The sequence below is a fragment of the Cannabis sativa genome, chromosome 3 (genome assembly GCF_029168945.1).
Source record: "Cannabis sativa cultivar Pink pepper isolate KNU-18-1 chromosome 3, ASM2916894v1, whole genome shotgun sequence".
Lineage (NCBI taxonomy): Eukaryota > Viridiplantae > Streptophyta > Magnoliopsida > Rosales > Cannabaceae > Cannabis > Cannabis sativa.
Window position 1 is genome coordinate 23468449 of NC_083603.1, and position 72089 is coordinate 23540537.

The 72089-nt window shown below is 31.6% G+C and overlaps 1 protein-coding gene across 1 annotated transcript; it reads left to right on the top strand.

Annotated features, from left to right (window-relative positions):
• Nucleotides 1-24955: 24955 nt before the first annotated feature.
• On the top strand, nucleotides 24956-47984 carry LOC133035992 (uncharacterized). Its single transcript, XM_061112454.1, has 4 exons — nucleotides 24956-25015; nucleotides 25103-25212; nucleotides 25890-27984; nucleotides 47805-47984. The coding sequence occupies exons 1-4, from the start codon at nucleotides 24956-24958 to the stop codon at nucleotides 47982-47984; spliced, it is 2445 nt and encodes an 814-aa protein (XP_060968437.1).
• The last annotated feature ends 24105 nt before the right edge of the window (nucleotides 47985-72089 follow it).

Below are 72089 nucleotides of genomic sequence, written 5' to 3' on the forward strand. Positions count from 1 at the left end.
ATGCTAAGGTGTGTGGTACATCACTCAGTGTTACTCAGTGATCGGGATAAACCCTACCAACACTCGTACAGTGAGGTACGATGTGTATGTGGTATAGTGGTTGTACCCTGGTATTGAACGTTCATACTCATCTATTAAGCTCTGTAAATAGGTGTATGGGCGCCTATTTATAGCTCGGAAATTATATGGTATGTTATATGCATTTCTTACTGAGTCTGTTGACTCACAGTTTCTGCTTCCATGTGTAGGTAAAGGAAAGGCGAAGGCTGAACAAGAATGAACCTGAGCTCGGGTGAGATTGTACATGTCAAGCGGCGCGACCTGGAGTGTTCGGTCTCGGGACGTCTGGGAGTTATATTTTGAAAGTCGCTAATAACCTGAAAATTATGTATTTTGAATTGTAAAGTTTAAACAGTATATTTTACAAAGTTTGAAATCGGGATCCCGGAATTTGTAAATATTATATTATATTACAAGTTTAATATTTAAAGCAAAAAGTTTTAATTTGACACGTTTTTCGAGAAATTTCTTTGATTAGCAAAGATTGCACAATAATTGAAAAAGCACTGTAGCGTGCCTTAGCATTAGGGCGTTACATTTCTAATTCCAGATACAATACAGTTACACTTTCTCAAGTGTTTAATATCCATCTTTTATTAATGGATTCAAACTGTATGGAATATGAGTTAGGTATTCTGTGACCAGGATCCACTTGCACTATTCTAAGAATTCTTTTATAAACCTATGTCATCAAAAGACACTACCACATTTTTTTTAATCTATGGCATTTGTATCTTGTTCATAGTGGATTTGACAAGATCAATCTCTGCAAAGAGTTAATATGCCTATATCCACTGAAAGTAGTTCATCTCATTCGCAGATGGATGTACATTCAGGGGTGGACATGAGATTTTCGTTGTATTCTTAAAACGATCACTCTAGATTATACCTTTTAGCAAGAAATTTGAAATGTTTGAAAAATTTCATTAATTTCTAGCAATGGTTAAAACCATTAAGGTAAGTGGTTAAAGATCTTGCGAACTGATAGGGGTGGAGAAATAGTTAGTAGATATGCAGTTCAAAGATCATTAAATTGATTTTTGAATTATATCCAAACTTACCTCCCCAGAAATTTCGAGTTGCATATTGATGATTAGTTAGTAGTTGTTGCCTAATTCCTTCTATGGTAATACAATTTCAGAATGATGTAATGGTTGTATACTTAATGTAAATCATTACTAGATTCATGGATGACCTAATCAAAATCTTAAGAAAAGCTAGAACTGTTAACCATGGTTTGTTAGCTATTCTAAGTGATTAAGGGTGGAACATCCCATTGTCAATAGATAAGAAAGTGTTTGTTCAAACAAATATTACTTTTCTAAGAAAATGACTAAGTATGAAAAACAAGTAGCAAATAAAGGAGATATTTAATTCTTGATTCCAAAAGTGTTCTATCATCTTACATATGATGATCCCACTGCCTCTGTTGTCTTGTCACAACTAAAGAGATTAATACCATTTAGTTTTCTTCGACATAATTCACGGTACCTTGTCGTAGTGGGAGAGTTTCAAGGAACTCGCCTTCTTATGACTTGGGAGACACTAGTGATTAAAATCCATTGTGAGTTTAAACAAGTAATGGATTGTCAAGATAAGAAACTAAGAAGAAAGCCAATAGAACTATGGTTTAATCCATTCACATGGAGTAACCTTAAGTTTTCTATTACAAGGACATAAAAGGAAATTTACGTTTATAAGTCTATTCGATGGACTTAACAAAACTTCCTGTTCCTAGTATTATAGGTTTGAGTTTATCTAAACCTATGGCTTGTGGTATACCTGGTAATTACTTACTCTAATGCAAGCAACTTACTTTAGTAAGATGCTGAAGCATTTTCTTTCTAATGGCAATCTATAGAAGCTTTACAACTTCTTAGACATAGATTTTATTTATCTAAGGAAAAGTCTCAACTATTCCAGAAAAGATAAAGCCATGAAAGAATTTCTTATATCAACAATGAGAGGTCTTAGATATGCTTTTGTATGCCTTAGACCAGACACCTGCTGTTGAGTGGGAGTAATGAGTAGGTATCAGATTAATCCAGAGAAGAACATTGGAACACAATCAAGTAAATCCTAAGATTAAGAAGAGGAACTATATGTTAGTCTATAAGGGTGTGTTTAAAACTCTTAGACTACACCATATCAGATTTTGAAATTTGCCTTTGTGCTAGTAAATCTTTCTGATAAGATGGTGGTTACTCTGGGGGTGGAATAGTGATTTTGGAGAAGTGTAAAAACCTATCTGAAGTCTCTAGGTCTACCAGAGAGAGACTGAATGTTAAAGTTGCAGGAAAGGTACTTATTCAGTCTAAGGAAAGTTCTATACATCTTTGGCACCATTCCAAATTGCCTTAAACTACTAGTGTTAATTTCCTGATTAACCAAAAGTAGTTGCCAAAGATATAGAATCTAGTATCCCAAGAGAGTAGACATATAGAGAGGAATTTCACATTATCAATGATTTTGTGATTAAGGAAAAGTAATGGTGGAGAAAAGGTTGTGGTTAATTCAACCTTTCAGATCCTATTACGAGGAGTTTACTACTACTACACTTGATTTGTATATCAAGGTGTTGAGATTATTTGAAATGCACTTTTTGTTTTATATTAGTGCAAGTGGGAGTTTGTTGGGTTTTATGCCCTAAATAAAACTCATTTCAATATAATCAGATTTACTTATTAATATAGATCAGAATTAACATTTAATGTTGCATGGTTCACATGATTTATTTCATGATTATATGTACATAATGTATAAATTCATCTGAAACCCTTTTCACATACTTGATCCTGTTTATTGTGCCGTCAACACATTGGAAAGTAAACATGACTATGTGAATAAAGTTTCCTAGATTTATCAGACATAGGGTTTTACTGATATGATAATCTACAACAGAGTTTAATTGCATTTGGAGAAGTGCTATGTTCTTTCCAGAGCATTGGTTAAAGTAAAGCTCAGGTAGGATGCATGGAGTATGCATCGGAAGGGACCGATATTGAACTTTGACTTAGATTTAATTAAACTTACCGTAAAATCTCTTCAAGTCAATATCGCCAAGTTGATCCTAGATCAAATGTTCTTAATCCTGTTATGATTAGCCTCAATCTTGAAAGGCTATTCGTGTTCTTTGATTTGTTAGTTAAGCCTACTTTTAGGTCAGGGTGATACGTACATTTTGGGAACACGGTAGTGCAATTGAGTGGGAGCGCTATCATAAACATGGAATCTATAGCTTCTATCTGGCGAATAGTAAGCAAAGGATGATCTCCTTCGAGCTTGACCAAACGAACATAAATGGTGGAGTACTCATTTCACATAAGCTGAAATATCATTTATACGGGGTCAAGTGTTTTAAGGAATAAATACATTGTAGGGTGTAACGGTAATCTAATCCCTTTACAGTGTAGATCATTCATATAGAGGATCATTGATCACATTAGGATTATAACAATGGATAACTAATGATGTGTCTATATGGTGGAACATATAGAGCATTCTATATACTGAGAGTGCAATTCTAAGTTCTATGCGTGGATTCAACGAAGAATTAATAAGTCAGTGAATTTAGATTATAAATTCTTGATATTCTTATTGGAAGCTCGGTTATATAGACCCATGGTCTACCCACTAGTTGAGATAATATTGCTTGTAAGACTCATATAATTTGTTTTGATTAATCAATTATAATTCTCAAATTAGACTATGTCTATTTGTGAATTTTTCACTAAGTAAGGACGAAATTATAAAGAAAGAGTTTTAGGGGCATATTTGTTAATTATGATACTTTGTATGGTTCAATTAATAAATATGATAAATGACAATATTATTTAATAATTATTTATAGTTATTAAATAGTTAGAATTGGCATTTAAATGGTTGAATTAGAAAATTGGCGTTTTTGAGAAAATCAGATGCAGAAAAGGTAAAACTGCAAAATTTCAAAAAGTGAGGCCCAAATCCATTAGTATAGGGCCTACCACTTTTGTAGGAAATTTAAACTGATATTTTCATTATTTTAATGCCAAATAATTCAAACCTAACCCTAGTGGAATGCTATAAATAGATAGTGAAGGCTTCAGGAAAATTACACTTAAATTTTCTATTTTTCCTTCAAAGAAAAACCTGAGCCTTTCTCTCTCCCTATCTTTAGCTGCCACTTCTTCTTTCTCTTCCCTCTTGAATTTCGAAATTCTTAGTGTATGAGTAGTGCCCACACACAGCAAGTGATACCTCAATCATAGTGAGGAAGATCGTGAAGAAAGACTTTCAGCAAGAAGGAGGTTTCAGCATCAAAGATTCAGAGAAAGAGATCCAGGTTCATATATTGATAATGCTCTGCTACAGAAAGGAATCAAGGGCTAGATATCTGAACGGAAGGAGTCATATTATTCCGCTGCACCCAATGTAAGGTTTCCTAAACTTTATATGTGTTTATTTCATCGTTTTAGAAAGTTCATATTTAGGGTGTTAATAAACATACTTGTGAGTAGATCTAAGATCTTGGTAAAATAATTCCAACACATCCAGCTACGATGGTACAAGTCTCGAGGACAAGAATTGTGTACAGAATTCTCGTGAGAACTCAGCCCAAGAGTTGAATCTCCCCAGGGTGAGTTTAAAGTATCATTATTGGGCTGTCTCTGATAGTGTGGTTGGAAATATGTGGCAATGCACATCACCAGTGACCTTCTAGAGGTTGAGCTACATCTCGAAGTATTTGATGTGAGCCAACGGGTCCTCTCATCTGATACATCTTCCATACCAGCAGTTTGAACTTTGGCAGGGGTAAGGCATTTATATATGCCGAGAATGGTTATCCCCTTGACCGATCAAGTTTAAGGTCTGAAGGCTTCAGGCCAGCTATGCCTTGGATCATGTCCCTGAGTTGGTTCAACTGTGCTTTCACAGAAGGATCTATTGCTGTGGGGACTTGATTGACTGGCCGTCCTTGGGGAGGCTGTAGATTCTAAAAAGATAGGGGCTGGTTGGCCATACCCTTGGAGAGTGTATGGTGAAGATCAAACATGCTCTGCAAACGCTGGCTAAGTATAGGAGTTGGCCTAGGTTGGGAAGGCTTACACTCGGTTGCTGTGGTTGGTCAGCTAGACCTACAAAGGGTAGGGTCTGGCTGTCTGTGATGCTTCCTTGGCCGGCCAGACCTACGTTGGGCAGGGTCTAGCCGGCCGTGATTCCATGGTCGATTGGTGTTGGCTGTGTGTGTGTTAATTGGGGATAGATCACACTAATTGTTGGAGTTTGGCGGATCTAGATGCCTGAAATGATCGGCTTCACTTCTTGAATTACCGCTTTGGGTGTTTTCACCCACTCTAAGTCCTCATCTGTCAAAGATCTATCTATGAGCACCTTGCTCCCCTTAGGGAGGAAGTGATGTACCCTCGCCAGCTAAGGGTACTTGTTGTGAAAATTATATACGCAAGTATACGCAGTCAAACAAGTAATAAAGTGATAAGTAAGATCGTCTCCACAAGGATTGTAAACAAAGTTTGATGTAAAATCAACTAATTACAACTTAAAATAAAAAGAAATAATATGCAAATGGTTGAGTAATGGTTCAAAATTAAAAATGACATGAATTAAACTTGCTAGAATTAAACTACTGCTGCTAGAAAACAAATTGGCTGCAAGATAAAAAAGTGTAATATGGCAAAAATGGCTTGAATAACTAATTCCTTCTAGTCAGGTTTTTTTACAGTCAGTACAACATCGGTTCAGCATTACTCTAGCATTCTGCACAGAGATAACAAAAAAATTCCTCTAGGCTTGTGAGAACTTTCCAACACTCACAACTTTAATTCTACCATTTAGCTCAATATATTCCTATATCAAACCAGGAAGCAGAACACCATTCAAACATTCATTTGGTAAGTTATGCAAGGTAAATGAAATATTCATATTCCACTTACAAAGAAAAGCCTAAATCTAGGTTTTCACTTGCTCCATTCAAGTTGAACTACTAGATCTAGCCCTTCCGGTACAAGATCTAGCTTAGCAAATTGTTATTCATGGCCAAGAAACAACAATCAATTAAAATGAAACTCACTTGAATGAACAAAGGCAAACAAATGCTAAAGTAAGCTTAAAATTTAATCATGCCCAACTTAGAAGTTCATAGCCATTCAAGCCTAAAAAGTTTAGCTCATATTCAAGTAAGAAGATAAAATCCAAGCTAAAAACAATTCATCCATGGCTGCTGCCCAAATTTACAATCTCAAGAAGTTTTTAATACTAAGTACAAACAACAATAAAAGATGAAAATAAAGAAGACTATTAAGAAAGGGTAAAGAAAAGTCAAACATTAGGCTTGGTCCCCTCCTATTTCTTCTTTGTTGTACTTCCTGCTGCAATCAAAACTCCTCCAGAAAAATGCAGCTGCTCAAGTACGAGATGATGAAGATGATAATGGTGTACTTCCCTTTCCTTCTCTTTTTGTTGTTGGGTTTTTAGGGTACAAACTTCATACCCCAAAATAGAAGCCCAAACTTTTCCACTTTGGCCCACTAGGGTTAGACCCCTTTCTTCCACGTCAGCTGGCTAGTGCAATTTGAGTGACTGGACCAAAGTTGCTGAGGTGGATAAGTGAAATTCGTGTTTCCATGTCACTGCCAGGATGCTGAATTCACTTCAGCATTGCTTCAGCAATCAGCCCAGTTTATGCTTGTGCTCCATTTCTTCCTTACTTCTTTTTCTTTTTCCTATCAATTTAATTCCTCCTTTTTCAACAAAATAAGCACAGTTAATTGGAAAAACACACCCAACAATATCAATATTTACAAAACTTAAAGGTTAGATTACTAAATAGAAAATAACACTAAAACTAATTAAAATTAAGCAAAGTAAACACATTTTCACTACTCTCCTCACAATACTTTAGTTTAAAAGCATAAAAATTAACTCTATACCATAGAGTTATCAATAAAGAAAAAAAAACTCAGCCGAGAATTAGGTAGATTATAGTACAGAATGAGAAATAATAAGAAAAAATAAACCTGAAATGGAGGATATGGAGCTGAAGTTGTTCCTGGGTCTCGCCGGGAGAGGAGGCGGAGCAAGATGGGTTATGTCGGGGGTTGGGGTGGTTTCGAGGTTGAGTGAGGTTGATGGGATGATTTCGGTGTTGGGTGATGCAAATGGGGGTTTTCGAGGTTTGGGTGACGCTGACGAGTGGTTTTTGCAAGGGGATGAAAGAGATTGATGACCTGCGGTGGGCAATAGAGATCGGTGTGAGATTTCTAGCTTTAAAAGTTTCGACTTCACCACCAGCACCTCTTTTCTTCTTGTAAACCCACTTACATACAATTGGACGATAATCATCAGGTGCGTCTACATATTCTCAGACTTTGTTCTTTTTCATGGAATCCATGCCGGCTGACCATTGTTTCCATTCCAGACTTGCCATTGCCTATTTATAGGTTAATGGAACGTCATCAATACCGTCACCAACGACCATATTGGCTTCACCATCCAGGCCATGATGAGATGATTTTGTGGAAACCCTCCCACTACGACGAGGAGCCATGATCTTCTGAACAGTAACATTAGTGGTAGATTTATCGGTTGTATCAACTTGCAAAGGTTCAACCGAGGGAGTGGGATTATCCTCTACTTGAGTAGAAGACGATGAAACATTAGAAGGAGTTATATCTAAAAACATTTCCTCCAATACTACTTTGCTTTAAAATTCTTAATATAGTCATCTTCAAGGAAAGTGGCGTTTGTAGAAACGAACACTTTATCATCCTTGTGACTATAAAATAGTCCACTCCTAGTCTCCTTAAAATTTCCAACAAACATGCAAAATTCAGTTTGCTTTTCTAGTTTGCCATATTTCTTTCTTAAGACATGAGCAGGGCACCCCCAGATTCTATAATGGCGTAAACTAGGTATACGACCATTCCATAATTCTAAAGGTGTCTTAGGGACTGATTTAGATGGAACAACATTTAAAATGTCAGTTGCCATCTGAATAGCATATCCCCAGAAGGACGTAGGTAAAGTTGAGTAGCTAAGCATGGACCTAGCCATTTCCAAAAGCGTGCAATTTCTTCTTTTAGCAACTCCATTTTGCTATGGAGTGCTAGGGGTAGTCAATTGGGATTCAATTCCAAGTTCAATTAAATGATCTTTGAACTGCATCCATATATTCTCTACCCCTATCAGTTCGCAAGATCTTTAAAGTTTTACCCAATTGGTTTTGAGCCAATGCTAGGATTTCTTGAAACTTCTCAAACGTTTCAGATTGCTTATGCATAAGGTAAACATGACCATATCTAGAGTAATTGTCAATGGATGTGACAAAGTGCTCATAACCACCTCTAGCTTTGACATTCAGTGGTCTACAAAGATCTTAATGCACTATTCCAAGTGGTTCTTTGGCACACTCTCCCTTTGCAGAGAAATAATGTTTTTTCATTTTGCCTTCTAAGCAAGATTCACAAACTTGTAATTCAGCTAAGGTGACATTATTCAATGGACCACCTTTGGTTAACCTGCGAAGTCTATCATAGCCTATATGACCAAGACGTAAGTACCATAGATATGTTTCATCTTCATTATCAATCTTTTGTTTTTTGCGGTTTGTAGGTTTAGCTACCTTAAACAGTTCGTTATTAAGCATAAATGGTTCATCTTGTCTTTAAACATAAATCCATTGTTCCATAGATACAACACAAATTTGAATGTCATTTCAAGAAATGATAGAACTAGAACTCAAAAAATTCAATTTGTATTGTTGCAACTGTGAACATGAAACAGAATTCAAGTTTCTACTGAAATTTGGAATAAACAAGACATTGTCTAAATCAAAAATTTTGTTCTGAAACTTGAGTTTGGCTTTTCCTCTAGCTCTAACCGATACCATTTTGCCATTACCAACTTTAAGTTTCCACTCTCCAGATTTTAAGTAATTCCAGTTTCAAGCACTTACAATGAACAACAAACATGGTTAGTAGATCCAGAATCAACAATCCAGATGGATTTTTCATTCTCTAAAACACATGATTCAAAAACTAAAGCATTATTATTGTTCTTAGTGTTGAGAAGTCTGGGACAATTTGATTTAAAATGTCCTTTCTATTTACAATCAGAACATTGAATAATATATGTGCTTAACTATTCTTGGATTGTTCTTATTGCTGGTTCAATCTATTGTGAAAGATAATGTGAGGAAGTGGAGTCACTTTCTCTATTTTTCTCAACTGAGCCTGAAGTAGTAGGATTGTTGGAGGAATAATTCTCAATATATTCAGCTTTCCTTTTGCCCTTATCTACATTACTGGAGAAGGACCTCCGTGCAAGTGACAATGTCCATTCATAAGCACGCAATTCAGCGTCCAGTGTCTATGTCAAATGAGTTCCAATTGTTAACAATTAATTGGTTAATCTCAGGTGATAAGCTATTGAGAACAAAATGAATTCTTTGCTCTCTGGATAAAACAGTTCCAAGCATAGTTGCTATCTAGAATTTCATGTTCATCATGAGCAACTGTGAAGTGATACTCTGACCAGGAGTCATCTTCACACTTTGGAGTTCATTCCTAAAGGCATATTCTAGATGAGGATTGGGGTGTGGGTTGTACATTTTGACACTACAAATATTAATAAACAGAAATAAATTATTGATTCAATTAAATTCATACACAAGTTTAGAAAATAACAAGTAAAGAAAATATGTTTGCAAAAATACCAAAATAAAACATATTAATTATTTCTTAGGTTTCCAACATAATGAAATACCGTGTCTCGGTAGGCGAAGTCAAAGATAACATTAATTGAATAGAGTAGTCAGCTCATCTAAAATAGACACCACTTTAGTAACTTTTTATTCGATCAAAATAAGAATCCAACGTTGTCCCTGTAGGTGAGAGTCAAGGTTATTCTCATTTTATGAGCTGCCACCATTGTTTATGTAAGTTTAATTCTAAGTAATCACCGTAGGGGAGAGTCTAATAGAAACGAAAACTTACAAAATACTTATCATATGAGATCTTACGGTGTTAAGTACTTTCAACGAAAAACCATCAATAAGGGGGACGAAGTCTAGCGTCTTGAGGTTATATTGAAAATAATTAAATAATATAAGACCAACAATGAAGATCGAATATCTCTTTGATTAAAGCTCATTATTTAAAATAATATATTTTTAATTAATTATTTATTTTAATAATGAAAATTACTTAATTTAAGTTGATCCAAAATTAATTTTCAAACAATAATTTCGAAAATCCATTTGAAATTATATTAAAATATAATAAAATAAATTCTTAAAAAATATCTAATTTAAGCTGTCCTAAAATAACGAAATTTTCAACTTAAATAATTTTCTAAAATTGAATTAAATATCAAATTAAGTATCTTGAAGTAATCACCTGAATTTCAAAAATATCCCTATTTAAGTTGATCCAAAATTAACAAATTTTCAACTTAAAGAATATCTGAATAACTAATTTCCTAGAAAATTCTACTTAATTATTAATTTCAAAATATTCTAATTTAAGTTGATCCAATAGTTTGAAAAACTAATTTTCAACTTAAATATATTTTCTATGAAAATTTAAATAATTAAGTATCTAGAAGAATCTAATTAGGTATAACTTCTTTTTTTTTTAATTAAATACAGAAAAAAAAATATCTAGTTTATCTTGAATATGTTTCATTAAACTAAGTGTGTTTTTCTTAAATTAATTTCAAAATAATCTGATGAAAAAATTAATTTCATATATTTCGAAATTGATTATGTTGCTAATCAATTTTATTAGGTCAAACTAGTGTAATTAACCTATTATAGTTATTTAAATAAGGCAAATGGGCCTTCACAATTGGGGTTGTTCATGTGAGAGAGTGCTGAGTTCAGTATGTCGTACCCACTACTAATGGCCCCCTAACTTTCACACAAGGCTCAATATAAGAGGAATATAATCTTAATTTAAACAACTGTTATTAATTGAATAGGCTCAATACTAATTGGACCTAAATAAAATCTATCAAATGTGATAATTTTATATAACAACCTAGTCCATTTTAATTACAAAAATTAAATGGGCTCCCTATATGCATCTAAGCTCAAAACAAACATATAGGCACAGGCACACACTGATTTGGATGGTAACTATCATGTTACTAGGTTTATACACATATAAAAGAAGATTGCAAAATTTATCTGTTACAAATTATTTATTTGACCTATTGACAATTGAACCATTGGTTGAAATCAGATCATTAGATCTATCAACAAGTTAAACATAACAATTTAGATCAAACAATAATAGATTTTATAAAAACAAGTTTTAATAATAAACAATATATAAAACACACACATGCAACAAACTGGATAGTTGGATATAGTATTTATTTAATTTAAATTAATTAAATAATTAAATTATTTTCCAAAAATTTAAATAATAAAATTAAATTAAATAATTAATTTCAAAAGTAAACCTATAAATTTAAAAAATTAGGTTTCTAACAAACCTAAATATCTATTCAAAAGATGCCAACTAACTTTTCAAAATTTATGTTATTTTTAAAAGAAAATAAAATAAAATATCTAATAAAATAAAATGATAAATAGATATCATTTATCTGATTTAATAATTTAATTTAAATAAAATAACAAAATTTGAAAATTGACAAAATATCTGGTTTGATTTTTAAAATTTTCTAGATTAAAATAATCTTATTTTAAATTTCAAAAAGGTCATTTTAAAATTAATTAAATAATATTAAATATAAAATATCTCACCGTAAATTTTAGAATAAGATAAAATAATCAAATTTTAATAAATAAGGTAACCAATTAGCAAAATATCAGATTTTATCCATTTTCAGTTCAAAATCTACTAATATCTAATATTAATTAATTAATTTTATTCTGATAATTAGATTTGAAATTTAAAAAATAAAAATCAAAATACAAAATTACACAAAAAGTTCGAAATTAATTCCATGAAAAAATTAGAAAAACAAAAAAAATTTGCATTTATCCGCGCGCGCATAATGGTGAGGCTGCCTAGAAATCACGCTCACGGACCCTGCACAGCAGGATTTCCAAACGCGTAGGAAGGCTTTAGACACGGCCCGTGCGTGTTCCTTCGGACAAAAGCTGTTCGAACACACATGACACTCGTGTGTCACGTGCTGTCCGCGCGCGCATGGGGTGTCACCACCCCTAGATATTTTTTAATTTTTCAAAAAATCATAACTAATTCAAATAAAATTGAAATTAAGTTCTGTAAAAATGTGAATTGCATAATTTTTTCCATACTATCCAATAAAAATAATTCCAAAATAAAATTCTAATTATTTTACATAAAAAAAAATTTGCAAACATCAATCAATCATCAATAAACACATAGATCAACATGAATCACATCCAAGTCAAACATACATTAAATCCATATTTCTTGAAAGTAAATAAATTACCATGACTCTGAGGCAAGTTGTTGGAATATCTTTTACCAAGACCTAGATTTACTAACAAGTATGTTCATCCTAAATATGAATTCCTAAAACGATGAGAATAAACACATATAAAGTATGAGAAACCTTACATTGGTTGCAGCTGAATTAAATGACTCCTTCCGCTCAGATCTCTAGCCCTTGTATCCTTTCTGTCGCAGAGTACCACCAAGATCTGAGCCCGACACTCCTTCAGTTGTTTGGATTCTTCACAATCTTACACACTATGATTGAGGACTAACTTGCTATGGGTGGGCATGCACTCAATCACTGAAGGCTGAAATTTAATGATGAAGAAGACTATAGGATTTTGAAAATTAGAAGGAAAAGAAGAAGAAGAAGTCTCAAACTCACAAATTGTCTAACAAGAAGAAAACTAGGTAAAGAGTCATTAGAAGCACTAGTTGGATAGTGAGACCTTTTTTTTATATACTAATTCACTTAGGGTTAGGATTGATTTATTTGGAATAAAAAATGATAAAATAATGGCAACAATTGGACTAAGTGGCCGGCCCCTAGTGGGTCCATCACTAGTTAGATATTTGTCACTTTTCTCAACCATTTATCTATTTTCCCCAAATACCACTTTTTACAAATTCAATCCTATAAATGTCAAAATTATTTATTTAATAATTAAAATAATTATCAAATAAATTTTTTATTTAGATTATTTATTAATTAGACTCCACAAAGTCTCTTAATTAATAAATAAACCCTAAAAATCCTATTTCTTCACAATCAAGCCATATCTTAGTGAAAATTCATAAATTAGACATAGTCTAATTTTAGAATTAATAATTGATTTACTAAAATCAATTAACTGAGTCTTACAAGCAGTTTGTCTCAACTAGTATGGAGACTATGGGCCTATATAACTGAGCTTCCAATAAGCAGATCTAGAATTTACCAAGTAAATTCTCTAACTTATTAATTCCTCCTTGCACTACTATAGATTTGGAATTGCACTCTCAATTATATAGAACGCTCTATATATTCCACGATATAGATACTCTATGAGTTATCCATTGTTATAATCCTAATAATCAATAAATTCCTTATAGATGATTTACATTGACTAGGGACAAAAAAAAACCGTTACACCCTTCAATGTATTTTATCCTTAAAACACTTAGCAACCCATTAATGATATTACAGTGAACTAATATAATCACTAAAATGAGCGCTCTATCATTTATCTCTATTTAGCCAAGCTCGAAGGAAATCATCATTTCACTTCTAGGTCCAGATAGAAGCTATAGACTCTGTATCTATAATTAGCGCTCCCACTCAATTGAACTACCATGTCTTTAATCTATATGTCACGAGAAGATCCATTGGTCGACTTTGACAAATAGATTGAAGTACACAAATAATACAATTGAACTAGAACCTAACTGTTATACCCGAAATTCGGTTGCCGTCTCAGTGGAGGACATGTGTCAAGATAAAGGGAATATGGATCAGTGCAATCGATTTTTATGGAATAAGTCATTAATTACGTAAGTATCAGAGTATATTTGTAACATGTAGACTATAAGGTCTTAGGCAAGGAACTAATATACAAACTGGTACTTAGCATATTAGCGAGAAACAATATGTCGTTGAATGCGAATTGCGAGGCATCAAGGATAGTACCCATTGGAAGACAAAAACGACATATATCAATTGCGAAAGTCCTTAGTGTACAAACTAAGTGTTACAGACGGATCAGCTCAAGACAAAGTAAGCGAGGTGCCCGTCTTGTTAGGGGAAGACCTCATATAACTTCATCCCGTTAGCATTAGTGAGGCTCACAACCCTGACAAGTCAAGAAGCTAACAGTCAATGAGCTTCAAAGAACTCTTTGTAAATAAGAACAACGATCGACACAAGACATGGATCGTCGACCTTAGAAGGAAAAATGGCCCAAGCTTGCTATTGAGATCACTGGAACCAAGCTTCTGTCGAGACAACTCCAGAAACAATAATTAAAGACGTATTTAAAACACGATCATTTTGACCCAGTTTAAGCGAGAAAATCACAGCTATATGATTTCAAATCATAAATCGCATTTACACTACGTGATATGTAATCAAATTCCATGATTTTAGGAATGATTGTTGTAAACTTATTAAAGTCAATTTTGTAATTAACCGTCCACTATGTAATTATAAGTAGTGACAAAGGAGATCAAAAAAGGGACGAAAAAACTCATACAAGAGAGGCCCTAACAAATAATCAGAAATCTGAATAAGATTGACTCGTGGAGTATGCAAAATTTTAACTGCAAAACCACGTAGAAAACCTTATGTTCATATTTTTATTTTTATAGCTTTTTATTTTTTCTGTGTGAAATTACTACTGTGAGGCTCAAATTTAGTTAACAAAAATCTGCGTTAATAGTTTGGTGCTTTCATTGAGAGCCTCGGCCAGGGCGGCACATGGAACAAATGCTCAAACTCAACCTAAACCTGTAGTGAGGAGACCACAAGGCAGACCTCGTGGCTCACGAACCATGAGATAGGTTAATGCCCAGGAAGAACAACCCAGGGAAAACGAGACACCCCCTGCAAATCAGAACGAATAACCAGATGGGAGACAACCAGAAACTGATGAATGAGAAATCCCTCATGGCAATGAGGATGATCCTGGGACTCAACTAGAAGAACGGATGTCACATGCTAGAAATCACTAGCATTCTTCCCAAACCCATATAGCGAGGACTCGTATAGACCCTGACGGGGGAAATACAACAAACCGCTCTCGAGGGGAAAGAACAGAGCGTGAAGAAGCAAGTGTGACTTCGAGGCGATCAAGAACCCACAGTCGATCAACTCAAAGAGGAAAAACTACTCAACGAGATAATGATCAAGAAAGTATGGGAACCAGTAAATCCGCGAGCCACTGAAAGACAAAGTCTATGAGTAGGACATGATCGGTGAGTAAGACTAGGTCTGCCAGCAATTACTCCCAACCAGATCTGCGAGAGCACTTGAATCGGAAGAAACCTGATCTCCGCCAACAACTTGGTCCAAAGTAAGAGGATCCAATCCAATTGCAGATAAACAAGCTGGAGGACAAGTTCAGGAGATATCAAGTGGGGGATCAGGGAAACAATCTAGTTACGACTCTGATGAGGAGCTTGAGCCGTATCATCCAGATATAATGAGTACCCCTTTTCCTTCAGGATTCAAGAACCCGCATGTCTCATCATATGAAGGAACCACAAATCCAGTCTTGCATTTGAATAACTCTAACACAATAATACAAGCAAGTAATGTGACAAACAATTTACGCTGTATTTGTTGGGTTTTGTGCCCTAAATAAAACTCATTTCAATATAATCAGATTTACTTATTAATAAAGATCAGAAATAACATTTTATGTTGCATGGTTCACATGATTTATTTCATGATTATATATATAATGTATAAATTCTATTAAGTCCAGAACATATGAATTTATTAATAATTATAGTGTTGTCAGCACAGTGGAATATAATCTTAATTATATGTTCGAAAGTTTATTCCCTGATTTGTCAGTTCACTGGATTTAGACTGGCATGATAATCAGCGATAGGTATTCTTACACATTGGATAAGTGTTATGTCCTTTCCAGGGTATTGGTAAAATTTACCAGTATCAGATGTATGGAGTATACATCGGAAGGGACCGATATTGAATTTTGATTAGATATGTTAAAATTTACCGTAATATCTATTCAATTCAATATCACATGTTGATCCTAGATCAAATTATCCTAATCCTGATATGGTTAGGTTCGATCTCAAGAGTATTATACATGTTCTTTGATTTGTTAGTTAAGCCTACTTTTGGATCAGGGTGATACGTACATTTTGGGAACATGATAGTATAATTGAATGGGAGCGCTAACATAAATATGGAATCTATAACTTCTATAGGAATTTAGAAGTGAAACGATGATATCCTTCGAGCTTGGCTAAATAGAGATAAATGGTTGAGATCTCATTTCACTTCGCTGAAATATCATTTATACGGAGCTAAGTGTTCTAAGGATAAAATACATTGAAGGTGTAACCGTAATTTAGTCCCTATTCAATGTAGACCATCTATTAGAGGGTCATTGATCAAATTAGGATTATAACAATCGATAATTTATAGCGTATCTATATCGCGGAACATATAGAGCGTTCTATATGACTGAGAGTGCAATTCCACGTTCTAAGTGTGGATTCAATAAGGAATTAATAAGTTAGGGAATTTACTTGGTAAATTCGGTTCAACTTATTGGAGGCTCGGTTATATAGGCCCATAGTCCCCATACTAGTTGAGACCATACTGCTTGTAAGACTCAGTGAATTGATTTTGATTAATCAATTATAATTCTAAAGTTAGACTATGTCTAGTTTATGAATTTTCACTAAGCAAGGGCAAAATTGTGAAGGAAAAGTTTCTAGGGTACATTTGTTAATTAAGAGACTTTGATTGGTCTAATTAATAAATATATTAAATGACATTGTTATTTAATAATTAATTTTTAGTTATTAAATAATTGGAATTGGCATTTAAATGGTTAAATTGAAAAATTGGCGTTTTTGAGAAAATGAGATGAAGAAATGATAAAACAACAAATTACAAAAGTGGGGCCCATTATCCACTAATATGGCCGGCCACTCTTATAGGGTTTTATCATTTATTTTTTCATTATTTTAATGCCAAATAATTCTAACCCTACCCTAGTGGTTTGCTATAAATAGGTAGTGATGGCTTCAGAAAAAATACACATCTTTTCTTCAGAAAAACTAAGTGCCTTCTCTCCCTAACCTAGCCGCCACTTTAAGTCTTTTCTTCTTTTAAATTTCGAACCTTGAGTGAATGAGTGAGTGCCCACACACATCAAGTGGTATCTCAATCATAGTGTGGAAGATTGGGAAGAATCCAATCAACAAGAAGGAGAATCAACATCAAAGAAGGAGAGAAAGAGATCCAGGTTCAGATCTTGATAATGCTCTGCTACAGAAAGGAATCAAGGGCTAGAGATCTGAACGGAAGGAGTCATTATATTCCGCTGCACCCAATGTAAGGTTTCCTAAACTTTATATGTGTTTATTTCATTGTTTTAGAATTCATATTAGGATGTTAATGAAACATACATGGTAGTAAATCTAGATCCTGGTAAAATATTTCCAACAATATTTTACCAGGATCTAGATTTACTAACAAGTATGTTGATTTAACATCCTAAATATGAATTCTCTAAAACAATGAAATAAACACATAAGGGTTTAAGAAAACCTTACATTGATTGCAGTGGAATTTTATGACTCCTTCCGTTCCAAATCTCTAGCCCTTGATTCCTTTTTGTCGCAGAGCATTATCAAGATCTGAACCTGGATCTCTTTCTCTCCTTTCGGTTTGGTTACCGCCGTCTTACTCTCTGTGATTGAGTACTTGACTTGCTATGTGTGGGCATGGCATTCATCACTCAAGGTTAGAATGGTGAAGAACAATGAAGGAGGTGGGAAAACACTAAGGAAGGAACTCTCTCATCTAGGTTGAAGGCAATAGTCAAGATGACATTAATTTGACAAAGTATCAAGTGGATAAGATGAGAACATCATGTTCCTTTTATAGTGTTTCAACTAGGGCTTAGGGTTGAATTATATGGATTACAAAAGAATAAAATATTGGGCAACAAATCACTTGTTGGCTGTACACTTCAAAGGGCCAAACTCTAGTTAGATTTTTGCCACTTTATCTCAACTATTTATTTTTCTTTTCAATAATACCATATTTTCTAGTCCAATCCTATAAATGTCAAAACTATTTATTTAGCAAGTATAATTAATTACTAAATAAAATTGCCATTTATGTAATTTATTAATTAGACCATACAAAGTCACTTTATTAACAAATTTGACCCCAAAACCTCTTTTCTTCACAATTAGACCCTTGCTTAATGAAAATTCTTAAATACGACATAGTCTAATTTTAGAATTATAATTGATTAATTAAAATCAATGGACTGAGTCTGCAAGCAGTATTATGTCAACTAGTGAGAAGACCATGGGCCTATATAAATGAGCTTTCAATAAGCAGATCTAGAATTTATCAAGTAAATTTCCTAACTTATTAATTCCTCATTGAACCACTATAGAACTTGGAATTGAATACACTCTCAGTTATATAGAACGCTCTATATGTACCACGATATAGATACGTTATGATTATCCATTGTTACAATCCTAATAGTCAAGGATCCTCTATAGATGATCTACACTGAAGATGGGCAAATTTTTGTTCTACCCTTCAATGTATTTTATTCTTAAAACACTTAGCTACCTATAAATGATATTTCAGCAAACTCATATAATTACTAAAATGAGATCTTAATCATTTTTCTCTATTCAGCCAAGCTCGAAGGAAATCATCGTTTCACTTCTAAAAATTTATAGAAGCTATAGATTCCATATCTATGTTTAGCGCTCCCACTCAATTGTACTATCATATTCCCAAAATGTAGGTATCATCCAGAGCAAAAGGTAGGCTTAACTAACAAATCAAAGAACACAAATAACACTCTTGAGATCGAACCTAACCATGTTAGGATTAAGATCCATAGACCTAAGATCAACCATTGATATTGACTAAGAAAGATATGACGGTAAGTTTATGATATCTTATCTAAGATCAATATCGGTCCCTTCCAATGTATACTCCATATATCCGATACTGGTAAACTTTGCTAATGCCCTAGAAAGGACATAACACTTATCCAAGGTGTAAGTATACCTTATCACTGATTATCATGCCAGTCTATATCCAGTGAATTGACAAATACATATGTTCTGTACTTAATAGAATTTATACAGTAAACATAATCATGAAATAAATCATGTGAACCATGCAACATAAAATGATTTCTGGTCTTTATTAATTAGTGAATCTGATTATATTGAAATGGGTTTTATTAGGGCACAAAACCCAATAGTATACTGGCGCAGGCTCGGGTCTTGGGTTGGTTGGATACTTTGATAGAAACCACGCTAACTTCGCTCCCAGGTTCATCTGTAACCATGCCAACCTTCTTTCAGGATTCCTTGTCAACCAAAGGAGGACCTCTAAGATCGCTCATAAGATCTATGTCTATTCATGCAGAGATGAAAAAAAGGGTCAATGGAGCAACAAAAAACATACAAAATTAATTGTATGTATAAAGCGACTCAAACTACCATTCACAAGAGATGATACTCACCTTCAAGGAACACTTGTGAGGATCTCACATAGCAGGCTACGGGGTTCCCCTGGTTTGGATTAGTCGGAAACTCCTCAGCCTTAGAATCCATAATTTTCGGTTCCAATTGAGGCTTAAAGCTCTTGGGAACAAATGTAAAATGGTTGATGCATCTTGGTATTATGAGTTTGGGAGGGTGAACTTCTGAACTCAGAAGGGACATTCTATTAAGAAAGAGATGATCTATTCTAAAAATGGATCTCACTAAAAAGCCAGAGGTTTGTGAAAAATGACAAGCTTGAGCCACCCTTTTATACACAAAGTTGGGGACAAGAAAGCTAGGGAAATCTAACGGTTGGAGGTCAAAATATGAAGGGACGGCTCATAATGATCCTCGAAACTTTGCAACCACCAGAATTAAAGGACGCATTTTTCCAAGAAGGGATTTGATGGAAATGCACTCAGTAATTATTAAAAAGCTCTTTTTTCTAAGAAAGAACTTTTTAAGGGGCAATTGTTATACTCGAAATTCGGTTGCCATCTCAGTGGAGGACATGTGTCAAGATAAAGGGAATATGGATCTATACAATCGCTTTTTATGGAATAACTCATTAATTACGTAAGTATCAGAGTATATTTGTAACCTATAGACTGTAAGGTCTTAGGTGAGGAACTAATATACAAACTAGTACTTAGTATATTAGCGAGAAACTATATGTCGCTGAATGCAAATTACGAGGCATCAAGGACAGTACACATTGGAAGACGAAAACGACATATATCGATTGTGAAAGTCCTTAGTGTACAAACTAAGTGTTACAGAAAGATTGGCTCAAGACCAAGTAAGCGAGGTGCCCGTCTCGTTAGGGGAAGACCTTATATAACTTCATCCTGTTAAGATAAGCAAGGCTCACAACCCTGGCAAGTCAAGAAGCTAACATTCAAATGAGCTTCGAACAACTCTTTGTAAATAAGAATTGCGATCGACACAAGACATGCATCGTCGACCTAGGAAGGAAAAATGGCTCCAGCTCACTATTAAGATCACTGTAACCAAGCTTCTATTGAGACAACTCAAGAAACAATAATTAAAGACGTGTTTAAAACACGATCATTTTGACACAGTATAAGCGGGAAAATTACAGCTATATGATTTTCAAATCATAAAGCGCATTTACACTACGTGATATGTAATCAAATCCCATGATTTTAGGGATGATTGTTGTAAACATATTACAGTCAACTTTGTAATTAACTGTCCACTATGTAATTATAAATAGTGACAAAGGAGATCAAAAAAGGGACGAAGAAACTCATACAAGAGAGGCCCTAAAAATAATCATAAATTTGAATAAGATTGACTCGTGGACTATGCAGAATTTTAACTGCAAAACCACGTAAAAAATCCTGTGTTCATATTTTTATTTTTATAGCTTTATTTTTTCTATGTGAAATCACTACTGTGAGGCTCAAATTTAGTTAACGAAAAATTTGAGTTAACACTAACCATCTTAGGATTGAGATCATTTGATCTAAGATCAACTAGGTGATATTGAATTGAATAGATATTACGGTAAGTTTATCATATCTAATCCAAGTTCAATATTGGTCCCTTCCGATGCATATTCCATACATCCAACCCAAGCTTACTTTAACCAATGCCCTGGAAAGGACATAGCACTTATCTAAGGTACAAGTAAACTACGTTGTAGATTATCCTATCAGTTAAACCCTATCTACTGATAAAATATAGTTTTACATTTAATCACACAATCTTGATTACTTTCCACTGTGTTGACAACACATTAAACAAGAATATCAGTGTGATATAGATTTGGATGAATTTTATAAATCAAATAAGTAAATAAATGATCACATGAACCAAATAACACATTAAACAAGTAATGAAATAAAATCTGTGTCTTTATTGATAATTGAATAGAAAAGATTACATTGAAATAGAATTTTATTTAGGGCACAAAGCCCAACAGGGTTAACATGCACCAAGCATAAACATCAAGGCATAGTAAACAAAGGAGGTTATTCCTACCTTGATGTCCTAATTCTGTCTTATTAGATTCATAAATTAAAGAGTCGGTGTTGTCATCTCCTAAAAAACTATCGGAGGGAAGAAATTAGCTTCAAGTTATCTAGCAAGAATGATCCAATAAGATAGGAATTTGGAGACTAGAACTCAATTGAGATCAGCTCACGAAGCCACTTGTGTTTAAAAAATAAAAGTCCTTTTCCCTATTGCCCCATCGAGTATGGGGCATCCAGAACCTATATAGCCTCACGCCAAAGCCAACCGTATAGGAGTGAGAGTATTCTTGAACTAAATGAACATAATGAAAATTGAAGGGGGACTTACGGGTTTCAGAAGTATTTGCTCCAATGGTCCAAGAGTTGGGAACCCAAAAGGGTAAATGTGGCCTCGCGGTTGTAGAATTTTTCCCTATCTTCTCCTGGTTTATCTTGTTGGATGCACTTTGAAGGCATGTGTATGTGTTTTTCTACTTATTTTTGCAACAGAACCTATTTTACTTATCCTCAGCTATTTCTATGATCTCCAGCAGGAGCTTCTTCTTTGGTCCCAGGTTCTTGGCATTGGGGCATGATACCTTGGATAAATTGAAGTCCTCAAATGTTTGGTGGCTCAAGATAAGTTTACCCTAGCAGCAATTAAAAGTAGTCATCAAATCACCCACATTCAATTTTGCCCTCTTATAACCAGCAAATATTTTGGCATGATTTAAAAATAGTTTAATGGGAGTCTTTCGGTGCAAAGGAGGGATCATACCCCACTCAGTCAGAAGGTATGAGCGTTCGAAGGTTTTGAACCCTAATGAAAAGAAAAACCTATGACAGTATTCCTTGATATACTTTTGAGAGTTGAAGGGAACTGGGGTTTCATTGGCTAGATGGGTTGGTAACTTATAAAATCCATCTTTGTACTTGTCACCCTTTTCGGGGACGGATAGTAGTTCGTAAAAATATAAAATTTTTGTGGGGCTAGGAGTGGGCTAGCCCTTTGCAGCATAAAAAATGAAAAAGCCTGAGAGCAGGCGGTAAGATTGAGGAATTAGTTTATATGGGGCTTGTCCAATGAAAACTAAAAAATCAATGAAATAGTCTTGAAGCGGTAACATGGCTCCTAACATAAGATGGGTCTAACTCCATGCTCCAAAATTATTGTAATTGTGATTAGGCATTTCTTCATCCAAGGGCAGATGATGGTACACTCCGAAATCGGTTGGCTGGATCCCATTCTATGCTACGATCTTCTCCAATTAATGATCGCATGTTAGGGACAAGTGTAACTCATTGGCTTCCGAGTCATTGGAGCGACAAGAATACTTCTTGTAGGGCACTAGGCCTTGCATAACAACATCTAAAGGGATGACCCTCGGGACTGTTGTGGCTGCGGCAAAAGTACCGATAGGGGTATCGTTGGATGGCACTTTAGAATTTGACATAGCGCCTTCTGAGCGGAGCTCGAAAATTTCTTGGTCAAATTTGTAGAAACTGTACTTGTGAAGATCCTACAGAACTTCACTCATTTAAAAGACCAGAAACCCAACAGTTAGCCCCGTCATTAAACCCTACGCCAAAAAGGGGAATGAGGGTCCTCTAATTGCTGAGAAGAGTGTTGGAAATTATTTTACCAAGATCTTAGATATACTCACAAGTATGTTGATTAACACCCTAAATGTGAACTTTCTAAAACGATGAAATAAACACATATAAAGTATGAGAAACCTTACATTGGGTGCAGCGGAATAATATGACTCCTTCCGTTCAGATATCTAGCCCTTGATTCCTTTCTGTAGCAGAGCATTATAAATATCTGAACCTGGATCTCTTTTTCTCCTTCTTTAGTGCTGAAACTCCTTCTTGCTGATAGTCTTTCTTCACGATCATCCTCACTATGATTGAGGTATCACTTGCTGTGTGTGGGCACTACTCTAACACTAAGAAATTTCGAAATTGAAGAGGGAAGAAAGAGAACAAGGTGGCGGCAAGGTATAGAGAGAGAAGGCTCAGGTTTTTCTCTGAAGGAAAAAGGAGAAAGTTAAGTGTAATTTTCCTGAAGCCTTCACTATCTATTTATAGCATTCCACTAGGGTTAGGTTTGAATTATTTGGCATTAAAATAATGAAAATATTAGAGGATAATTCCTATAAAAGTGGTCGGCCATGCAATGTAAATTTGGGCCTCACTTTTTGTAATTTTGCAGTTTTATCTTTTCTGCATCTGATTTTCTCAAAAACGCCAATTTTCTAATTCAACCATTTAAATGCCAATTCTAACTATTTAATAACTATAAAAAATTATTAAATAATATTGTCATTTATCATATTTATTAATTGAACCATACAAAGTATCATAATTAACAAATATGCCCCTAAAACTCTTTCTTTATAATTTCGTCCTTACTTAGTGAAAAATTCACAAATAGACATAGTCTAATTTGAGAATTATAATTGATTAATCAAAACAAATTATATGAGTCTTACAAGCAATATTATCTCAACTAGTGGGTGGACCATGGGTCTATATAACCGCGCTTCCAATAAGCATATCAAGAATTTATAATCTAAATTCACTGACTTATTAATTCTTCGTTGAATCCACGCATAGAACTTAGAATTGCACTCTCAGTATATAGAATGCTCTATATGTTCCACCATATACACACATCATTAGTTATCCATTGTTATAATCCTAATTTGATCAATGATCCTCTATATGAATGATCTACACTGTAAAGGGATTAGATTACCGTTACACCCTACAATGTATTTAATCCTTAAAACACTTAACCCCGTATAAATGATATTTCAGCTTATGTGAAATGAGTACTCCACCATTTATTTTCGTTTGGTCAAGCTCGAAGGAGATTATCCTTTACTTACTATTCGCCAGATAGAAGCTATAGATTCCATGTTTATGTTAGCGCTCCCACTCAATTGCACTACCGTGTTCCCAAAATGTACGTATCACCCTGACCCAAAAGTAGGCTTAACTAACAAATCAAAGAACACGAATAGCCTCTTGAGATTGAACCTAATCATAACAGGATTAAGATCATTTGATCTAGGATCAACTAGGCGATATTGACTTGAATAGATATTACGGTAAGTTTAATAAATCTAAGTCAAAGTTCAATATCAGTCCCTTCCGATGTGTTAGAACTATTATTTTCTGTAGTGACAAATTATGTCCAGTAGTATTCCAGTTGCGTCTGGGACTCGTAGTGTTTTGTCTGGGGTTCGTACTGTTAGTGTTAGTCCACGTCAGCAAAGATATTTTAGGTTTTAATTGTTCAGATGGTAACAGCTGTCTATTTCGGGTTTCTTGGTTTAGCTGGGTATAAATACGATTTCTGGGTATTTTGTTAAAAAACTTTTTGATCGGAGATTTGGGGATTACGTTCGTTTCTTTTCGTCTTGTTTCTTCTGTATGTTCTATGGCAGGTCAGATCTTGGAGCTTGATAGTGTTCATCAATGGCGGAATGATCTGAATCTGGAATTGCTGAGTTCAAACTGAAGGGAGTTCAGTGTCATCTTCATCATCAGATCTGAAGGGATTTCAGGTTGAAGACATGTTGAAGAAGAGCTCAGTTGCAGCACAAGGGATTGTGCATTAACAATCAGTGTTCTTGATTGTTGTTGGTAATTCATTACTAATTGCTGTTAAGGTTGTATTTGATTCCTTTAGAGAGAATTGGAAATTGTAATATGAACCTTTGAGAATTAGTGGATGAATTTACCTTGGTTCGGGGAACCCAAGCACTAGTCGGCTGAGATGTGTTCTCAGTGCAGATGAAGCTTGTAAAATTCTGGTGTTGAATCTTTGATTTTGTTCTTTTTATATTCAAGCTTAAATCAAGATAAAATCAATCTAAATATGAAAAAGATAGGTTAGACAAGAACTTGGGCTTACAATTGGTATCAGAGCCAGCTATTTCTGTTAGAAATATTGATCCTTAGGGTTCTTGCAAGATTCGTTATTCTGAAATTTATTGTTGCTGCAATTCTTGATTTTTCTGCATTTTTTCTTTCTGCAACACCCAGTTGGAACTAACCCCCTCTCCAGACACGACTCTGGGAGTATACTGCTCTCTATCTTTGTTTTGTTTTTCCTTGTTAGTACAGGAGGGTCCACATCACGACCCCCAATGCTGGAAGGTGCTAATTACCCATACTGGAAAACCAAAATGCGAGCATTCTTGAGGGCGGTGAATGAAAGAGTTTGGATGGCCATTGAATATGGTTGGACATGCCCAACGATGATGGATAACGGTGTCACCAAACCAAAACCTACGAGCTTGTGGACTCCAGATGAGATGGAGAGGGCCAATTTTAATTCGAAGGCCATGCATGCTTTGCTCAATGCACTGTCCACAAATCAATTGAAGGTCATTGCAAACTGTGAGATGGCAAAAGAGGCTTGGGAAAAACTACGAATTAAAAATGAAGGAACGGATGCTGTAAAGAAATCCCGTCTTCGTGCTTTGGCAAAAGCGTTTGAAGATTTATCAATGGAGGAAGAAGAAACGGTGGCTGAGTTCCATGCTAAATTGTGTGACATATCAAATGAATCTTATGCTTTGGGAAAGACTTATTCTAATGCAAAGCTAGTTCGTAAAGTCCTTGGAGTTCTACCTAGGAGATTTATGTCTAAAGTAACCTCCATTGAAGAAATGAGAAACGTGGAGGAACTGGATCTTGATGAACTGATTGGATCCTTGCAGAATTATGAAATGTCATTAACAAGGTGGAAGAAAGAAAAAAAGAAGATGGATGTGAACAAAGAAAAAGGGGACAACAATATTGCGTTCATTCACAAACAAGAAAACAAGTCTATCCCAGATTTGTCTGCTGGTTTCTCAGATGAAGCTGTAGATTTGCTGACCAAGAACTATGCAAAATTCTTGAAAAAGAAGTACAAGAAACAGTGTTCCGAAGGTAAGGAAAATGCTTCCAAAAGAAATGCTCTTGGGAACTTCTGGCATGGTCAGCAACCCAGTGACAATAAGAGCATGGGCATTCAGTGTAGAGAATGTGATGGGTTCGGACACATTCAGGCCGAGTGTGCTAACACTCTCAAAAAGAAGAAAGCCCTTGTTACCACCTGGAGAAATAGTGACGAAGAAAAAGACTCTATTGTAAGCAAAAGTTCTAATGAGGATAAACAGGTAGTGGCTTTCATGGCTCAAAGTCATCAATCTGTTGAATCTGAGGATGATGGAGTCTCCACTGTGTCTGAAGTCGACAGTATTGGAAGACAAAATGCATATGAAGAGATGTTTGCTCAATGGGAATATATGACCAAGCAGATTATAGGTCTGAATAGTGCCAAGGAGCAGATAGAGTCTGAAAAAGTCAAGCTGGAGGACATTGTTAAGAATCTCAACAAACTTCTTGATGAGAAGGACAATGAGATCTACAAGCTTTCAGCTGAACTCATAAGAGCTAAACAGGCTTTAGAGTTTATCCCTCCAGGAACGGCTGCCATCAATCAAACTCTTCAACTTCAAAAACCTTATGGTGATCGAACCTCTATTGGATACAAGATGTTGTATAAGCAAGGAGATAACTTGGGGGTAGAAGAGTCCATTACACCAATGATCAACCTAGACAAAAAGGATGACAATCAATCATCATTTCCCTCGACACTTCAGTCCTCAGACCCCACTAGAAAATTCCATGTTCCATCTGGACCTACCAAGGTGAAGTTAGAAGGAAGAAGAATTGCCCCGGAGAATATATCTCAGATGGAGAGATTCATCCCAGTGTGTCACTTCTGTAACAGGAGGGGTCATATTCGACCCAGATGCTATAAGCTGCAGAACTACTTGAAAGCTATGATCAATCGACCTATGAGTTTTCAAAAACCCAATAAAACACGAAAGGAAGGATCTCAATGTGAGTGGAGATTGAGGGCTGATCGTCAATCGAATGTTGGGTTGGTAGCTCAAGTTTCACTGTCTGCATTTCTGGAAGGACAGTGGTACTTGGATAGTGGTTGCTCTCGACACATGACGGGCAACAAGAAATTGTTAGTCAATTACAAAGAAGCAAAGGAGGGAGTTGTCACTTTTGGTGATGGAAATAAGGGCCATATTATTGGAAAAGGAGACTTGGTGATGAGTAGAGCTGCACCTCTTACTGAAGTACTGTATGTGAAAGGACTCAAGGCAAATCTGATAAGCATCGGTCAACTTTGTGATGCAAATTACACTGTAAGTTTTTCTAAAACTCATTGTTTAGTTTCATTTGATGGGTGCTCAGTCTTAACAGGGAAGAGATCTAGTGATGGTAGTTATTTGTTGGACAATGTTGTCCTTTGTAATAGTACATCATTGGATAAATCAAATATTGGAGACTTTACTGCTATTCCAAAAGTTTTAACCAAAATAAATAAGAGTGTTAAATCATCACCTCGTCTTTCAAGAGCTCATTCACTATTATTAGTGCTATGGTATGGTCTTCTAAACCTTATACTGTTGAATCTTGGGTTTAAACAAAGAAATGATGATGTTTTTTTTCTCGTGTATGCTGGTTTTGAAAATGTTGTACATCGTACTCCCTTGCTTCAAAATAAGTATGATACACACATGATATGTTGTCTCGTGTTCCTCATTGCTTGTTTATGTGTCTTCATGTGTGATAATGATAGTTCCACAAACATTTCTCAAAATGCACGTTGACTCAAAATATATAGATAACAGATATTATTTTTTTTAGAATTGGTTGAGTAAAAATACATTGGATAATCACATATTATTCTTGATGCTCTCTTGGATTTTTGTTTAATAAAGCCTTGAATTCTCATATTAATGTGTGCAACTTGGGAAGTTTTTTTTTATGTGTTCTATCTGATTAATTCGTTGTGGTATATGATCATTATCTTTCTCTGTTTGTTCAGCTAAGCCTTGATTGCTATCATTTTTTTTCTTTGAGGCACTTCATGTCCCATCTACAGGTTCTCCAGTTCTATCGAGGAAGCTCTAAATAGGTGAATTTTTCAGGATCTTTTGAACCTTTATTTTTCCCAAGCTAAAAAGGCTACCTCTTTTAGATGCAATGGGAAGAGCTTTCTTTAGTCAATTTACTAATAAGTAGTATGCTCCTTCTATATTAGTATTTCTGATTAAAAGAGGACGGCTACATCTCTGAGGGAGAGTGAAAGCCGTAGCTGGTTGCAAAAGAAAGAGCCGGAGTGTCTAAAGATAAAAAAAAAGGCAAAAAAAAAAAAATAAAATGGGCAGCTTAATAAAAATTTTGAGAGAGTGAGCCAATGTTCTCACATGAGGTCACTTGCACACACTGAAGAAAAATCTTGGTTCAAAATCCTGTAAAAAATTCCTTGTTTATTGTCTTTCTCAAGTCTGTGAATATGTGGATTGGTAGAAGTTGTCTCATCTTTTTATTAAGTATGGCTCATTGTGAAGTTGAATGAATTTGTTCTTTGCTCAAATGATCATTGCTCACTTGTTAATTGAATAGGCCACTCACTGTGTTTCCTCCTTACAAGTTGAACATGTTAATTCTTGAGATATATCATTTGGCATGTTTTTGATTGAAATAAAAATAAATCTCATTTGTAGCATCATTCGTAATATTGTGGTGATCTGATTGTTTTGCTTAGTCAATCTCTCATTTTTTTTATATCTAATATCCATATGTTTTAGGTCATGTTGTGAGATGGTTTGTCTTTCTTCTTTAATGTTGTGATAGATACTTTGTAATTTCTTTGCAATGAGGAGTCTATGTTGCATTTTCTGTTGCCATTCAGGGGGAGCTCTTTGATAAACTTCTTATTTTCTTAGGGGGACAATTTGACATGGATTATGCTCAATGAAGGGGGAGAAATACTTATCCTTTGTGTGTAAAGTGGTAGTGGTGCATTTGTGGTTTGGTTGTTTAAAGTGTTTGCTTTTCTGTTTGTTTAGACTCTGTTATATTTTAATGGTTGCTTTGTTTCTCACTGGTATTGTTGTCATTGACCATAATTTGTCAAGGGGGAGATTGTTAGAACTATTATTTTCTGTAGTGACAAATTATGTCCAGTAGTATTCCAGTTGCGTCTGGGACTCGTAGTGTTTTGTCTGGGGTTCGTACTGTTAGTGTTAGTCCACGTCAGCAAAGATATTTTAGGTTTTAATTGTTCAGATGGTAACAGCTGTCTATTTCGGGTTTCTTGGTTTAGCTGGGTATAAATACGATTTCTGGGTATTTTGTTAAAAAACTTTTTGATCGGAGATTTGGGGATTACGTTCGTTTCTTTTCGTCTTGTTTCTTCTGTATGTTCTATGGCACGTCAGATCTTGGAGCTTGATAGTGTTCATCAATGGCGGAATGATCTGAATCTGGAATTGCTGAGTTCAAACTGAAGGGAGTTCAGTGTCATCTTCATCATCAGATCTGAAGGGATTTCAGGTTGAAGACATGTTGAAGAAGAGCTCAGTTGCAGCACAAGGGATTGTGCATTAACAATCAGTGTTCTTGATTGTTGTTGGTAATTCATTACTAATTGCTGTTAAGGTTGTATTTGATTCCTTTAGAGAGAATTGGAAATTGTAATATGAACCTTTGAGAATTAGTGGATGAATTTACCCTGGTTCGGGGAACCCAAGCACTAGTCGGCTGAGATGTGTTCTCAGTGCAGATGAAGCTTGTAAAATTCTGGTGTTGAATCTTTGATTTTGTTCTTTTTATATTCAAGCTTAAATCAAGATAAAATCAATCTAAATATGAAAAAGATAGGTTAGACAAGAACTTGGGCTTACACGATGCATACTCCATGCATCCAACCTGAGCTTTACTTTAACCAATGCTCTGGAAAGAACATAGCATTTCTCCAAATGCAAGTAAACTCTGCTGTAGATTATCATATCAGTACAACCTTATGTCTGATAAATCTAGAAATCTTTATTCACATAGTCATGTTTACTTCCAATGTGTTGACAGCACAATAAACAGGATCAAGTATGTGAAAAGGGTTTCAGATGAATTTATACATTATGTACATATAATCATGAAATAAATCATGTGAACCATGCAACATTAAATGTTATTTCTGATCTATATTAATAAGTAAATCTGATTATATTGAAATGAGTTTTATTTAGGGCATAAAACCTAAAAAACTCCCACTTGCACTAATATAAAACAAAAAGTGCATTTCAAATAATCTCAACACCTTGATATACAAATCAAGTGTAGTAGTAGTAAACTCCTCGTAATAGGATCTGAAAGGTTGAATTAAACACAACCTTTTCTCCACCATTACTCTTCCTTAATCACAAAATCATTGATAATGTGAAATTCCTCTCTATATGTCTACTCTTTTTGGGATACTGGATTCTATATCTTTGGCAACTACTTTTGGTTAATCAGGAAATAACACTAGTAGTTAAGGCAATTTGGAATGGTGCCAAAAATGTATAGAACTTTCCTTAGACTGAATAAGTACCTTTCCAGCAACTATAACATTCAGTCCCTTTCTGGTAGACCTAGAGACTTCCGATAGGTTTTTACACTTCTCCAAAGTCACTATTCCACTCCCAAAGTAATCACCATCTTATCAGAAAGATTTTCTAGCACAAAGGCGAATCTCGAAATCTGATGTGGTGTAGTCTAAGAGTTTTAAATACACCCTTATAGACTAACATATAGTTCCTCTTCTTAATCTTAAGATTTACTTGATTATCTTCCAATGTTCTTCTCCTGGATTAATCTGATACCTATTCATTACTCCCACTCAACAGCAGGTGTCTGGTCTAAGGCATACTAAAGCATATCTGATACCTCTCACTGTTGATATAAGAAATTCTTTCATGGCTTTATCTTTTCTGTAATAGTTGAGACTTTTCCTTAGATAAATAAAATCTATGCCTAGAAGTCGAGAAGCTTCTATAGATTGCCATTAGAAAGAAAATGCTTCAGCATCTTACTAAAGTAAGTTGCTTGCATTAGAGTAAGTAATTACCAGGTATACCACAAGCCATAGGTTTAGATAAATTCAAACCTATAATACTGGGAACAGGAAGTTTTGTTAAGTCCATTGAGTAGACTTATAAACAAAAATTTCCTTTTATGTCCTTGTAATAGAAAACTTTAGGTTAGTCCATGTGAATGGATTAAACCATAGTTCTATTGGCTTTTCTTCTTAGTTTCTTATTTTGACAATCCATTACTTGTTTAAACTCACAATGGATTTTAATCACTAGTGTCTTTCAAGTCATAAGAAGGTGAGTTCCTAGAAATCTCCCACTACGACAAGGTACCGTGAAATATGTCTAAGAAAACTAAATGGTATTAACCTCTTTGGTTGTGACAAGACAACAGAGGCAGTGGGATCATCATATAGAATAAGATGACAGAACACTTTTGGAATCAAGAAATAAATATCTCCTTTATTTGCTACTTTATTTTTAGACGTAGTCATTTTAAACAAACACTTTCTTATCTATTGACTATGGGATGGTCCACCCCTAATCACTTAGAATAGCTAACAAACCATGGTTAACAGTTCTAGCTTTTCTTAAGATTTTGATTAGGTCATCCATGAATCTAGTAATGATTTACATTAAGTATACAACCATTACATCATTCTGAAATTGTATTACCATAGAAGGATTTAGGCAACGACTAGTAAGTTTGGATATAATTCAAAAAATCAATTTAATGATATTTGAACTGCATATCTACTAACTATTTCTTCACCCCTATCAGTTCGCAAGATCTTTAACCACTTACCTTAATTGTTTTGACCATTGCTAGAAATTTAAGAAATTTTTCAAACATTTCAAATTTCTTTGCATAAGGTATAATCTAGAGTTATCGTTTTAAGAATACAACAAAAAACTCATATCCACCCCTGAATGTACATCCATCTGCGAATGAGATGAACTACTTTCAATGGATATAGGCATATTAACTCTTTGCAGAGATTGATCTTGTCAAAACCACAATGAACAAGATACAAATGCCATAGATTAATAAAAATGTGGTTGTGTCGTTTTGATGACTTCGGTTTAGTTACATCAAAGAGTTCTTAGAATAGTGCAAGTGGATCCTGGTCACAGAATATTAAACTCATATTCCATACAGTTTGAAACCAATGACAGAAAATGGTTATTAAACACTTGTGAAAGTGTAACTGTATTGTATCTGGAATTAGAAATATAAGAAAATTTCTGTTTGGATTCTAAAATTAAAGTCAAAGACTTAATTTATACCAAATAAAATGAGTAATTCTTTCTTGGACGACCACTACTAATTTAAACTCTAAGTCAGATTTGCCATACAAGTAGGAGATTTCTAAGATTGAGGACTTATATCATTGTGGAATAGAATTTCGGGTTATAATCATATGTCATTTAATTTCCTAAGAGAAAATAGAATGACATGAAATTATTTATAGACCATTCATCCAATGATATGTTATTGAGCTAATTCGAAATGAATAAGCTAGGAAGAATTAGGATAATTTCGTTTATAAATAAGAATCCAACGATGCTTCGATTAGCGTGAGTCAAAGTAATCTTATTTATACAATCTTCTTGTTTCATATTGTAAAAATACTAGTCTAAGGTGTCATCAATTGATGAACAGCTAGATGTTGCATACACAATATTTATCTTTCGAGATCTAACACTATTATGTATGTCTAATGGTGAAAATCCACTAGGGATTTATCTCATTAGATAACCAAACCAAGTTAGACCAACAATGAAGATTCAAAATTAAACTACAACTTAATAACAGAAAATAACATGGTTCAATATAAATTCACACACAATTCAGAAATTATTAAACATATAGCAAGTAGGAATGACAAGTGAAAATACTAAAACATACAATCCTAAATAATTTTCAAGGTTTTCAACAAACTGATACAGTGTCCCGGTAGGCGAGAGTCAAAGTATCATTTATTGAATAGAATTGTCAGCTCATCTAATATGCAAACCATTCTAGCAACCTTTTATTCGATCAAAATAAGAATCCAACGTTGTCCCGGTAGGCGAGAGTCAAGGTTATTCTCATTTTATGAGCTTCCACCATTGTTTCATGTTTTATAAGTTTATCTCTAAGTAGTCACCGTAGGGCAGAGTCTAATAGAGACGAAAACTTACAAAACACTTATCAAATGAGATCTTACGGTGTTAAATGCGTTCAACGAATAACCATCCATAGGGGGACGAAGTCTAGCGTCTCGAGGTTATATTGAAAACATTTAACTATTGTAAGACCAACAATGGAGATCGAATATCCTAATAATAATAAAGCTCATTATTTTAAAATGTATTTTCATTATTATTGATAATAAAATATATTCATTAAATATCGAATTTAGAATTAAAATTCTAAATTAAAATTTAATTTAATATTTATAAAATTATACTTAGATGGTGATTAAAATAAATTGAATTATTTCCATCTCAGTAGTAATTTTGAAATATAAATATTAAGAAAATTATTTAAGTTGTATTAATTTAAATTAATTTGCAACTCAAAATAATTTTTCATGAAAATATATTTATTGTATTTTGAAAAAGAAAGTATAAAAACTTTATATTTTCGAAATACTTAAATAATAATTACTTAGAAAAATACTTCAAGCAAAAATATCACCTATCTAGATTTTCCTTTGACTAATTAATTCAATTTCTAATAATATACTTTAATTCATTTATTTTTAATTAATCAATAAATAAAAAAAATCATTGATTGAAGTTGGTCCAAGAATTAATTAAAATAAATAATTAATTTACAACTCAATCTATTTTTCAAGATAAATTCAAAAACATCTTGCATTTTGAAATGCAATTTCGAAAATTGATTAATAAAATAAAGAAAAAATATATTTTGAAAATCATTTAAATTTAAGTTGAAAAAATAAATTTCAACTAAAATTAATTTTCTATTTAATTAAGTGTCATGAAAAAGAAATATTTAAGTATCATGATGAAAATCAACTTAGATATTTAATTTTTAATTTAATTAAATGTATTAAATTCAAGAAATAAATAATTAAGTGTAGAGAAGGCTTAATTATTAATCTCTAGTTTAATACTAGGAAAAAATAGACTTAACATAAATTGTCCCAAAATTAATTATTTAAATAATTAATTTCACAATGTATAATATTTTCCTATTTAATATTAGAAATAATAAGTAGTTTAGAAATAACTATCTAGAAAATATCTTATTTGACTAAGTATCTTTTCCACAAAATTTGAAAAAATATCTAATTTAAGTTGTATTAGAAAAAATCTAGAACTTAAATATTTCAAATTTAAATTTAATTAAATATCAAAAATTAAGTTGTAACCACTTAATTTGAAAATATCCCATTTTAAGTTAATATTTGAAAAAATATCAGCTTAAAAAATATCTAAAGAATCTTAATAATCAATGCCTAAAATTTCTCAACTTAATTTTGAAATTTTAAATCCGAAAGATATTCAGATTTAAGCTGGTTAGTTATATATAACTAAATATCAACTTAAATAGGTACATTTAATGAAAAATTAAATTAAGCTTCAGGAAGAATCTAGATGGTGATAATTCTATATTTAATTAAATACAAGAAAATACATATAGTTTAGCTTAGAATATAAAATTCTTTAAACTATGGTTTTCTTAAATTAATTTCAAAATAAATGAAATTAATTATGTTGCTAATCAATTTTATTAGGTTAAACTAATTTAATTAACCTAGTACAGTTATTCAAATCAGGCAAATGGGCCTTCACAATTGGGGTGGTTCATGTGAGGGGGTGCTGGGTTCAGTATATCGTACCCACTTCTATGGCTCCCAACTCTCACACAAGGCCCAAAAGAGAGGAATTTAACCTTAAAATGAACAACTGTTATTAATTGAATAGTCCCAAAACGAAATGGGCCTAAATAAAATCTATCAAGAACTGTGATATTTTATTTAGCAACAACAACCTATATGCATCTATAATAAAATTAAACACATAAGCTCACACAGACACACAATTTGGATGGATCATATCATGTTGCTAGGTCATACACAGATGAAAGAAGATTGTAAATATACCTGTTACAAATTATTTACTTGACCAAGGGAGCCATGAGTTAAAATCAGATCATTGGATCTGTCAACAAGTTAACCATGGCTATTTGCAATCAAGCAATAATAGGTTTAAAAAAACTTACAAACAAGCTAAAACACATATTCCTGCAACAAGGTTAGCTGGATAGTTGGATGTAGGATTTATTTAATTTTAAATAAATAATTTTGAAAAATTAATTAAATAAAAAAAAATATTTTCGAAAATAATTAAAATAAAATAAAATTTCAAAATTTCAAAATTAAAAAAAAATTAAAATTAAACCTACAATTTTGAAAAATTAGGTTTCAACCAACCTAAATATCATTTCAAAAATTTGCTAACTACTTTTAAAAAATTAATGTTATTTTATAAATAAAAATTAAAAAAGATAAATAAATATCTTTTTCAGATTTTATGATTTAATTTAAATAAATAAAATAACAAAATTTAAAAGTTAGCAAAATATCTTACATCTATTTAAAATATCATGATTATAGTTATCTTATTTTAAATTTAAATAAGGTCAAATTATTTAAAAAAAAATACTTAATTTAAAAATTTAATATCTGACCTTAAATTTAAAAATAAGATAAGATATAATCAAATTTAAAAATAAGATAGATAATTAAGAAAAAAAGATAGATATTTACTATTTTCAAATTCAAATTACACTAATATTATGAATTAATTTTAAAAAAAATAATTAATTTGATTATGATATTTAGAATTGAATTAGGAATAGTAAATGTCTAAATACAAAATTACACAAAAAATCGGAAGTTAAATCCATGAAATAGCATGAAAAATCGAAAAAAAAAAACGAAAAAAATGCGAGTTGTACGGATAGTTTGCGCGCGCATGGGGCAGTGACACCATCCCGATATTTTTCGAAACTTCAAAAAATCATAACTAATTCAAATTAAATCGAAATTGAGTTCTGTAAAAAAGTAAATTGCTTAATTTTTTCCATACTATCCAATAAAAATAATTCCAGAAACAGAATTTCAATTATTTTTCACAAAAATTCACAAACATCAATCAATCATCAAACAACACTCAAAACAACATGATACCATCCAAAACATCAAACAATCGTTTTAAGTCCAAATTTCTTGCAAGCAAATCAATTACCATGGCTCTGAGGCCAGTTGTTGGAAATTATTTTACCAGGATCTTATATCTACTCACAAGTATGTTGATTAACACCCTAAATATGAACTTTCTAAAACGATGAAATAAACACATATAAAGTATGAGAAACCTTACATTGGGTGCAGCGGAATAATATGACTCCTTCCGTTCAGATATCTAGCCCTTGATTCCCTTCTCTAGTAGAGCATTAACAATATCTGAACCTGGATCTCTTTCTCTCCTTCTTTAGTGCTGAAACTCCTTCTTGCTGAAAGTGTTTCTTCACGATCTTCCTCACTATGATTGAGGTATCACTTGCTGTGTGTGGGCACTACTCTAACACTAAGAAATTTCGAAATTGAAGAAGGAAGAAAGAGAAGAAGGTGGCGGCTAGCTATAGAGAGAGAAGGCTCAGGTTTTTCTCTGAAGGAAAAAGGAGAAAGTTAAGTGTAATTTTCCTGAAGCCTTCAATATCTATTTATAGCATTCCACTAGGATTAGGTTTGAATTATTTGGCATTAAAATAATGAAAATATCACAGGATAATTCCTATAAAAGTGGCCGGCCATGCAATGTGGATTTGGGCCTCACTTTTTGTAATTTTGCAGTTTTATCTTTTCTGCATATGATTTTCTCAAAAATGCCAATTTTCTAATTCAACCATTTAAATGCCAATTCTAACTGTTTAATAACTATAAATAATTATTAAATAATATTGTCATTTATCATATTTATTAATTGAACCATACAAAGTATCATAATTAACAAATATGCCCCTAAAACTCTTTCTTTATAATTTCGCCCTTGCTTAGTGAAAAACTCACAAATAGACATAGTCTAATTTGAGAATTATAATTGATTAATCAAAACTAATTATATGAGTCTTACAAGCAATATTATCTCAACTAGTGGGGGGACCATGGGTCTATATAACCGCGCTTCCAATAAGCAGATCAAGAATTTATAATCTAAATTCACTGACTTATTAATTCTTCGTTGAATCCACGCATAGAACTTAGAATTGCACTCTCAGTATATAGAATGCTCTATATGTTCCACCATATAGACACTGTTGGAAATTTATTTTACCAGGATCTTAGATCTACTCACAATTATGTTGTTTAAACACCCTAAATATGAACTTTCTAAAACGATAAATTAAACACATATAAAGTTAAGAAAACCTTACATTGATGCAGCGAAATTAATGTCTCCTTCCGCTCAGATCTCTAACCCTTGTATCCTTTCTGTAGCAGAGTATAATCAAGATCTGAGCCCGAATGTCCTTCTTCTTCTTCTTCAAGTTTGATCCTTCACAGTCTTCCAATCTATGATTGAGTTACTGCTTGCTGTGTGTGGGCACTTACTCTTTCACTAGGGTTCGAAATTTATGAAGAAGAAAAGAGAAGAGGGATTTCGGCCAGGTATAGAAAGCAGGGAAGGCTCAGTTTTTCTGAAGAGAGGAATTTCTGTCAGAAAAGGTTATTGAAAACTTGTGATTTAACTGAGCCATCACTTTCTATTTATAGGCAACTACTAGGTTTAGGTTAGGAATTATTTGGCATTAAAATAATGAAAAAATCAATTTGAAACTCCATAATTAGTGGCCGGCCAAGGTGTGTTAGTGGGCCCCACTTGATTTTGCAGTTTTATCAAATTTTATCTCTATTTTCTCAAAAACGCCAATTTTCCAATTCTAACATTTTAAATGCCAAAACTAATTATTTAATAACTAAAATAGATTATTAAATAATATTGTCATTTAATTTAATTATTAACTAGACATATAAAGTCCATTAATAAATAAATAAACCTAGAATCTCTTTTCTTTACAATTTCACCCCTGCTTAGTGAAAATTTTAGACATAGTCTAACTTTAGAATTGTAATTGATCAATCACGAATCAATTAATGAGTCTTACAAGCAGAATGTTCTCAACTAGAATGGGGACCATGGATCTATATGCTGAGCTTTCAATAAGTGAACCAAATTTACCAAGTAAATTCCTACTTATTAATTCTTCGTTGAATCCACTCTTAGAACTTAGAATTGCACTCTCATACTTATATAGAGCATATTATATGTTCAACGATATCAATATGCTATCTCTTTTAACCATTGTTATAATCTTATTGTGATATAAAGATCCTCTATATAGATGATCTACATGGAGATGGGATTTCTTTACCATTCTCACCCCTCAATGTATTTTGCCCCTTAAAACAATTAGCTACCTGTAAATGGTGTTTAGTGATCTAATAATTAGTCAGTTAAACAAGAGCTCATCCATTTACTTCTATTTGCCAAGCTCGAAGGGAATCATCACTTGACTTCTATACACCAGTAGAAGCTATAGATTCCATATTTATGTTCAGCACTCCCACTCAATCATACTATCATGTTCCCAAAATATACGTATCACCCTGACCTAAAAGTAGGCTTAACTAATAAATCAAAGAACATGAATAACACTCCTGAGTTGAGCCTAAGCATATCAGGATTTAGATTCTTCTAATCTTAAGATCAACTACTGATATTGACTTGGAAAGATATATATAACGGTAAGTTTGTAATATCTTAACTTAGTTGCAATATCGATCCAGTCCAATGTATACTCCATACATTCGAAACTAGTATACTTTACTAATGTCCTGGAAAGAACATAACACTTACTCCAAGTGTAAGTACACATCATCGCTGATTATCACATTAGTGTAAATCCAATAACACTGATGAAACAGGGACCAATTCTTTTGATTCATATGATCACAATCACATTCCACTGCGTTGACGATACTGTAATTGTGAATAAATATATGATCTGGATTTAACTGATTCTGTGTGTAAATGTAATAAACATATTAAACATATTAAACCATTAGCATGTAAAATTCATGCAAACATCAATCACTTCAAATTCCTTATATTGATAACTAATCAGATTGTAAAGAGTTTTATTTAGGGCATAAAACCCAACAGACACATCATTAGTTATCTATTGTTATAATCTTAATTTGATCAATGATCCTCTATATGAATGATCTACACTGTAAAAGGATTAGATTACCGTTACACCCTACAATGTATTTAATCCTTAAAACACTTAACCCCGTATAAATGATATTTCAGCTTATGTGAAATGAGTACTCCACCATTTATTTTCGTTTGGTCAAGCTCGAAGGAGATCATCCTTTACTTACTATTCGCCAGATTGAAGCTATAGATTCCATGTTTATGTTAGCGCTCCCACTCAATTGCACTGCCGTGTTCCCGAAATGTACGTATCACCCTGACCCAAAAGTAGGCTTAACTAACAAATCAAAGAACACGAATAGCCTCTTGAGATTGAACCTAATCATAACAGGATTAAGATCATTTGATCTAGGATCAACTAGGCGATATTGACTTGAATAGATATTACGCTAAGTTTAATAAATCTAAGCCAAAGTTCAATATCGGTCCCTTCCGATGCATACTCCATGCATCCAACCTGAGCTTTACTTTAATCAATGCTTTGGAAATAACATAGCATTTCTCCAAATGCAAGTAAACTCTACTGTAGATTATCATATCAGTAAAACCTTATGTCTAATAAATCTAGGAATCTTTATTCACATAGTCATGTTTACTTTCCAATGTGTTGACAGCACAATAAATAGGATCAAGTATGTGAAAAGGGTTTCAGATGAATTTATACATTATGTACATATAATCATGAAATAAATCATGTGAACCATGCAACATTAAATGTTATTTGTGATCTATATTAATAAGTAAATCTGATTATATTTAAATGAGTTTTATTTAGGGCATAAAACCCAACAAAGAGGCCCCATCTGAATGTAGGCGGAGCAATTATCAATGATTCATGTTGCCATACATCGGGTGAAAGACATCCTAGAGACAACAATGGAACAAGGAAAAGGAAAAAATGGGAAACACTGCAATTTTTACGAACCATAAGCCTATAAATTCCAATCATAGTCTTAAAACGAAAGTTTTCAGAAAAGCAGCCCAAAAAATGGCAGTTTAGAGGAAATTTCCAGTGATAATAAAAGACCAGAACAAAAAGAAAATGAGAACCATATTGTGTAGTGATGCATGTATGATAGTTCAAAAGTTGAAACTGGGCGAAGTTGAAACTTACATGCTGAAGGGAAAGCAGAGGTTTTCGAGACCGTCGTACGCCAGTAGAACTTTGCCTGACAGCGACGGAGAAAAAGAAAGATGCAATTTGGAGAGTGGCATTTTGGCAAAAGATTAGGAAAACTTTAGAAGTGAAAAAAGATGAGTGGGTAAAAATCTCAGAAGGAAAAGGCACGAGCATTTATAGACCTTCCAAGGCAAATACTAATCGACGACCATCCAACAGTCAGGGCTCAAACTATCCGAATCTTTTTAATCCAATGGTCGGGACAACCTAGTAAGAAAATATAGTGAAAAGGGAAATTACAATACTCGAGTATTTTCCTAACAAAGATATTAATGAAAGGCTCTATCGAACAAGTGGGAATCGAATCGTTTTCACCAAAAATGAGAAAAATGATTATAGGTAATAAATGACTCACGTGTGTGCTGAATGATGGCTGGTGGCATCACTCCCTGAGGCAAGTAGCAAGTTTCATTTTACAAAGGTGCAAAACGAGACTTGGGGGGTAGATGTTGTCCCTGATTTTTTCTAACACACGTGACAATCTTGAAGTCGGTTAGGTGGCAGGAAAGCCTAAATATCTAGAGTAAGTAAAGTAAACCTCTTAAGACTCAGTCTGAGACCTAATGGTCATGTCTAGGAAGCCCCTCTTGGAGCTTCAGTCGCGTCGTGCCAAGTCAAGAGTTATGCCCACCTCAAGGAGCTAGATAAAACATCCGGGTCCGGATGTTAGATCCCAGACCTGAGCTGGTATGGGTACATTAAATGCAGTATGGGGAAGACGACTACGAATGGTTCTGAAAAGACGTGTTAGGGGCATTAAACCTATTATTCGGTGATTACACTCTAATCTATGAATATTATGACGGCTGCATAATGAACTATTGCATCAATCAAGAAAGGTTAAAGGCTTATCTCACCAAATACCCATGAAATTCCTATACAACCTACCAAACAGACATAAATACCATGTTATCCGAACTTGGAAACTTGTACAAGTAATGCTTCTACACTTGCGACAATAGTAAACTTTTTACCTTCTTTATGAGGCTATAAATACTAGGGGTGTTCGCGGTGCGGGTAGTGCAGTTTTTGACTATTTTTTCAAATCATCACGCACATGTGTTTTTTTTTTAATTTCCCAAATCGCACCCGCATCGCGAAACTAAAAAACTGCAAAAACCGCACAGTAAAAATGGTTCGGTGTTGTGCGGTTTATGCAGAATCTGCAGTTTGGACTGACACCAAATAATTAAACTATCACAAATACAACAAAGCTTGAGCAACGCTTGTCAAAAATACCATAAGTCTTGAAAATAAATATGAAATGCAAGCTAATGTCATTTGTCTAGGTCTATCACGTCAATCAGGTTTTTTCTTTTGTTTTTTCGAAATCCATCACGTCAATCAAGTTGAGCATCACTACATAATAAATAAAGGTCTAGAGTGAGAGTTTATGTTTCTCTTTATCACTGATATCTCTTTTTTTATTTTTGTCTTTTATATGTTTCATATTATGAGTATGAATTAATAATTTCATCTCTTTAATGTTTTTCACTTTTAACTTTTTTTTTACAGATATAGTTAATCAGTTGATATTTTAAAAATAGACTAATTAGTTTGTTATTTTGTAGACATACATGATGATATGTGTTTGAAAAAATGAATTGTTATTCTAATATACGAAAAATAGATTAATAAGTTTATTGGTGTATATTATTATGTTTGATCATAGTTTACTCTGTATTGAAAAATATAAAATAATGTTCCAACAATCAATAGTAGGTTTATTGACATATATAATGGCAGGCTATATGAAATAAAATGAATTATTGTTCTAATATACGAAAAAAAAATGGAAATTTATTTCAATATGCGAAAATAAACCAATAGATTTATTAACATATACGATAGTATAGGCTATACAAAAAGGCTACCAAGTAAACAATGAATGAAATCCAGGTTTACTATGTAAGTCTATAAGACATCTTACAGTCATGTACTTTGTATACACCAAATTTGATGTCTCAACCTGGAAAAAAAAACTAATTAGTTTGTTATTTTATAGGCACACATTGTGTTTGAAACAAACTATAATAAATTGTTGTTCGAATATACGAAAAATAGACTAATACGTTTATTGGCGTATATCATTATGTTTGATTATAGTTTAATTTGTATTGAAAAAAATAAAATGTTGTTCTAACAAACAGATTTTAGTAAGTTTATTGACATATATAATGATAGGTTATATGAAATGAAATGAATTATTTTTCAAATATACAAAAATAAAAATGGAAATTTGTTTCAATATGTCAAAATAAACCAATAGATTTATTAACATATATGATGGTAGGCTATACAAAAAATGTAAACAAAGAATAAAAATTTATTTCAATATGCAATAGTAAACAATATGCCAAAATAAACTAATAAGTTTATTTGACATATATGAGTATAGGCATATCTCATTATAGGATATTTGGTCTAATCATTATCTTTTTCTTTTAAAATTGATTATTTTATCAAAAGTAACCAATTGGTATCTTAACCAAATCATAACTAATTGGTCCCAAAAATGTGGTTTATTTGTAATGATTTAAAAGTTATTTGTAACTCTTTTTCAAAAAAAAAAAAAAAAGTTATTTGTAACTTGATTCTTTATTTAACTATTCAAAATGCATATATTAATTTACATTTAAAAAATATGAGTGACTTAAACATTCATGATATATATTTTTTTAAAATACAATTTACTAAAATGGTAGCTTATTAGATGATAACTCATTATTTTCGAAAATAAATTTAAAAGTTACTCAAATGTATTAATATAATTTAAAAAATTAATTGATTATGAAAGTGTATACAGGTAAATTTTAGAGGTAACCAAAATATATCTCAAATTATATAATATAAAAGTATTATTTGTTTATGAAAAAGTTACTTATAGGTTTATTATCAACATCATAAGTAACCAAAATGTTACTTTTAAACGCAGGAAAATAATAAAATAAAAAAAAATAGAATTTCGGGATTAGTTTTATTCCGGCATATTATTTAGGAATTAAGGTATTTTTTTAATGATGTGGCAAGATATTATTGTAATTGAGATTTATTAAGTTATTTTTGTAATTATTTTATATTTTATGTATAGTTTTGAAAAAATCCCTATATTTTATTTCTATTGATTTCTTCACTAATATATTAGGATCGCATATTCAATGGTTTTTGTGTAACTACAAAATTATGTAAAATTAGTTTAGTACGCAGTGATGAAGGATCACTGTCTAGTGAGTGGTCTATCTATATTAAAAACGCATAGACTTCTAGAATCTCCAATAATGCATATTTTTAAAACAATTAAAAAAACCACCTTTCCCCTTTAATTAATTGTGTATTCATTATCAAAATAAAATGTTCTGTGGCAGATCATGACGGGATCTTCTAGGGTTCCCCACCATTTTACCTACAAATCAGATTTTGTTTTTATTACATTAGGAAATAAGTCACTTACAATTTCAGCTTTCCTTTTCTTTTCTTTTTTTCTTAAGGGAAAGACAGAGAGAGATATGCACAGTAATGTCAGCTTCATATATAGCCATATTAACCAGAGGATCATTGTTCAAAACAAACAAATATAGTACAGACACTCTGACCTAGCAGCCACGTGATTCCATCTACATTTATAATTTCTAGGGCAACAGTATTTTACGTATTTTAACTTGTATTCTAGCATCCTGGACGGTTGGATCTCATAGCAAAATACTTAAAACTAATTATTCACGTCTTCTCTATAAATAATAAATTAAATAAAAGTTTGAGTCATGTCTTCTCTATAAATAAATGAATTAAAACATTTTATATAGCTTAGTTGTAGTGTTGTCTAAACTTAAATATTTTAAACTTACATAACTAGTTTTTTTTTTTTTTAATTGAATTATAAGCTTTGTCGAGTTTTGAACTTTTCTTGTATAGTAACTGACCTACATGAATCAATGAATTAAATAAAAAGTTTTAGCCATGATATAACTCCAAATTTGTGGAGTAAATAAACGTTGTATAGTTTGTTGTACTGTGTCTAAACTTTTCATATTTTAGATTTAGGCAACTATAGTTGCTTTTCTATTGAATTGTGAGTTTTGTAGAGTTTCCTTCTTGAACACTTTTGTATAGGTACTGGTGGATCTACATGGGGTTGGGGGACCCTTGACATTTTTCTTTAGTTATATATTTATATTTCTTTGCTGTAGTTGTAGGGAAAAAAAAAAAAGAAAAGAGACAAAAAAAAGTATAAAAATTTTGCACTTAGAAGCATTTTTTTTTTCAGCTTAGTAATAAACAATTGATGCCATAGAGTATGACTAAATAAAATTTGAATAAAAATACCGTAAAGTATCAAATATTACAAAATAACCAACACTATAAGGTGTTAAATTTTTAATAATACTACATATGGCGTCGGTTATTTTGTAATAATCGACGCTATAAGGGCACGCATTGGCTGACCAACTCTCCCCCAACCACCGCCTCCAATCCTCTATTTCTCTATTTTTCATCCGTTTTCACCCATTTTTTTAAATCTTACATTTTTCATATCTAAAAACATATCCCCAGAGTTTGACCTTCTTTTGTTTTGTTTTACAGGGTAAACAAAACTTAGAGGTGGTAGTTGTGGTGATTGTAGCTTCGGCCACCACTTTTGGTACAGAAATCGTTGAATCTCAACGTCTATTAAAGTATAAATCTAATCTCTAATAGTTTTAGTAATTTACATTGCTTTATCTTTGATTTTATAATTTTTTTTTAAGGTTTTTCAAGATTTTTAAGATTGTGTTATTGTGGTGGTACGTGGTGGCTGGATTTTGGTCAGTACTGGTGGTCGAATTTTGGTAATAAGGTAGAAATCTAAACTTTAATAGTGTATATGTATGTATTTTATGTTTTATTGATTATGTATTGTATGTATATATTTTGTAAATTTATTGTATATGTATGTATAAAAATATTGTAATTATATTCTATATTTTTTATGTATTGTATATGTATATATTGTATATTTTAAACTAATAGTTTTCTTAAAAATTGTGAATGAGAATGAGATAGGAGACTATTAAATCAAAAATTTAGAAGTTAATTTCTAAAAAATTAGTTTAGAAATTAATTCTATTTTTTATCATTTCTTTCTATTTTCAATTTTACTCATGTACATTTATTAACTTTTGTCATTAATTAATGATGCTTAGATGAGTTTGAATATCTTAAGTATTTATCTGTAGTAAAGTAGGTTATGCAAATACATGAATTGGGGTCGAATGTGTGATAAATTTTGTATTGCTAAATGTTATTGTGATTGTTTAATATTGTTTTGGATTGTGTTTTATTGTTATTAATAACTTTTTTTTGTGAGGAAAATATTCAATTATGACCGTTATTTGCCAAAATTTCAGTAGAATTAGAACTAGTTATTACTTAGTAATTTAGTTACTATTTAGTAATTTACAGTATTAGTTAATATAGTTAGTTACAATGTTAGTAATTAGTAGTGTAATAATTAGAATAAATATTATATTGTTATATTGTGAGTGATAAGGAATGATACTATTGAGTGCTAAGGATAGATATAGTAAGCTAAAAAAAAAGAGTTATTGAGATTTGAACCTATGATTAAAAAGTTATATTGTTAAGTACTTACCACCATGCCAAAAGACTCTCATTGTATAAATTAGCTACCATGATTTTATTTAAATATTAGAAGAGATACAAAAAGAAATTAGTATTACACATTTCATTGTAGTAGAATTAACAAACACAACAACATATCCCCTAATTAGCGGCGGATCACCCCGCCGCTAATAACTCCATATTCGGCCAGAATAGGCTATTAGCGGTGGAAATCCCCCACTAATAGTCCGCTGCTAATAATTAGCCGCTAATAATGGTATCATCGGTAAAATTGGTCTCCACTGCTAATACCATTATTAGCGGCGGAGCATTAGCAGTGGAGTCCTGCCACTAATGCCCTCTGCCAGTTTCGATCGGGGTGCCGCTGCTGATGCCCTCTGCCAGTTTCGATCGGGGTGCCGCTGCTGATGCCCTCTGCCAGTTTCAAAGATAGAAAGTGACAGAGGGCATTAGCGGCGAGACCCCGCCGCTTATAAGGTTTAAAAATAAAAAAAAAAATTAATAATATTAGTAATTATATAAATAATATTATATAATGTATAAATAATTATTTATAAATATATAAATAATAATTTTAATATAATTAATCAAATTATAAATATTATAATTTGACTCCAATAATATTTATTAATAATTTGAAAATATCTCAAATAAACTACTTTAACGTCAATTTTATTACAACGCCTCAAAATTAAACTAAATTATTAAAAAATATAAACAAATTATTTCATAAAATCTTCATTAAGGTCTCGGGTTATAAAGTCTTGATCCGCATTATTATCATTACGAGTTCCCGAAGGTTGTGACGGAGAAGGAACATATGGTTGATCTGACGATAAACCAAATGTTAGATTCCCTAGCTGAACTTGGTTGAGAATAGGAATCGTAAAAAATTGTTGCTCCTGCGACGAACACCTAAATAATAAAAAATGAGCAAAATTAGAGCCGAGCGGAGGAGACTATGATGGAGTTCTATATAAGAACTGATTTCCCAATTGCGGTCTAGACTGTTGTTGCTATTGAGCCAAAGACTGGTGTTGCTGCTGCGAAAAATTTTGGAATTGATGCTGCGAAGATGGCCGAAATTGTTGTTGCGAAGGAGATTGTTGTTGATATTGTGGAGGAGCAGCATAACTCTAAGAAGACGAATCACCAGGCGACTTTGATTGACTATACATTTGAATAAATTTCTCAAACTGTGGGTTATATAAATTAGCATGTTGTTCAGGCATTAAAGTACTCCCAAATGTGTCACGCATAGTTAAAAATATTTCTATCATAGTGCTAAATATTTCAGTAGGTGGCGGAGGAGGCATCGTCGACTGACTTTGAGTAAATGATTTTTTTCCTTTGCCTTTGACCCTATAACCCATGCCTCTTTGATAGTTAAATCTTTTGCCAAGAACCTTTCCAAGAACGTCGTACTGATAACCAACATCAGATTCAGTACCAGATGTATCACTCTGAGATTGTCTTTCAAGTCGTTTCCTATCAAGCTCCTTACGCAGTGCCTCCTATTTAAATAAAAATTATTAGAATATATAATTAATATGAAATTTAAATTTTAATAATAGAATATTTTCATTAATGAAATTGACAGACGGCTGTTTCGTATGAACCACCCTCCATGCATCAACTGCATGCTCTCTGGGAGGACCCCCCTATATGAACATAAAAAAATAAATTACTTAATAATACATTTTAAGATAAATTATATTTTACAATTAAAGGATTAATACTTACAAATATGTACCGTATCGAAACCAACGATCTTCTGCCTTGCGTCGTTGGATATTTCATCAGTTGCATATTCGCTTTGTTTTTCCTTGAGCAGTTAAAAAAAATTTCGCTAATAAATATTTCGCAAATAGGCTTCCAACTCTCCATATTCAAGTAGTCAGGGGGAAATTGAAGAACTTTCTCCCAATCTTCTGGTTTAGTGTAATGTTGTTTAAAATACTTGTGTTTGTTGGTCTTTCGCTCACTATACCTCTCTACCATCTCCGTATATAAAGTCCCCATAAGTAGGTCTCGATGGGGATTGCTGTCAATATTAAAATAATACTATGTAATAAAATAATTTAAAATTTATATTAATTTAAAAATAAGGATATAAAATAATTATAACCATAAACAATTGAAAATCACACACCCTTATTCGATTTAGCAATCGATCCTTATATTGTTGGGTGTTGGGTTTTATGCCCTAAATAAAACTCATTTCAATATAATCAGATTTACTTATTAATATAGATCAGAAATAACATTTAATGTTGCATAGTTCACATGATTTATTTCATGATTATATGTACATAATGTATAAATTCATCTGAAACCCTTTTCACATACTTGATCCTGTTTATTGTGCCGTCAACACATTGGAAAGTAAACATGACTATGTGAATAAAGTTTCCTAGATTTATCAGACACAGGGTTTTACTGATATGATAATCTACAACAAGAGTTTACTTGTATTTGGAGAAATACTATGTTCTTTCCAGAGCATTGGTTAAAGTAAAGCTCAGGTTGGATGCATGGAGTATGCATCGGAAGGGACCGATATTGAACTTTGACTTAGATTTAATTAAACTTACCGTAGAATCTATTCAAGTCAATATCGCCTAGTTGATCCTAGATCAAATGATCTTAATCCTGTTATGATTAGGCTCAATCTTGAAAGGCTATTCGTGTTCTTTGATTTGTTAGTTAAGCCTACTTTTAGGTCAGGGTGATACGTACATTTTGGGAACACGGTAGTGCAATTGAGTGGGAGCGCTATCATAAACATGGAATCTATAGCTTCTATCTGGCGAATAGTAAGCAAAGGATGATCTCCTTCGATCTTGACCAAACGAACATAAATGGTGGAGTACTCATTTCACATAAGCTGAAATATCATTTATACGGGATCAAGTATTTTAAGGAATAAATACATTGTAGGGTGTAACGGTAATTTAATCCCTTTACAGTGTAGATCATTCATATAGAGGATCATTGATCGCATTAGGATTATAACAATAGATAACTAATGATGTGTCTATATGGTGGAACATATAGAGCATTCTATATAACTGAGAGTGCAATTCTAAGTTCTATGCGTGGATTCAACGAAGAATTAATAAGTTAGTGAATTTTAGTGCTAAATTCTTGATCTACTTATTGGAAGCTCGGTTATATAGACCCATGGTCCCTGCACTAGTTGAGATAATATTGCTTGTAAGACTCATGTAATTGGTTTTGATTAATCAATTATAATTCTCAAATTAGACTATGTTTATTTGTGAATTTTTCACTAAGTAAGGGCAAAATTGTAAAGAAAGAGTTTTAGGGGCATATTTGTTAATTATGATACTTTGTATGGTTCAATTAATAAATATGATAAATGACAATATTATTTAATAATTATTTATAGTTATTAAATAGTTAGAATTGGCATTTAAATGGTTGAATTTGAAAATTGGCGTTTTTGAGAAAATCAGATGCAGAATTGAGAAAACTGCAAAATTGCAAAAAGTGAGGCCCAAATCCACTATGTAGGGCCGGCCACTTTTGTAGGGTTTTTCCCTCTGATATTTTCATTATTTTAATGCCAAATAATTCAAACCTAACCCTAGTGGAATGCTATAAATAGATAGTGAAGGCTTCAGGAAAATTACACTTTTCTTCTGACACTTATGATTCAGAAAAAACTAAGCCTCTCTCTTTCCCTATCTTTGGCCGAACCCACTCTCTCTCTCTTCCTCATTGAGATTTCGAAATTCTTAGTGTATGAGTAGTGCCCACACACAGCAAGTGATACCTCAATCATAGTGAGGAAGATCGTGAAGAAAGACTTTCAGCAAGAAGGAGTTTCAGCATCAAAGATTCAGAGAAAGAGATCCAGGTTCAGATATTGATAATGCTCTGCTACAGAAAGGAATCAAGGGCTAGATATCTGAACGGAATGAGTCATATTATTCCGCTGCACCCAATGTAAGATTTCCTAAACTTTATATGTGTTTATTTCATCGTTTTAGAAAGTTCATATTTAGGGTGTTAATAAACATACTTGTGAGTAGATCTAAGATCCTGGTAAAATAATTTGTAACAACTGGCCTCAGAGCCATGGTAATTGATTTACTTGCAAGAAATTTGGACTTTAAAACGATTGTTTGTTTGTTTTTTGGATGGTATCATGTTGTATTGAGTGTTATTTGATGATTGATTGGTGTTTGTGAATTTTCGTTAAAAATAATTGAATATCTGTTTCTGGAATTATTTTTATTGGAAAGTATGGAAAAAATTAAGCAAGTTACTTTTTTACAGAACTCAATTTCGATTTAATTTGAATTAGTTATGATTTTTTGAAGATTCAAAAAAAATCGAAGTTGTGCTGAAATTTTCCTGCGATCGCGAAAACTGTCCGTACAGCTCACAATTTTTTCGTTTTTCTTCGTTTTTTCATGCTTTTTCATGGAATTAGCTTCCGATTTTTTGTATAGTTTTGTATTTATACTATTACTATTCCTAATTCAATTCTAATTATCATTTTGAATTAATTTAATATTTTTTAAATTTAATTCAAGATACTAGTGTAATTTGAATTTGAAAATAGTTAGTATCTATCTTTTTTGCTTAATAATCTATCTTATTTTTAAATTTAAGGTCAGATTTAAAATATTTTAAATTAAATCTTTTTTAAATAATTTGACCTTATTTAAATTTAAAATAAGATAACTATAATCATGTAATTTTAAAAAGATGTAAGATATTTTGCTAACTTTTAAATTTTGTTATTTTATTTATTTAAATTACATTAAAAATCTGAAAAAAGATATTCATTTATCTTTTTTAATTTTTTATTTAATTTTTATTTATAAAATAACATTTAATTTTAAAAGTAGTTAGCAAATTTTTGAAATGATATTTAGGTTGGTTGAAACCTAATTTTTCAAAATTGTAGGTTTAATTTTAAATTTAAATTTTTTTTAAAAAAATTTCGAATATTTCAAATTTTATTTTAAATTTTCGAAAATAAATATTTTATTTATTTAATTAAAAATTTTAAAATTATTTATTTATTTAAAATTAAATAAATCCTACATCCAACTATCCAGCTAACCTTGTTGCAGGAGTATGTGTTTTAGCTTGTTTGTAAGTTTTGAAAACCTATTATTACTTGATTGCAAATAGCCATGGTTACTTTTTGCTTGATCTAATGATCTGATGGCTCCCTTGGTCAAGTTAATAATTTGTAACAGGTATAGTTACAATCATCTTTCATCTGTGTATGACCTAGCAACATGATAGGACCCATCCAAAGTGTGCCTGTGTGAGCCTATGTGTTTAATTTCATTATAGATGCATATAGGTTGTTGTTGCTAAATAAATTATCATAGTTCTTGATAGATTTTATTTAGGCCCATTTAGTTTTTGGGCCTATTCAATTTATAACAGTTGTTTATTTTAAGGTTAAATTCCTCTCTTTTGGGCCTTGTGTGAGAGTTGGGAGCCATAGTAGTGGGTACGACATACTGAACCCAGCACCCCCTCACACGAACCACCCCAATTGTGAAGGCCCATTTGCCTGATTTGAATAACTCTACTAGGTTAATTAAACTAGTTTAACCTAATAAAAATTGATTAGCAACATAATTAATTTCATTTATTTTGAAATTAATTTAAGAAAATTATAGTTTAAAGAGTTTTTTATTCTAAGCTAAACTATATGTATTTTCTTGTATTTAATTAAATATAGAATTATAACCATCTAGATTCTTTCTGAAGCTTAATTTAAATTTTTCATTAAATATTCCTATTTAAGTTGACATTTAGTTATCTACAACTAACCAACTTAAATCTGAATATCTTTTGGATTTAAAATTTCAAAATTAAGTTGAGGAATTTTAGGCATTGGTTATTAAGATTCTTTAGATATTTTTTAAGTTAATATCTTTTCGAATATTAACTTAAAATGGAATATTTTAGATATTTTTTTTAAGTTAATATCTTTTCGAATATTAACTTAAAATGGAATATTATCAAATTAAGTGGTTACAACTTAATTTTTGATATTTAATTAAATTTAAATTTGAAAAATATTTAGGTTCTAGATTTTTTCTAATACAACCTAAATTAGATATTTTTTCAAATTTTGTGGAAAAGATACTTAGTCAAATAAGATATTTTCTAGATAGTTATTTCTAAACTACTTATTATTTCTAATATTAAATAGGAAAATATTATACATTGTGAAATTAATTATTTAAATAATTAATTTTGGTACAATTTATTTTAAGTATATTTTTTCCTAGTATTAAACTAGAAATTAATAATTAAGCCTTCTCTACACTTAATTATTTATTTCTTGATTTTAATACATTTAATTAATTTGTAAATTAAATATCTAAGTTGATTTTCATCATGATACTTAAATATTTCTTTTTCATGACACTTAATTAAATAGAAAATTATTTTTAGTTGAAATTTATTTTTTCAACTAAATTTAAATAATTTTCAAAATATATTTTTTTTCTTTATTTTATTAATCAATTTTCGAAATCGCATTTCTTAAATGCTCGAATTTTAAATTTTATTTGAAAAATAGATTAAGTTGTAAATTAATTATTTATTTTAATTAATTCTTGGATCAACTTAAATCAATGACTTTTTCATTTATTGATTAATTTAAAATAAATTGAATTAAAGTATATTATTAGAAATTAAATTAATTAGTCAAATGAAAATCTAGATAGATGATATTTTTGCTTGAAGTATTTTTCTAGTGTATTCAATTAAATAGAAAATTAATGTTTAAGTTGATTTTCATCATCATACTTAAATATTTGAAATTTTTCTTATATATTTAATTAAATAGGAAAATTATATTTCTTGTTGTAAATTAATTTTATTAATTAATTTTGGGACAACATTAAATTAGAATAACTTTTCCAGGATTAATTTTTTATTTTAACATGCATTTTCGAAAATTGTGTCCTTGAATACTTTAATTTTTCGAAATGCAATATGTATTTATAGAAAATTAAATTTGAGTTGTAAATTAATTTAAATTAATTTTGTAACAACTTAAATTGAATATTTTTCTAAATATTTATTGGAAATTATTACTAAGATGGAAATAATTCATGTTATTTCATATCCATCTAAGTAAAATTTATAAATATTAAATTAAAATTTATATTTAGAATTTTCATTCTAAATTGGAAATTTTAAATAAATATATATTTAAAATAAATAGATTAAATAAAGAGAATCAAAGAAAATACAACTCACTTTAAATAATGAGCTTGATTATTATTAAGATATTCGATCTCCATTGTTGGTCTTACAAAAGTTAAATGTTTTCAATATAACCTCGAGACGCTAGACTTCGTCCCCCTATGGATGGTTATTCGTTGAACGCTTTTAACACCGTAAAATCTCATTTGATAAGTGTTTTGTAAGTTTTCGTCTCTATTAGACTCTCCCCTACGGTGACTACTTAGAGATAAACTTATGAAACATGAAACAATGGTGGAAGCTCATAAAATGAGAATAACCTTGACTCTCGCCTACCGGGACAACGTTGGATTCTTATTTTGATTGAATAAAAGGTTGCTAGAATGGTTTCTATTTTAGATGAGCTGACAACTCTATTCAATGAATGATACTTTGACTCTCGCCTACCGGGACACTGTATCAGTTTGTTGAAAACCTTGGAAATTATTTAGGATTGTATGTTTTAGTATTTTCACTAGTCATTCCTACTTGCTATATGTTTATAATTTCTGAATTGTGTATGAATTTATATTGAACCATGTTATTTTCTGTTATTAAGTTGTAGTTTAATTTCGAATCTTCATTGTTGGTCTAACATGTTTGTTTTTCTAATGAGATAAATCCCTAATGGATTTTCACCATTAGACATACATAATAGGGTAAGATCTCGAAAGATAAATATTGTATATGCAACATCTAGCTGTTCATCAATTGATGACACCTTAGACTAGTATTTTTACAATATGAAACAAGAAGATTACATAAATAAGATTACTTTGTCTTTCGCTAATCGAAGCATCGTTGGATTCTTATTTATAAACGAAATTATCCTAATTCCTCTTACCTTATTCATTTCGAATTAGCTCAATAATATATCATTGGATGAATGGTCTATAAATCATTTTATGTCATTATATTTTCTCTTAAGAAATTAAATGACGCATATGATTATAATCCCGAAATTCTATTCCCAATTGATATAAATCCTCAATCTTAGAAATCTCCTGCTTGTATGGGCAAATCTGACTTAGAGTTTGTATTAGTAGTGCTGGTCCAAGATAGAATTACTCATTATATTTGGTATAAATTTAAGTCTTTGACTTTAATTTTAGATTCCAAATAGAAATTTTCTTATATTTCTAATTCTAGAATACAATACACTTACACTTTCTCAAGTGTTTAATATCCATCTTCTATTAATTGATTAAAACTGTATGGAATATGAGTTAGGTATTCTGTGACCAGGATCCACTTGCAGTATTCTAAGAACTCTTTGATGTAACTAAACCTATGTCATCAATAGACACTACCATATTTTTTTTAATCTATGGCATTTGTATCTTGTTCATAGTGGATTTGACAAGATCAATCTCTGCAAAGAGTTAATATGCCTATATCCACTGAAAGTAGTTCATCTCATTCGCAGATGGATGTACATTCAGGGGTGGATATGAGTTTTTCGTTGTATTCTTAAAACGATTACTCTAGATTATACCTTTTAGCAAAAAAATTTGAAATGTTTGAAAAATTTCATTAATTTCTAGCAATGGTTAAAACCATTAAGGTAAGTGGTTAAAGATCTTGCGAACTGATAGGGGTGGAGAAATAGTTAGTAGATATGCAGTTCAAAGATCATTAAATTGATTTTTGAATTATATCCAAACTTACCTCCCCAGAAATTTCGAGTTGCATATTGATGATTAGTTACTAGTCGTTGCCTAAATCCTTCTATGGTAATACAATTTCAGAATGATGTAATGGTTGGGTACTTAATGTAAATCATTACTAGATTCATGGATGACCTAATCAAAATCTTAAGAAAAGCTAGAACTGTTAACCATGGTTTGTTAGCTATTCTAAGTGATTAGGGGTGGACCATCCCATTGTCAATAGATAAGAAAGTGTTTGTTCAAACAAATACTACTTTTCTAAGATAATGACTAAGTCTGAAAATAAGTAGAAAATAAAGGAGATATTTAATTCTTGATTCTAAAAGTGTTCTATCATCTTATTTGATATATGATGATCCCACTGCCTCTGTTGTCTTGTCACAACCAAAGAGATCAATACCATTTAGTTTTCTTAGACATAATTCACGGTACCTCGTCGTAGTGGGAGAGTTTCTAGGAACTCACCTTCTTATGACTTGGGAGACACTGGTGATTAAAATCCATTGTGAGTTTAAACAAGTAATGGATTGTCAAGATAAGAAACTAAGAAGAAAAGCCAATAGAACTATGGTTTAATCTATTCACATGGAATAACCTAAAGTTTTCTATTACAAGGACATAAAAGGAAATTTTAGTTAATAAGTCTATTCTATGGACTTAACAAACATCCTGTTCCTAGTATTATAGGTTTGAGTTTATCTAAACCTATGGCTTGTGGTATACCTGGTAATTACTTACTCTAATGCAAGCAACTTACTTTAGTAAGATGCTGAAGCATTTTCTTTCTAATGGCAATCTATAGAAGCTTCACAACTTCTTAGACATAGATTTTATTTATCTAAGGAAAAGTCTCAACTATTCTAGAAAAGATAAAGCCATGAAAGAATTTCTTATATCAACAGTGAGAGGTCTTAGATATGCTTTTGTATTGCTTAGACCAGACACCTGCTGTTGAGTGGGAGTAATGAGTAGGTATGAGATTAATCCAGGAGAAGAACATTGGAAGACAATCATGTAAATCTTAAGATTAAGAAGAGGAACTATATGTTAGTCTATAAGGGTGTGTTTAAAACTCTTAGACTACACCATATCAGATTTCGAAATTTGCCTTTGTGCTAGTAAATCTTTCTGATAAGATGGTTGTTACTCTGGGGGTGGAATAGTGATTTTGGATAAGTGTAAGAACCTATCTGAAGTCTCTAGGTCTACCAGAGAGGGACTGAATGTTAAGGTTGCAGGAAAGGTACTTGTTCAGTCTAAGGAAAGTTCTATACATTTTTGGCACCATTCCAAATTGCCTTAAACTACTAGTGTTAATTTTCTGAATAACCAAAAGTAGTTGCCAAAGGTATAGAATCCAGTATCCCAAGAGAGTAGACATATAGAGAGGAATTTCACATTATCAATGATTTTGTGATTAAAGGAAGAGTAATGGTGGAGAAAAGGTTGTGGTTAATTCAACCTTTCAAATCCTATTACGAGGAGTTTACTACTACTACACTTGATTTGTATATCAAGGTGTTGAGATTATTTGAAATGCACTTTTTGTTTTATATTAGTGCAAGTGGGAGTTTGTTGGGTTTTATGCCCTAAATAAAACTCATTTCAATATAATCAGATTTACTTATTAATATAGATCAGAAATAACATTTAATGTTGCATGGTTCACATGATTTATTTCATGATTATATGTACATAATGTATAAATTCATCTGAAACCCTTTTCACATACTTGATCCTGTTTATTGTGCCGTCAACACATTGGAAAGTAAACTTGACTATGTGAATAAAGTTTCCTAGATTTATCAGACATAGGATTTTACTGATATGATAATCTACAACAGAGTTTACTTGCATTTGGAGAAATGCTATGTTCTTTCCAGAACATTGGTTAAAGTAAAGCTCAGGTTGGATGCATGGAGTATGCATCGGAAGGGACCGATATTGAACTTTGACTTAGATTTATTAAACTTACCGTAATATCTATTCAAGTCAATATCGCCTAGTTGATCCTAGATCAAATGATCTTAATCCTGATATGATTAGGCTCATTCTTGAAAGGCTATTCCTATTCTTTGATTTGTTAGTTAAGCCTACTTTTAGGTCAGGGTGATACGTACATTTTGGGAACACGGTAGTGCAATTGAGTGGGAGCGCTATCATAAACATGGAATCTATAGCTTCTATCTGGCGAATAGTAAGCAAAGGACGATCTCCTTCGAGCTTGACCAAACGAACATAAATGGTGGAGTACTCATTTCACATAAGCTGAAATATCATTTATACGGGGTCAAGTGTTTTAAGGAATAAATACATTGTAGGGTGTAACGGTAATTTAATCCCTTTACAGTGTAGATCATTCATATAGAGGATCATTGATCGCATTAGGATTATAACAATGGATAACTAATTATGTGTCTATATGGTGGAACATATAGAGCATTCTATATAACTGAGAGTGCAATTCTAAGTTCTAGGCGTGGATTCAGCGAAGAATTAATAAGTTAGTGAATTTTAGTGCTAAATTCTTGATCTACTTATTGGAAGCTCGGTTATATAGACCCATGGTCCCCGCACTAGTTAAGATAATATTGCTTGTAAGACTCATGTAATTGGTTTTGATTAATTAATTATAATTCTTAAATTAGACTATGTCTATTTGTGAATTTTTCACTAAGTAAGGGCGAAATTGTGAAGAAAGAGTTTTAGGGGCATCTTTGTTAATTATGATACTTTGTATGGTTCAATTAATAAATATGATAAATGACAATATTATTTAATAATTATTTATAGTTATTAAATAGTTAGAATTGGCATTTAAATGGTTGAATTTGAAAATTGGCGTTTTTGAGAAAATCAGATGCAGAATTGAGAAAACTGCAAAATTGCAAAAAGTGAGGCCCAAATCCACTATGTAGGGTCGGCCACTTTTGTGGGGTTTTTGCCTCTGATATTTTCATTATTTTAATGCCAAATAATTCAAACCTAACCCTAGTGTAATGCTATAAATAGATAGTGAAGGCTTCAGGAAAATTACACTTTTCTTCTGACACTTCTGATTCAGAAAAAAACTAAGCCTCTCTCTCTCCCTATCTTTGGCCGAACCCACTCTCTCTCTCTTCCTCATTGAGATTTCGAAATTCTTAGTGTATGAGTAGTGCCCACACACAGCAAGTGATACCTCAATCATAGTGAGGAAGATCATGAAGAAAGACTTTCAGCAAGAAGGAGTTTCAGCATCAAAGATTCAGAGAAATAGATCCAGGTTTAGATATTGATAATGCTCTGCTACATAAAGGAATCAAGGGCTAGATATCTGAACGGAAGGAGTCATATTATTCCGCTGCACCCAATGTAAGATTTCCTAAACTTTATATGTGTTTATTTCATCGTTTTAGAAAGTTCATATTTAGGGTGTTAATAAACATACTTGTGAGTAGATCTAAGATCCTGGTAAAATAATTTCCAACATTGGGGTAGATCAAAAAAACTATAATGATGACCTGAGCACAAAATGGATACTTGCTGGCCCATAAATCGAACTTAAGCGCTGGCTTCAGTCCCAACTACTTTGCCAGTTTCAAGATCCACCTCAAGCTCTAATGGCTTACCAGCATCCCTCTTTCTTTGTTCAAGTTTAGCGTTTGAGGCAAGGCCACGACCCTTTCTGACCGTTGGTTTAGCTTTATTTGTTCGAGAGAAAAATTATTCTATTAGTACATTAAAAAATAATCATGTACTTATAGTAAGAATAATGTTAGATTTAGGAAAATATAAAACCTGATTGGCAGGACGAGGGTACTCTAGAAGGATCAGGGGGTCCCTACCATCACCATCCCCAACATGGTACGTCGCTATACTAGCTGACATTGTACTTTAATTTGAAGATGAAAAATATAAAAAATGTAAAAATTCACAAAATGTGAAGCAGATAAATCAAAATTGACAAAAACATTAATACGAATTAAAAATAAAGTATTATTCAATCATTAGAGTTTTTTTTTTTTTTTTGAAAATAAGAGTAAGATTAAAATTACAATGAAGAATCACTATCATTTCTATCATTCAGTAAGCTCTCATTTTCATCCTCAACAAGTTCAACTAGTAAATCATCTATTTGTTCAGCAACATAGTTTTCATCAAGTTCATTGTTTTTCCTCTCAAGATCCACTGACTGATTGTTCGATTCAACAATTGTAGGAGGTTCATCCGATTGCAAAATCAACTCTCCAAGATCAGCCGTCAACACTAAATTTGATGAGTTAGAATCATTTACAACATCAACATTTGTCTCATCTTCATTGTCATTAATGTCCCAAAGTTGTCGATGCTTAACATCTTCAACAACATTCCAATCGCGATCTCTGAGTGGATCTTCAAGATAGAACACTTGCTTAGCTTGGTTAACAAGAGGCTCATCTTGATACCAAAATCCTCGTATATTTATACTGGTTATATTATTTTTAGTGATTATTTTCTTTCTTATAGGATTAGTGTTATACAACTTATATTCAAACAATATCACCATATATGTACCAATATAAGATATAGTTATTACATCTTCAAGTGTGCCATAGTAATTAAACCCTTCAGTTCGAGCAACAGTAACACCACGATTTTGTGTCTTTCTCTTTTCATCTCTTTCAGTCGCATTAAATCGAACACCATTCACTATACAACCTTTGTAAAATGTTGTTAAATAATCTGAGCCAGATTCTAAAGCGATTAAGTCATCACAATTTTGTAAAGAACCAAGCTTGTGCTACTCATATATCTAAATACAAAAAATATATTAATATGAGAGAAATATATATTGTTGAATTAAAACTTTAAAATATTGTCATCATACCTTCTTATGAAACCAATGACAAAAAGTTTGTCTATGCAAAACATTATTGTTACCATTAGGATATTCTTGCTTGCTCTTCTCCAAATGTTCACTATGAAATGTGATATTGTCAAGGTACGATAGAGAAAAAGAGAGAAGAAAAACTTAAAATTTAATAAAACAAATCATTGAGATGTAAAAAACTTACTCTAAATAAGCTTGTATTTCAGAAGAATTCTGAAGTATGTACCACTTAGCATTTTCACGAATGTTACGATCAAGAGGCTTTATAATTCCGCGAGTCAAAGGACGACATTGAGAATTAAAAATTGTAAGATAGCGAGAGACAGGAGGTGCATCTTCATTTCGATTAAGACGATTAAATTTTATTTCACACCCTTTAAAGTACATTGAACAAAAGGTTACTGCCTCATCTGCGACATAACCTTCAATAATGGACCCTTCAGGACGTGCCTTGTTTCCCACATAATTCTTTAATTTTTTCATGTACCTCTCAAAAGGATACATCCACCTCATAAATACCAAGCCACCCAGTATTACTTCTTCAGGCAAATGTAATACCAAATGTATCATTATGTCAAAAAAAGCTGAAGGAAAAATCAATTCCATCTTGCCCAATATTAGAATTAAAATATTTTGAGCATCCTCCATATCTTTTATATTTCAAGTTCTCGAACATAATTGTTTGAAGAAATTACATAGCTGAGTAATAGTGGCTGCGGTATCATGTGGTAGAAATTTACGGACACCGACTGAAAGTACTCGCTGCATAATGACATGACAATAATGGGATTTTAACCCAATAATATTTGACTCATCTGGAGAAACTTTGCTCTTTAAATTTGAACAAAAGCCATCAGAAAGCTTGATTCCTTTAACAAATTGACAAAATAGTTGTCTTTTTTCATGAGTCAAAACATAAGAAGCATGCGGTTTCATTAGCCTTCCGTTCTCATCTTCATAAATCCACAATAATTCCCTAACACCCATCTTCTTTAAATCATGTCGTGCATTGGTTGTATTCTTTGATTTATCATTATCTAAGATGGTGCCTAGGAGACTGCCATACACATTCTTCTCAACATGCATGACATCAATATTGTGCTTTAAAATATTTGTGCTCCAATACTCCAACTCGTAGAAAATACTTTTTTTCCTCCAATCAGAATTTTCAGAAACTCTTCAACGTTTCACACCCCCAAAATCTTCATGATGTCCCAAAATTTGCAGTTCGAGAGCATTAACTTGTTCTAATATCTCCTCACAAGTAAATCATCTTTTAGGAGATGTTCTTTCAACTTTTCTATCAAACCGATTGTCCCTTCTCATTGCATGATTACTTGGCAAGAACCTTCTATGACCAACATAAGAGGTCTTCCCAATTACTCGAATGGAAGTTGTGTCTTCATTACAAGTAGGACAAGCTGTATGCAAGACTCATGTTGCCAAATGGATGAAATCCGTCAGCAGCTAATCCCAGTCGAACATTTCTTGGATCGCTTGCAAACTCAGGATGCTTTGCATCAAAGTCTTTCCAAGCAACACCATCGACCGGGTGTCGCATCACCCCATCATCTTTTGATTTACCAATATGATGCCATATCATGCTCTTTGCTGTAATCCTCAAATTATATAATCTTTTGAGTCGAGGTGTTAACAGAAAGTATCACATCACTTTGAAAGGAACTTTTTTCCCTTTACCATTCTCAGAAGTAACCCAACGACTACATCCGCAAACTGGACGAGCCTCTTTAGATGCATTCTCGTTATAAAATAAGCAACAATTATATTGATAAACATGGATAGACTCATAACCCAACCGTAATTTCTTCAATCTCTTTTTTGCCTCGTACTACGTTGCTAAAATTTTATTTTCCTTCAAAAATAAAAACTTTAACAACTTCAGTAAATCATCAAATATGTTGTTAGGGATTTTTCCTCTAACTTTTAAATGTAGTAGCTTTGCTAAAAAGTTGAGAGACAAAATCCAATCACAACCGGGATACAATTCAGCTTCAATTTCCTCAAATAAGTCATCAAAATGTTGGTTTGTGGTTGGTCTTTCTTCTGGTCCCTCTTGTACACCCTATATTGTTGAAGGAAGGAAGTCTTGTAGAATAGGGATCATTTCATCCTCTAATTCATTATCCCCAACCGCTTCATCATCAACAGAATCCTCTGGCTCCCCGTGATAGGTCCACTTCTCATATCCTTTCATGAAACCTCGATCAAATACGTGTGCTCTCACCCTATCTATTTTTTCAAACCTATTATTTGAACATTTCACACAAAGGAATCTAATTCTTCCATCAGAATCCTTAAATGCCATTGCTAAAAAAGCTTGTGGGCCATTCCAAAATTCATAACGACTATGATTTTTTATTTTGATCCAATACTTATCGATTGTTGCCATCTACAATGTAGGCGACAAATGTAGTATTAAAAGTTTGAATGATTTGTAAAGTGTTATGAAAGTTTTTTGAAATTTTTTATTCGCATGTATACAAAAATTATGGTATATTTGTAAATATAACAAAACTATGGTATATATTTGTAAGTATACCAAAATTATGATATTTTCTTTTCAACTATTTTTTATTAACTATATTTGTTAAATATTATGAATATTTTATGGATTATACACATATTACTTTATGTTTTATGTAGGACAATAGCTGACGGTATATCCATCGCTCTTGTATATTGCAAATAAAGTGCAGAAAATTTTTGTTGTAGACTTCATTTGCAATTATACAAAAGGTATGGTATATTTTCAAATATAATAAAGCTATGGTATATATTTGTAAGTATACCAAAGCTATGATATATTCTTTTCAACCATTTCTTAATAAATATATTTGTAAATTATTATGAATATTTTTTGAATTATACACATATTATTTCATGTTTTATGTAGAACAATAGCTGACGGTCTATCCATCTCTCTTGTATATTGCGAATAAAGAGCACAACAATTTTGTTCTAGACTTTATTTGTAATTATACAAAAGCTATGGTATATTTTTAAATATAACAAACCTATGTATATATTTGTAAGTATACCAAATCTATGATATATTCTTTTCAACCACTTCTTATTAGCTATATTTGTAAAATATTATGAATATTTTATGAATTATACACATATTATTTCATGTTTTATGTAGGAAAATAACTAACGGTATATCCATCGTTCTTCTATATTGTAAATAAAGTGCAGAACAATTTAGTTCTAGACTTTACTTGCAAGTATACAAAAGCTATGATATATTTTTAAATATAACAAAGCTATGTTATATATTTATATGTTAACCAAGCTATGATATATTCTTTTCAACCATTTCTTATTAACTATATTGGTAAAATATTATAAATATTTTCTAAAATTACATAAATATTATTTTATGTTTTAAGTATAACAATAATATTAACTAATTATTTTTTTAAAATTAAAATAAAAGTTTTTTCATTTAATTACAATTTTATTAAAATTAAAAAAGTAAATACCTCTTACTTAATTTTTTTAGTTTTTAATATTTTAGTTATTTATTTTTAATTTATTTAAAAATAATAAATTACTAAACATATTTTTTAAAATTAAATAATATAAATTAATTATTTTTTAAATAAATTATTATTATTTAAAAATTTATATTATTTATTAAAATTTAAACTATTTTTTATTTAATTCATAAAATAAAAAATTTATCTTTATAAAACAAATTTATATTAAATTATACTTTTTATTTTTTTTTTTAATTTTTTCACTTGATAATAAAATTTTATCAACATAATATTACTCTTCAACATACCCAATAAAATTTGTTAAATTAAATAAAATCAAAAATAAAACAAAAAAAAATGCATTAATAAAAACATACATTTGACAAAAAAAATTGTGTACACCTTCTCGAAGCTGCTAAAAACCATTTTGTGCAATCTGAAAAATAACAAAAATAAAATATTTTCAATCACAAAAATAAATTAAAACTATTAAAAAAAATAATACAACAAAATATGTATAGAAATAAGCTGTACACAATGTATATATTATATATATATATATATATATATCTACATCTACATATACTATATACATTATAAATAAATAAAAAAAATATATATTATATATACATTTAAATAATCAATATATATATAATACACATATAATACACTTAACATATATTACACATATAAAAAATATACACAGATAAAATATGTATATATATGTTGGAAATTATTTTACCAGGATCTTAGATCTACTCACAAGTATGTTTATTAACATCCTAAATAAGAACTTTCTAAAACGATAAATTAAACACATATAAAGTTTAGGAAACCTTACATTGGGTGCAGCGGAATAATATGACTCCTTCCGTTCAGATATCTAGCCCTTGATTCCTTTCTGTAGCAGAGCATTATCAATATCTGAACCTGGATCTCTTTCTCTGAATCTTTGATGCTGAAACTCCTTTGCTGATGATCTTTCTTCACGATCTTCCTCACTATGATTGAGGTATCACTTGATGTGCGTGGGCACTACTCATACACTAAGGATTTTGAAATATTGAAGAAGAAGAGAGGGAGTGGTCAGCCAGATAGGGAGAGAGAAGGCTCAGTTTTTCTGATTCAGAAAGTGTCAGGAAAAAGTCTTCTTTTTCTGAAGCCTTCACTATCTATTTATAGCATTCCACTAGGGTTAGATTTGAATTATATGGCATTAAAATAATGAAAAAATCAACTTAAAATACCTACAATAGGTGGCCGGCCATACACTTAGTGGATTGGGCCTTGCTTTTTGCAATTTTGCAATTTTAACACCTTTTGTATCTGATTTTCTCAAAAATACCAATTTCCTAATTCAACCATTTACATGCCAATTCTAACTATTTAATAACTATAAATAATTATTAAATAATATTGTCATTTATCATATTTATTAATTGAACCATACAAAGTATCATAATTAACAAATATGCCCCTATAAACTCTTTCTTTACAATTTCGCCCTTACTTAGTGAAAATTTCACAAATAGACATAGTCTAACTTGTGAATTATAATTGATTAATCAAAACCAATTACATGAGTCTTACAAGCAATATTATCTCAACTAGTGGGGGGACCATGGGTCTATATAACCGAGCTTCCAATAAGTAGATCAAGAATTTAGCACTAAAATTCACGAACTTATTAATTCTTCGTTGAATCCACGCATAGAACTTAGAATTGCACTCTCATTATATAGAATGCTCTATATGTTTCACCATATAGACACATCATTAGTTATCCATTGTTATAATCCTAATGTGATCACTGATACTCTATATGAATGATCTACATTGTAAAGGGATTAAATTACCGTTACACCCTACAATGTATTTATTCCTTAAAACACTTGATCCCGTATAAATGATATTTCAGCTTATGTGAAATGAGTACTCCACCATTTATGTTCGTTTGGTCAAGCTCGAAGGAGATCATCCTTTGCTTACTATTCGCCAGATAGAAGCTATAGATTCCATGTTTATGCTAGCGCTCCCACTCAATTGCACTACCGTGTTCCCAAAATGTACGTATCACCCTGACCTAAAAGTAGGCTTAACTAACAAATCAAAGAACACGAATAGCCTTTCAAGATTGAGCCTAATCATAACAGGATTAAGATCATTTGATCTAGGATCAACTAGGCGATATTGACTTGAATAGATTCTACGGTAAGTTTAATTAAATCTAAGTCAAAGTTCAATATCGGTCCCTTCCGATGCATACTCCATGCATCCAACCTGAGCTTTACTTTAACCAATGCTCTGGAAAGAACATAGTATTTCTCCAAATACAAGTAAACTCTTGTTGTAGATTATCATATCAGTAAAACCCTGTGTCTGATAAATCTAGGAAACTTTATTCACATAGTCATGTTTACTTTCCAATGTGTTGACGGCACAATAAACAGGATCAAGTATGTGAAAAGGGTTTCAGATGAATTTATACATTATGTACATATAATCATGAAATAAATCATGTGAACCATGCAACATTAAATGTTATTTCTGATCTATATTAATAAGTAAATCTGATTATATTGAAATGAGTTTTATTTAGGGCATAAAACCCAACAAACTCCCACTTGCACTAATATAAAACAAAAAGTGCGTTTCAAATAATCTCAACACCTTGATATACAAATCAAGTGTAGTAGTAGTAAACTCCTCGTAATAGGATCTGAAAGGTTGAATTAACCACAACCTTTTCTCCACCATTACTCTTCCTTTAATCACAAAATCATTGATAATGTGAAATTCCTCTCTATATGTCTACTCTCTTGGGATACTGGATTCTATATCTTTGGCAACTACTTTTGGTTAATCAGGAAGTAACACAAGTAGTTAAGGCAATTTGGAATGGTGCCAAAAATGTATAGAACTTTCCTTAGACTGAATAAGTACCTTTCCTGCAACTTTAACATTCAGTCCCTTCCTGGTAGACCTAGAGACTTTAGATAGGTTTTTACACTTCTCTAAAATCACTATTCCACCCCCAGAGTAACCACCATCTTATCAGAAATATTTACTAGCACATAGGAAAATTTCGAAATCTGATGTGGTGTAGTCTAAGAGTTTTAAACACACTCTTATAGACTAACATATAGTTCCTCTTCTTAATCTTAGGATTTATTTGATTGTCTTCCAATGTTCTTCTCCTGGATTAATCTGATACCTACTCATTACTCCCACTCAACAGAAGGTGTCTGGTCTAAGGCATACAAAAGCATATCTAAGACCTCTCACTGTTGATATAAGAAATTCTTTCATGGCTTTATCTTTTCAGGAATAGTTAAGACTTTTCCTTAGATAAATAAAATCTATACCTAAGAAGTTGTGAAGCTTCTATAGATTGCCATTAGAAAGAAAATGCTTCAGTATCTTACTAAAGTAAGTTGCTTGCATTAGAGTAAGTAATTACCAGGTATACCACAAGCCATAGGTTTAAATAAACTCAAACCTATAATACTAGGAACAGGAAGTTTGTTAAGTCCATTGAATAGACTTATAAATGAAAATTTCCTTTTATGTCCTCGTAATAGAAAACTTTAGGTTACTCCATGTGAATGGATTAAACCATAGTTCTATTGGCTTTCTTCTTAGTTTCTTATCTTGACAATCCATTACTTGTTTAAACTCACAATGGATTTTAATCACTAGTGTCTCCCAAGTCATAAGAAGGTGAGTTCCTAGAAACTCTCCCACTACGACGAGGTACCGTGAATTATGTCTAAGAAAACTAAATGGTATTGATCTCTTCGGTTGTGACAAGACAACAGAGGCAGTGGGATCATCATATATCAAATAAGATGATAGAACACTTTTGGAATCAAGAATTAAATATCTCCTTTATTTGCTACTTGTTTTCAGACTTAGTCATTTTCTTAGAAAAGTAGTATTTGTTTGAACAAACACTTTCTTATCTATTGACAATGGGATGGTCCACCCCTAATCACTTAGAATAGCTAACAAACCATGGTTAACAGTTCTAGCTTTTCTTAAGATTTTGATTAGGTCATCCATGAATCTAGTAATGATTTACATTAAGTATACAATCATTACATCATTCTGAAATTGTATTACCATAGAAGGAATTAGGCAACGACTAGTAACTAATCATCAATATGCAACTCGAAATTTCTGGGGAGGTAAGTTTGGATATAATTCAAAAATCAATTTAATGATCTTTGAACTGCATATCTACTAACTATTTCTCCACCCCTATCAGTTCGCAAGATCTGTAACCACTTACCTTAATGGTTTTAACCATTGCTAGAAATTAATGAAATTTTTCAAACATTTCAAATTTCTTTGCATAAGGTATAAACTAGAGTGATCGTTTTAAGAATACTACAAAAAACTCATATCCACCCCTGAATGTACATCCATCTTCGAATGAGATGAACTACTTTCAGTGGATATAGGCATATTAACTCTTTGCAGAGATTGATCTTGTCAAATCCACTATGAACAAGATACAAATGCCATAGATTAAAAAAAATGTGGTAGTGTCTATTGATGACATAGGTTTAGTTACATCAAAGAGTTCTTAGAATACTGCAAGTGGATCCTGGTCACAGAATACCTAACTCATATTCCATACAGTTTGAATCCATTAATAGAAGATGGATATTAAACACTTGGAAAGTGTAACTGTATTGCTTCCTGGAAATAGAAATATAAGAAAATTTCTGTTTGGATTCTAAAATTAAAGTCAAAGACTTAAATTTATACCAAATATTATGAGTAATTCTATCTTGGACCACCACTACTAATACAAACTCTAAGTCAGATTTGCCCATACAAGTAGGAGATTTCTAAGATTGAGGATTTATATCAATTGGGAATAGAATTTCGGGATTATAATCATATGCGTCATTTAATTTCTTAAGAGAAAATATAATGACATGAAATGATTTATAGACCATTCATCCAATGATATGTTTTGAAAGCTAATTCGAAATGAATAAGTTAAGGGGAATTAGGATAATTTCGTTTATAAATAAGAATCCAACGATGCTTCGATTAGCGAAAGACAAAGTAATCTTATTTATGTAATCTTCTTATTTCATATTGTAAAAATACTAGTCTAAGGTGTCATCAATTGATGAACAGCTAGATGTTGCATATACAATATTTATCTTTCGAGATCTTACACTATTACGTATGTCTAATGGTGAAAATCCATTAGGGATTTATCTCATTAGAAAAACAAACATGTTAGACCAACAATGAAGATTCGAAATTAAACTACAACTTAATAACAGAAAATAACATGGTTCAATATAAATTCATACACAATTCAGAAATTATTAAACATATAGCAAGTAGGAATGACCAGTGAAAATACTAAAACATACAATCCTAAATAATTTCCAAGGTTTTCAACAAACTGATACAAAGGTCCCTAAGAGGCGAGAGTCAAAGTATCATTCATTGAATAGAGTTGTCAGCTCATCTAAAATAGAAACCATTCTAGCAACCTTTTATTCGATCAAAATAAGAATCCAACGTTGTCCCGGTAGGCGAGAGTCAAGGTTATTCTCATTTTATGAGCTTCCACCATTGTTTCATGTTTTATGAGTTTATCTCTAAGTAGTCACCGTAGGGGAGAGTCTAAATAGAGACGAAAACTCACAAAACACTTATCAAATGAAATCTTACGGTGTTAAATGCGTTCAACGAATAACCATCCATAGGGGGACGAAGTCTAGCATCTCGAGGTTATATTGAAAACATTTAACTTTTGTAAGACCAACAATGGAGATCGAATATCTTAATAATAATCAAGCTCATTATTTAAAGTGAGTTGTATTTTCTTTGATTCTCTTTATTTAATTTATTTATTTTAAATATATATTTATTTAAAATTTCCAATTTAGAATGAAAAATTCAAAATATAAATTTTAATTTAATATTTATAAATTTTACTTAGATGGATATGAAAATAACATGAATTATTTCCATCTTAGTAATAATTTCCAATAAATATTTAGAAAAATATTCAATTTAAGTTGTTACAAAATTAATATAAATTAATTTACAACTCAAATTTAATTTTCTATAAATATATATTGCATTTCGAAAAATTAAAGTATTTAAGAATACAATTTTCGAAAATGCATGTTAAAATAAAAATTAATCCTGGAAAAATTATTCTAATTTAATGTTGGCCCAAAATTAATTAATAAAATTAATTTACAACAAAAATATAATTTTCCTATTTAATTAAATATATAAGAAAAATTTCAAATATTTAAGTATGATGATGAAAATCAACTTAAATATTAATTTTCTATTTAATTAAATACACTAGAAAAATACTTCAAGCAAAAATATCATCTATCTAGATTTTCCTTTGACTAATTAATTCAATTTCTAATATTATACTTTAATTCAATTTATTTTAAATTAATCAATAAATGAAAAAATCATTGATTTAAGTTGATCCAAGAATTAATTAAAATAAATAATTAATTTACAACTTTATCTATTTTTCAAGATAAAATTCGAAATTCTAGCATTTAAGAAATGCAATTTCGAAAATTGATTAATAAAATAAAGAAAAAATATATTTTGAAAATTATTTAAATTTAGTTGAAAAAATAAATTTCAACTAAAAATAATTTTCTATTTAATTAAATGTCATGAAAAAGAAATATTTAAGTATGATGATAAAAATCAACTTAGATATTCAATTTTCAAATTAATTAAATGTATTAAATTCAAGAAATAAATAATTAAGTGTAGAGAAGGCTTAATTATTAGTCTCTAGTTTAATACTAGGAAAAATATACTTAAAATAAATTGTACCAAAATTAATTATATAAATAATTAATTTCACAATGTATAATATTTTCCTATTTAATATTAGAAATAATAAGTAGTCTAGAAATAACTATCTAGAAAATATCTTATTTGACTAAGTATCTTTTCCACAAAATTTGAAAAAAATATCTAATTTAAGTTGTATTAGAAAAAATCTAGAACTTAAATATTTTTCAAATTTAAATTTAATTAAATATCAAAAATTAAGTTGTAACCACTTAATTTGAAAATATTCCATTTTAAGTTAATATTCGAAAAGATATTAACTTAAAAAATATCTAAAGAATCTTAATAACCAATGCCTAAAATTCCTCAACTTAATTTTGAAATTTGAAATTCAAAAGATATTCAGATTTAAGTTGGTTAGTTGTAGATAACTAAATATCAACTTAAATAGGAATATTGAATGAAAAAATTAAATTAAGTTCCAGAAAGAATCTAAATGGTTATAATTCTATATTTAATTAAATACAAGAAAATACATATAGTTTAGCTTAGAATAAAAAATTCTTTAAACTATAATTTTCTTAAATTAATTTCAAAATAAATGAAATTAATTATGTTGCTAATCAATTTTATTAGGTTAAACTAGTGTAATTAACCTAGTACAGTTGTTCAAATCAGGCAAATGGGCCTTCACAGTTGGGGTGGTTCATGTGAGGGGGTGCTGGGTTCAGTATGTCGTACCCACTTCTATGGCTCCCAACTCTCACACAAGGCCCAAAAGAGAGGAATTTAACCTTAATAAGAACAACTGTTATTAATTGAATAGGCCCAAAAACTAAATGGGCCTAAATAAATTCTATCAAAAACTATGATAATTTATTTTAGCAACAACAACCTATATGTATCTATAATCAAATTAAACACATAGGCTCACACAGGCACACTTTGGATGGGTCTTATCATGTTGCTAGGTCATACACAGATGAAAGAAGATTGTAAATATACCTGTTACAAATTATTAACTTGACCAAGGGAGCCATCAGATCATTAGATCTGGCAAAAAGTAACCATGGCTATTTGCAATCAAGTAATAATAGGTTTTGAAAACTTACAAACAAGCTAAAACACATACTCCTGCAACAAGGTTAGCTGGATAGTTGGATGTAGGATTTATTTAATTTTAAATTAAATAATTAATT

Excerpts from the sequence above, each read along its gene's own strand:
- LOC133035992 (XM_061112454.1), top strand. The coding sequence starts at position 24,956 with ATGTCCAGTAGTATTCCAGTTGCGTCTGGGACTCGTAGTGTTTTGTCT. Across the intron at positions 25,213-25,889 it reads TTCTGTATGTTCTATGGCAG|TACAGGAGGGTCCACATCAC; the intron begins GTCAGATCTTGG and ends TTTCCTTGTTAG. Across the intron at positions 27,985-47,804 it reads TTTGTGATGCAAATTACACT|ACTGTTGTTGCTATTGAGCC; the intron begins GTAAGTTTTTCT and ends ATTGCGGTCTAG.